The following is a 72089-nucleotide window of genomic DNA, read 5'->3' as shown; positions in this document are numbered from 1 at the left end:
CTCTCATCTCTTTCTCGCTCTCCGCCTCCCTCGTTCTCCGCCTATCTCCCTCTCTTCAAAGCATAGATCCTTCTTTGCCACTCTTGTCACAACCTGTCAACCACTTATGCTACAGAATTGAACTAGGTAAGGAGTTATGTTTCTTGTTGCTCTCTCAAATCTCCCCTTCCCTAACCCTAATATTTTTTGTCATATCTTAGTTTTTTCTTTTTGCTGCTAGAAATTCGAATTCAACGTCATCCCTTCTCATTCGATAAGATTATTTGAGGAATTATCTTCTAATTTGTTTTTTCTCGGTGTTGTTTCATCATTTTTCCACAAATTCCAATCTTATCTATTCTCCATTAGTTCTCCTAGTGTTTAGGGGTTTTTTTTTTGTTTTTTTTTTTGTTTTGCCTTTTCTATGTTCAATTTCATCATTAATTGCTAATATTGTTGGAGGATTTTTTGTAATTCAAGCTAGTCAAAGAAGTATGCTAGCTTGGTTTTGTTTATTTATTCTTTATTGGCACTAGTGACTCAATGAGCAAGAGAAGCAAAAATTTGGGGGTGGATTAATTGGAGAAGGATGAGGAATAAAGCATTGTTGAATGCAGAGACAATGGCAGTGCTTTTGTGAAGAAGCACAGAGTGGTCAGAAAAAGGTGAGATTTGTATAGGAAAAGGGAAGAACTCTTTGGAAAGGAATGGTGAATGATGAGTAGAAATGAGAGCAAGACGGAGGAGAAAATGGAAAGTGGGCCTCTAAGAAAAGTGAGAATAGGGTGTAGTTTAAAGGTAGAAGGTGAAGTGGGGCATTCTGATGACATCAATATAGGGAAAGGTTTGCAAAGAAGCAAGAGAGTAGGTTATTTTCTTGGGGCCATAAAGGATCATACGAAGCAGGAAGAAAGAAAAGTAAATAAGCATTCCAAGAAAGTAAGTAATTTGTAAATTCTTGGTTTATGTCATTTGTTGTCAATGTTGTGACTTACTCGTTTTCGTTAATAAGTTACAACTTAAGTTGGCATCTGAAAGATTACCTAACTGTTTGAACAATCTCTATTTGAAATGTAATGCTTTATTTTACAGGTGCTATTTTTTCAGGAACCTATTCTATGTAAAAACATCCCTAGAATAGTTCCTGTTAATGGCTCGAAGTCATTTCTAATCTTGAATGTAAGTAAAATGATGTGGGAAGTGCTCAATATGTGTCCAATTTACACGTTGGAAGAAAGCCATGTGTATTCGTAGGCATGCCTTTGGCGATCAGTATCGAGCCTGATACAGGTGTCAAAGGGCCATGAAAACTTGAAATGGTTTTTGGTAAGTAAATCTCAACATTCTAAATCATATGATTGTGCTGGTGAAGTAATTTCCCCTTGAATATGGTTTTCTGCTACGCATCTATCTGTTTGTAATGCTAAGTCCGAAAAGGAGTCTCTCCTATTGCACTTGATGTTTACAATTTCAAAGGGCTTAGTGTGGCCCTTTCTATGGGCATCGCATACCTTTTTGTTCGTTTAGGCAAATGTGCTGATAAACTTTACTAAGAAAACCTTGGTTTTTTGGTAGTCTATTCAAGCGTTTGCCAACTTGTAGATGTCGTTGGCTCATTCCAAGAAGTGACCACTATACTTAAGAACCAAAAGCACTATTATGAAGAAATAGTGAAGTACGATGGCAGGTAAATTTACCATTGTTGGAAGAATTATTCAACATTCAACTATCAATTCTATAATTCTATAAGGAAATGATTACAAATGTTGAGTTATTTGATTGCCCCAAGTTTAAGGACATATTTGAGGAGGTTTATGACGAGAGGTGGAAGCAAGAGTTTGAAGACAATTCTACATGGTTTGTACTAGCATGAGAACTTTGACATAGGAATATAGAACCTATAAACGTTTTGATCATGCATATATGTTTCATTAATGTAAGTGAAATACATTCTTTGATATCTGAGTGTTTCTCCTTTTGTGAATTATGAATTGTATTGGTATTGGATTTTATTTTAGTTCGAAATATGTAGTAATAATTCACACGAAACAATTATGGTGAAACTGTTAAAAATAATGTAATTGTGGCGTCCCATTTGACGCCCAATATTTTTTTTATACCTAGTGCCAATTATTTGCAACGCGTTACTTGCCGTCTCAAAACCGTAGCAAATAGTATTTGCGACGTGTTGAAAACGTCGCATATAATCTGATAGGAGCATATTTATGCGACTTAGTTAGCTTGTTCTTGTGCATTTTTGTTGTTATTTCTTAGTTAATGTAGTATTTCAAGTTATTTTCGCGTATTTGTAGGTCCAAAGGGTTAAAACAGCAAGCAAGTGCATTTTGGAGCAGTTTTGGGCACTAAATGGATAGCACATGTATAGGGCCAAGATGGATGGACAGACAAATTTGGAGTTCAAAAGGCTAGGAATCTGATAAGAAGATGAAGAAATTAAATTAAAGACAAAGAAGATAAGGAATCAGCTCAAAAGAGGAAACATTATCCAAAACCTTATCTAACCTTATCTAACCTTATCTTATCTTATCCTATTGTAACCTTATCATGCCTTAATCTTAGCTACAAATGGACCTAAATATATATATTTCTAGAACCTATATCTAGAAGCATTCTCTTCTAGAAGTCCCAAATCAACCACAAAAGCATATTGTTTCTAGAAACCCTACAAAGGTGGCGCTTATTCCTTTCTAAAAAGCCTTGCCTTGCCTTGCAACCCATTCTCCTTTCCCTCCAATATTTGCCACACCCCTCTATCCCTTTTCCCTTGTGGATTTTGATTTATTAGGCCTTATTCCTTGTGGATTTGGGTTATACAAATCCTTTTCTGAAATTAATTAGGCCAAACCCCCTCCTAAGTGGATTTAATGACTTGTGCCAAACCCTAGGGCCCTAATCCTTAAAATCAGTTAAGTTGTAACCCTAATCTAATTAACCCTAGGGTTGGCCGAACCTATATATACGTATTTTCAGCCACAATTTCGGGAGAACCCTAATGCCATTCAGAAAAACCCTTGCCGCAAGCCCTAGACACCATTCTACGTCATTCATTCAATCCATTCACTTCCATCTACAACCTGCCACAACTTTCCACCCTTCTCAGCCATCATTCATCATCCTAAGCAAGAATACACCATTCATCACCCCCAAAACCACCAACCACACCTTGTGCCGCAGCAATGAAGAAGAAGGAGAGTCCTTAGACGTGCATGCCATTCAAATTGGAGTTGCGGGAACATTTTAGGTGTAATCTTTCTTGTGTTTTCAATGTTTAAACTCAATAATCTTGGTTTTGTGAGTATGAGGAACTAATCCCCTCTTAGCTAGGGGGAATTTCGAAACCATGGCTGTATTTGCAATATGATTTGATTACTTCCAGTTGTGATTTTATGAATTGTTGAATTCAATTTACTTATCTGTTTGAATTAAAACTTGTTGTGTATGTGGGTTGAGAGTGCACACTTAATTTGCATGCATAAATCTGATGCTAGGATATAAGGGAGCTTCACCTAATCGTTGTGAACTTATATTCATAAGTAGTAAAGGTTGTTAGTCACAATCATGTTAAGTAAATTCCTGGCATAAGTATCATGCACTTTCATAGTTAGGAACGCCTTGTCAACACTTATGATTTTCATAGAATTTAATGATCTTTGATTGTTTCTCTATTATGCGCTTTCATGTAGAGAACTTTTGAGGAATAATTTGATTACGATGCGCTAATTCCATTCAATTCAATGACTTAAGGAAAATCTGAGGGTTAATTTAAGCGTACCTAATTAATTTAGGGTGTTGAGGTTCATGGTTCATTGAAAAAGCAACTGGAGATTGTTTTGTATGCAAGTATGTCATGTGTGGAGAAAGACCTCCTAGTTAGCCCACCATCCATCTATTTCCACCAAATTCGTGCAAATATGCCTAGGTTCAGTACTTATTTTGTTTACTTTATTTTCGTCCAAAACCAAATCCCCCTTTATTTTGGAATGTCTAACTAGTTAGAATCTGTTTTAGATTTTGTTTTCAAGTGTTTTGAGTCAAGTTAAAACTAAAATTCGTCCAAAATTGTGTTTAGAGTCAAATCTGCCCAGTTTGTGTTTTTAGGCAGTTTTGAGTGTTTTTAGCTTATTTTGAGTTTTGTGAACTTGTTTTGAGTCTTTAAGTTTAGTTAAGTGTTTTAAAGCTTAGGTTTATCTATTTGAGTTAGTTTAAAGTGTTTTAGCAATCCCTTCTAATCCCTGGTTTAAGAACGATCCCTACTTACATATATACTATAATTGTCAAAAGAGGGTTTAATTTGTGTGTTAAGTTAATTTTCGCATCAAATTTTGGCGCCGTTGCTGGGGATTAGCAACTTTGCTAATCCTTTGTTATTTCTTTTTGTTTAATTTCGTGTGTTTTTTGTTTTAATTGCTGACTTTGTTTTGTTTTCTTATTTTTAGGTACTAGTTTATGACTCGAAGTTCTCAACCGGTTCGTGCACATATCTTAGACTTTGACGATGATTTCGAGTGAACTTTGAGAAGGAAGAAGAATCAACAAGAGCCCCAACCACTTCAACCTGCACCAGATCTTGAAGAAGACGAAGTACAAGTGGAAGAGTAGATCACGACTCAGATTTTTGAGGAAGAACAAGCTATGGCAGCAAACAATCGAACAATCAAGGAGCTTTCCGCTTCGGGATTGGACAATGCCATGCCTTTATGCATTCAATATCCAAAGGCAGCCCCAGACAAGACCGACGAGTTCGAATTAAAGTCTAGCTTACTGCACCATATTCCTAAGTTCCATGGGTTGTCCATGGAAGATCCTAATAAACACTTGAAGGAGGTTGAGGTTGTTTGCTCAAGCATGACCCCGGTGAATGTTGATGGAAGCATTTTGAAGATGAAGGTTTTTCCTTTTTCTCTCTTGGAAAAGGCTAAAGATTGGTTGTATGAACTAGCCCCCGGAACTGTCACATCATAGGAGAGTATGAAACGGGCGTTTTTGGAGAAGTTTTTCCCAACTTCTCAAGTCATTCTTTTACGTAAAAGGATTAGTGGCATTTAGCAAAACCAAGGTGAATCATTTCCAACTTATTATGAACGTTTTAAAACTCTTGTTGCTTCATGTCCACAACACCAAATGAAGGAGGAGCTTCTTCTTTAATATTTCTACGAAGGGCTTCTACCAATTGAACGTCAAATGCTAGACACCTCAGCGGGAGGAGCTTTAGTGGACAAAACACCCATGGCTGCCAAGACTCTCATTGCCAACCGAGCTTTAAATGCTCAACAATATGAAGGCGTTGGTCAAAGAGACATACCACAGCAGCAACAAGTTAATGAGGTAAGTGCTACTTTTGAACTTCAAAATCAAATGGCTAATCTTACTTCTTTTCTTTCGTATGTGGTTGAAATACCAAAGGTACAAAGTGTGGCTGTTTGTGGCGTGTGCTCAATGAATGGACATCTCACAGATAAGTGCCCTCAATTGATCGAGAACGGAGGGTGAGAATCTGCCAATGCTGTGGGTTATGGGAGCCAAAACCAACCAATTAGTGATCCTTTCTCTAATATATACAATCCTGGTTGGAAAGATCATCCAAATTTCAAATGGAGGGAGCCCCAACAACCCTAACAACAAAGTGCATTTAGGCAGCAACCTCTGGGATTCTACAAAAAGCCGTATGCACCCACACAACCCTAAGCACAACCTGCCCAATCCAAATCAGTTCGTCCATAGATAATGATCAAAATTTTCAATTACTAACTTCTATGGCGCAGGGAATGCAAAATAAGGACAAAAAGGTTGATGAATTAGAGAAGCAAGTAGGGCAGATTGCGAAGTTCATGGGCCAATTCAGAGAACAAGGCAAGTTGCCTAGTTCAACCGTTATCAACCCAAAATGAGGATTCAAATCTGCTAAAGCAATCATGTTGCAAAGTGGAAAACAAGTTGGAACAGCCTCACGACCATCTAAATCAGTCCCAACTAAGGACGAAAAGTTGCAATTCGAGAAGGAGGAACAAGAGCAAGCCACGACAAGGGTAGCACCAACCATGCCACAGCTACCCAAACATTCCCATTTGTCTTCCAAAGGTAAGGAGGTTCCAAATTCGATTATTTCTAATATTATTCCCCCAAATGTACCCTTTCCTCGTAGATTCATGCAATCGAAGAAGGAGGAGGTTGAAAAGGACATTTTGGAGACATTTAGAAAAGTACAAGTCAATATACCACTTTTGGATGCAATTAAGCAAGTTCCAAGGTATGCCAAGTTTTTAAAAGAACTTTGCACCACTAGGAAGAGAATTTCGAACAAGGAGGTTGTCAAGGTAAGTGAAAATGTCTCGGCCATCTTACAACGTAAAATGCCCCCTAAATGCAAAGATTCGGGTAGTTTTACAATTCCTTGTATTATTGGGAATAATCCTTTTGAACATGCCATGCTAGACTTAGGTGCATCTATTAATGTCTTGCCTTACTCAATTTATGCATCTATGAACCTAGGTGAGTTAAAAAATGATGGTGTGATTATTCAATTGGCCGATAGATCTAATGCCTATCCAAAGGGTGTTTTGGAAGATGTTTTAGTGCAAGTCAATCATTTAATCTTTCCAACGGATTTCTACATGCTTGAAATGGAAGAATCAGACCATTCCCCTTCGTTGCCAATCCTCCTTGGACGCCCATTCATGAAAATTGCCCGCACTAAGATTGATGTGTTTAATGGGACTTTGACAATGGAATTTGATGGGGAGGTTATTAATTTTAATCTTTCTAAATCTACAAGTATCCTAGTGATGATCATTCATGTTTTTCTATTGATGTAATTGATTCCTTGGCGCAGGACCATTTTGAACAATTGAATGAAGATGCACTTGAATTGGTCATTATAAGAGGAATGGAAGTAAAAAACAATGGATCAGCCACATTGGCCACCCACAGCATGCATGGAGAACACCATGTCGTGCCTCCTAATGTACATATGATTGAGATAGTGGCTATCCTTGAGTCATTGCCACTACAATCTGGTAAGTCTTCGGACGCAATTTCAATTTCAATTTTTCGCTAATAAGCCATTTCCTTCAGTTGTGCAGCCACTTTCTCTGGAACCTAAACCATTGCCAAGTCATTTGAAGTATGTTTTCTTGGGAGACCAAAAGACCTTGCCCGTCATTATCTCATCCTCACTCACGGCACAAGAAGAAGGTAAGCTAGTGAGGGTGTTAAAGGAGTACAAAACAGAAATTGGTTGGACCTTAGCCGACATCAAGGGAATAAGCCCTCCCACATGCATGCATCGTATACTTTTGGAGGAGGGGTCTAAAGCATCTCGAGAGGCTCAACGCCGACTCAACCCTCCAATGATGGAAGTTGTGAAGAAGGAGATAATCAAGCTATTGGATTATGGAGTGATCTATCCAATTTCGGATAGTCGTTAGGTTTCTCCGATTCAATGTGTTCCAAAGAAATTTGGAGTAACTGTGGTGACAAATGCCGAAAATGAGCATGCAACTTTAAGGAGATAATCAAGATATTTACTTGGCATTAAGGTTATTATTTTCACTGATCATGCAACTTTAAAGTATTTGTTCACCAAGAAAGAAGCTAAACCAAGGCTAATTCGATGGATGCTACTTCTTCAAGAGTTTGACATCGAAATTAGAGACAAAAAGAGGAGTGAAAACGTGGTGGCTGACCACCTAAGCAGTATGCTACATGAGGAGGAGCCCTTACCTATTTTAGAAACATTCCCTGATAAGCAATTGCTGTCCATTAAGGTAAGTGAGCCTTGGTATGCTGATTTGGTGAATTATTTGGTGGCTAAACAAGTTCCAAACACTTTAAACAAAACCCAACGTGATAAATTGAAAAAAGATGCTAGATTTTATGTTTAGGATGATTCATACTTGTGGAAATATTGCTCAGATTAGATTATACGTAAGTGTGTGCATGACATGGAATTCAATTTTAATTTAACATTCTGTCACACTTATGAATGTGGGGGACACTTTGGGAAACAACGCACAGCCCTTAAGGTTTTAGAATGTGGATTTTATTGGCCAACTTTATTTAAGGATGCTAGAACCTTTTGTATGTCTTGTGATCGTTGCCAAATAATGGGTACTATAAGTGCAAAGGATCAAATGCCGCAAAATGTCATACTTCCTATTGAAATTTTTGATGTTTGGGGCATTGATTTTATGGGTCATTTTCCTTCCTCACATGGTTTCCTTTATATCTTACTTGCTATGGATTATGTGTCGAAATGGATGGAAGCAAAAGCCACCCAAACTAATGATTCTCGAGTGGTTGCAGATTTCATTAGAACTAACCTATTTGCAAGGTTTGGAATGCCACGAGTAATCTTAAGTGATGGAGGTTCTCACTTTTGCAATCGAACCATTGAGGCTTTGCTCAAGAAGTACAACATTACGCATAAGGTTTCAACACCTTATCATCCTCAAACCAATGGGCAAGTCGAGGTTTCAAATAGGGAGATCAAGCAAGTTCTAGAGAAGATCGTTGGACCAACAAGGAAGGATTGGAGCGTACGTTTGGAGGATGCATTGTGGGCGTATCGCACGACATATAAAACACCCCTTGGCATGTCCCCATTTCGGCTAATCTACGGCAAACCATGCCATCTTTCTGTAGAATTGGAGCACAAGGCGCATTGGGCTGTCAAAACATTCAACATGGACCTTGATGCCCCTGAAATTCATAGGAAGCTCTAATTGAATGAACTTGAAGAGATTAGGCATGAGGCTTATGAAAACGCTCGAATTTACAAGGAGAAGACAAAGGCTTTCCATGATAAGATGATTCGAGGCAAATCATTCTCCATTGGGCAGAAAGTGCTACTCTTTAATTCCTACCTTCGCTTGTTTCGTGGTAAGTTGTGTTCTAAGTGGGTTGGCCCGTTTTTTATTACTAATGTATTTCCTTATGGTGTAGTCCAAGTTCAAAGCTTGAAAACAGGACAAGAATTCAAAGTGAATGGCCATCGGTTAAAGCCCTACTATGAGAATTTCAAGGAGCGTGTTGTGGATGATGTACCCCTCCATGTCGTGGGTACTAGTGAAGCTTAACATGGCATATTCGTCCGGCTGGAAGACGTTAAAGCAAGCGCTTCTTGGGAGGCAACCCATGCATTCAACAAGGAGAAGATGGAACTTCCACTCCAAACCCATATTTGCGTTTCTAAACCCTTCTCTTTGCTGCTTTATTTTATCATGCTTAGTTGTTTGTTATTTGTTTACTTCTGTGTGAGTCTTCGTGTGAAACATTGAGGACAATGTTTGATTTAAGTGTTGGGGGGTGGGGGAGGGGTAAACAAGTGTTTTTATGCAAATTCAATTCGTGGGATTCTATCACCTATCACTTCTAATGTTGTTTCTCACTGTTTTAAGTGTTTTTAGTGCATTTTGAACTGTTTTGGTGTGTTTTGAAGTAAAAATCCGAAAAATTGAAAAAATAAGTGTTTTGAAAAAGCCAAAAAGAGTCGTTTGTGTGTGTTTGTTTGTGTCTTAGGGTACCTTCCAACACAATGATGAGGATTTGGTTTTTAATGCATGACTGTTAAAGAGAGTTACAAGCATAGATGGAAGTTTGATATGCTCTTTGGTTTATGCGTGGTTGTAGTTATAATTTATGAATTCACATGTAATCACAAAGGATAAAATCAGTTTTTGTAACATGCTTGAAGGAAGGTACTCAAACTAAAGCTACATCCTTGAAAGACTTGAGCCTAAAACGTTCTTTGGAGAGTATAAATCTATGATTAAGTATGCTCAGAATAAGGATTGCTTAAATCTATGTGAGTGGTGATCTTTGACAGGTTATGTTTCATTGGAAATCCCTGAGGCAAACGTTGGAAGGTTTAGATTGTATGCTTTGCTTCTTTTGTTTGTTTGTTTTGCTCGAGGACTAGCAAAAGCTAAGTGTGGGGGAATTTGATAGGAGCATATTTATGCGACTTAGTTAGCTTGTTCTTGTGCATTTGTGTTGTTATTTCTTAGTTAATGTAGTATTTCAAGTTATTTTCGTGTATTTGTAGGTTCAAAGGGTTAAAGTAGTAAGAAAGTGCATTTTGGTTCATTTTGGAGCAATTTTGGGCACTAAATGGATAGCACATGTATGGGCCAAAATGGATGGACGAATTTGGAGTTTAAAAGGCTAGGAATCTGATAAGAAGATGAAGAAATTAAATTAAAGACAAAGAAGATAAGGAATCAGCTCAAAAGAGGAAACATTATCCAAAACCTTCTCTAACCTTATCTAACCTTATCTAACCTTATCTTATCTTATCCTATCCTAACATTATCATGCCTTAATCTTAGCTGCAAGGGGACCTAAATATATATATATTTCTAGAACCTATTTCTAGAAGCATTCTCTTCTAGAAGTCCCAACTCAGCCACAAAAGCACATTGTTTCTAGAAACCCTACAAAGGTGGCGCTTATTCCCTTCTAGAAAGCTTTGCCCTGCCTTGCAACCCATTCTCTTTTCCCTCCAATATTTGCCGCACCCCTCTATCCCTTTTCCCTTGTGGATTATGATTTATTAGGCCTTATTCCTTGTGGATTTGGGTTATACAAATCCTTTTCTGAAATTAATTGGGCCAAACCCCCTCCTAAGTGGATTTAATGACTTGTGCCGAACCCTAAGGCCCTAATCCTTAAAATCTGCTAAGTTGTAACCCTAAACTAATTAACCCTAGGGTTGGCCGAACCTATATATACGTATTTTCAGCCACAATTTCAGGAGAACCCTCATGCCATTCAGAAAAACCCTTGCCACAAGCCCTAGACACCATTCTACGTCATTCATTCAATCCATTCACATCCATCTACAACCTGCCACAACTTTCCACCCTCCTTAGCCATCATTCATCATCCTAAGCAAGAATACACCATTCATCACCCCCAAAACCACCAACCACACCTTGTGCTGCAGCAAGGAAGAATGAGGTGAGCCTTTAGATGTGCATGCCATTCGAATTGGAGTTGCTGGAACGTTTTAGGTGTAATTTTTCTTGTGTTTTCAATGTTTAAACTCAATAATCTTGGTTTTGTGAGTATGAGGAACTAATCCCCTCTTAGCTAGGGGGAATTTCGAAACCATGGCTATATTTGCAATTGATTTGATTACTTCCAGTTGTGATTTTATGAATTGTGAATTCAATTTACTTATCTGTTTGAATTAAAACTTGTTTGTGTATGTGGGTTGAGAGTGCACACTTCATTTGCATGCATACATCTAATGCTATGATATAAGGGAGCTTCACCTAATCATTGTGAACTTATATTCATAAGTAGTAAAGGTTGTTAGTCACAATCATGTTAAGTAAATTCCTGGCATAAGTATCATGCGCTTTCATAGTTAGGAACACCTTGTCAACACTTATGATTTTCATAGAATTTAATGATCTTTGATTGTTTCTCTATTATGTGCTTTCATGTAGAGAACTTTTGAGGAATAATTCGATTGCGATGCGCTAATTCCATTCAATTCAATGACTTAAGGAAAATCTGAGGGTTAATTTAAGTGTACCTAATTAATTTGGGGTGTTGAGGTTCATGGTTTATTGAAAAAGCAACTGGAGATTGTTTTGTATGCAAGTATGTCATGTGTCGAGAAAGACCTCCTAGCTAGCCCACCATCCATCTATTTCCACCAAATTCGTGCAAATATGCCTAGTTTTAGTACTTATTTTGTTTACTTTATTTTCGTCCAAAACCAAATCCCCCTTTATTTTGGAGTGTCTAACTAGTTAGAATCTATTTTAGATTGTGTTTTCAAGTGTTTTGAGTCAAGTTAAAACTAAAATTCGTCCAAAATTGTGTTTAGAGTCAAATCTGCCCAGTTTGTGTTTTTAGGCAGTTTTGAGTGTTTTTAGCTTATTTTGAGTTTTGTGAACTTGTTTTGAGTCTTTAAGATTAGCTAAGTGTTTTAAAGCTTAGGTTTATCTATTTGAGTCAGTTTAAAGTGTTTTAGCAATCCCTTCTAATCTCTGGTTTAAGAACGATCCCTACTTACATATATACTACAATTGTTAAAAGAGGGTTTAATTTGTGTGTTAAGTTAATTTTCGCATCATAATCGACCAACATTTACGACGCCTATGTATTGTGACCCGTCATTGGCCGTCGCAAGCCCATCGTAAAAAGGGTTGTTGCAACGCTTTTTACTGTTTTTGTGACACGTTTTGACAGTCCCAAAAGGCCATTTTTTTTGGTAGTGACCATTTTTGGTATAAATATTAGGGGTCCCTACACTCCTTCACACGCAAGAAACCCTAAAGCTCAGGCCCCATTTACTGAGATATTGCATATAGAAGGAGGTGAGCTGTCGAAGAGCCCTAACCACAACAAGATGTCTTCTTTAGGTAAGTGCTTATTCTAGCTATGCGATTATATTACTCTACTGTTCATTCTTATACATAATATATTTCACACTGCATTCATTTTGTTTCAAAAGTTACGATATGTAATTAGTAGTGGGCTACTGACCCGACTTTGAAATTTTAACAGGATAACGTGATAATGTGTGTACATTAATAGTAAAGCAAATAATGTGTGTAGACATTAATAGGAAAGCACTTTGGCGCTCATGATAAAGACTCTCCCTTATCAGAAAACACATGTTTAGATGTCATTTTATTTCAAGTACATTTTTTTTTATAATTTGTTACATTGTGTAATTTGATTTTGATTGATCCTAGAAATGAACGGAAGGAGGGGAATTCCTATGTAAAGCTGCTCTATGCGATATTACATGGGACTTACATCTTATACCTACTTGTATATAAATCACACCTTTAATAAAGAATAATACAAAATTGAATTAACTCAAATTACTCAATTATTTTTATCTTGGCACTAGAGCAGAGCTTGTCTCTTCCCAAACACAAACCCTAGCTGAAACACAAACCATAGCTGACCATATTTTCTGGTTTGCGTACCGAACCTCAAACCCAAACTAGTCTACCGAAATCCTAACCTATTGATGGCCGAAAGATGAAGGCTAGAGTCGTTATTTTCGCCAACCAATCCTCGACAAACTCCAGTGGATCCGCCAACATCAATGCCTACCTTTTGGTTCAAGTTAAGTAACTCAAACTTTAAGGACTAGTCGAATATGATCAAAGTACACGCTGCAGTGGCTAGGAAAGCTTGCTTATTTCACTGAATAAAAACCTTGAAGTTGAAAAAACTGATCCCGACTATACCAAGTGAATCACCGAAGATGCAATTGTTAGGGGATGGTTGTTGAAAACCATGGAACCCCATGTGATTGGTTTGTTTATTGATTTCCAATGGCCAATGACATTTTGGAAAGTGCAACCCAAATGTTTTATGATGGGTTTGACGAGTTTCAAATCTATCGAACTCTGCTGCAGGGCTACACGAACGAAGCAAGAAGGTCGTCCGATCAACATGTATTTTGCCAAACTAAAAAGTATCTGGTGAGAACTTGATAAGCGTCGTCCTAGCAAAATGGTATGTACTACAGATCTGAAGAGTCGCAAGGCAAAGATGATTAATGAATGAGGTTATGACTTTCTTGCTACCCTCAATGATGTATTCGATAGCGTCTAGAGTGATTACCTTCAGACAAAGCCACTTCCTAATGTGGAAGAATGAACGAGGTTATGACTTTCTTGCTAGATTCAATGATGTATTTGATAGTGTCCATAGTGATTACCTTCTGACGAAGCCACTTCCTAGTGTGGGAGAATGCTTTAAAAGTGGTTCATCAAGAGGCCGAGAGATAATCAACTATGCTTGAAACTAAGGATCAGTTGGTGACTCTTCCATGGCCATGGTGGCCAAGAAGTCTGCTTTTAAAATTTCCCGCACTACTTGCCTCTCTAATATGGAGTAGGAGAATCTCCATTATGTTTTCTGCAATGGTACTCGGAAAACAGATGAAACATGTCTAAAAAACATGGTTATATAGTGGAGAGTCGTAAACAATGGTACTCGAAATCTCCATTATGTTTTTGGAGAGTCGTAAACAACTGAAGGCTGAAAGGAATTCTTGTACAGGACAAGCCAAAGTAGCTAATATATAGTGGAGAGTCGTAAACAATGGTACTAGAGTTGCAGCGATAGCTGCTGGCCGTAATAAGTAGGAACCAACTGGCAGTAACAGTGATTCCAATATGACTTTCATCAAAACCACAACTAGCCATAAGACCCTTGAACTGGTCTTGTCACTTATTGACCAACTATCTTCTCTCCGTGATATTGTTGATGACACAGGTACTCTTGGTAAGGTTTCAATTACATCTGTGGATAGAGATGCGGTGAGATTGTTGACTTTGGTGCAACTGATCCACATATGACAAATCCCTGTTTCATTATATGACAACACCTCCTAAAGAGAATGTTGTTATGGCCAATGGTGATGTTGTCCCAGTAACAGGGCCCGACTCTATTGCCTTATATCTCACTTTATCTTTATACCGTAGGTTGTTAATTCTTGCTTTTTTGAACCACTTATTGTTAGTTGGTCAAGTTACTGAACAATTGGATTATATTGTATTAATGTTTTCTACATTTTGCCTACTTCAAGATATCTAGACTCGAGCAATCATCCAGTCGAGTACATCAAGTTTGTAATAGTAATAACGAGTGCGTTGAGAAGATTTTGGTTGTGGCATTGTTGAATTGGGCATGCATCTTTTGAATATTTGCACAAGTTGCATCCATCTTTATTTAATGGTATTCAAGACTCAGAGTTAAAATGTAATGTTTGCACTTTAGCTAAAAGTTATTGTGTTTCGTACCCTTTAAGTTTTAACAAAAGAGAATTTCCTTATGGATGTGGTTCATTCAGCTGTTCATGGTCCCTTCCCGATTACTACATGACATGGAATACGTTGGTTTGTTACATTTGTTAGACAATTGACTTGGGTCTATGTGATGAAAAATAAGAGTACATCAAGTTTGATTCGACCTCATGTTGAGGCAAAACCTGATCACCTCACACAAGTGTTGAAGATGTTTTTTTTTTTTTTTTTTTTTTTTTTTTTTTGGTTGAAAGTGTTGAAGATGTTGGAGACAGATTGTTTTAAGGCGCTATCTTTCATACTTTAATTGCGCCTACACTCGTGTGCAAAGCGAATAAGCCGGTAGATGTTTCTTTAGCCTCAAGTAGAATACGTTTTCTCAATAAACTTCAAACTAAAAATGAAGTGGGGCCACACTCTTCATATGGTTACATCAAATTATCTGCATTTGGAAACTACATGCCTTAAGGATGAAAGTGATACAACTTATACAAGTGGGCAAGTATATACTCATCATAAGAGTTTCCAATATAGTTACAACAGTACGGAATATTGGAGCCTTTATTTTTTGTGTGGTTCTAACCTACCACCTTAACGACTCAAAGTAGCTGATAAAAGGTGGAACATTATTGCAATAAAAGATTTCCAGTTTTCCACATGCATGCGTCTGCAGGAGTACTTATTTATGGATTAATTAATTTGTAATTAGTCTAAATCCTGTGACATGCATGTTTTAAAGGAAGGGTTGGATCTGAAAATGCTCCAGTTGAAATTTTGTCAAAAACAAACTTGTTAGCTGCCTCAGTATAATGAACGCCATCCCAATTCACTCTCACTGACGGGTTTTTGCACGAACCAACAAATATTTGGCTTCCATTGACTGTAACTGTTGTTCCACATCCAGCACTACTGCTATAGTTGTACTTCCCACCAAACCCACAACAAGCGACAAGTGGGAACTCAAACCCTGAAAAAAGTTTCAAGAAAGATTCATACAACGGAAAATATATAACATTAATGAAATTTCACTAATCTACGATTAGGTTTTAGGTGTGCTCTCGATTGTTATGAAAAACTGATAATCAACACATCATTTATCATATTATATAATACACTAACGCAAATATAAGTCCAACCAACCAAACCCTAAGGACTTGTGAGTCAAACAATGAATCTTAATTTTCGTGATGTGATTATACACCTCATTTTCCACAAGATAATTTTTTATTGATGTGGCTTGTTCACCTCAGTTGTAATATTAGATGGTATTGAATTGTGGTACATTATATTAAGTGGTAAAAATAGCACTAGTCGTCTAAGTTTATAAAGTTACATCTTAGCAGAGGTGACTTTTTTTACCTCCTACTATGTGAAAATGTTTGATTTAATCTAGTCGTACCATTGTTAAGTCGACCATTTTTATAGGACATTTCAAGTCCTAGCCATCCAACGTAACTGACAGAAAAACTTGAATGAACCTATTCCACTCAACATTTCTCTCAGCGTATCGTAACGTATGGTGAATTCAAGTTTTTCTAACAAGGGAGGCCACTAAAATGCAGGTATGTTTTGTGTATAAATATCATACAGTTTGGGTGGCTTACCATATTTTTTGGGCTCCTTGTAAAGAGAGTATTTGACAGAATATATGTCCACGTAAGTAAATGCAGCCAAAGGAAGATCCTTCCTAAGTTGAACTGTGGCTTCCTTCAATTGGTGGTTAAAATACTGAGCCACTTCATTGTAAGACTTTGCGCAGCCAACCTCATCCTTTTGAGCTGATGGAAAATTAGCTAAAATGTAAGGGAGACAGCCAATTGGCCCAGTGTTGTGGATCCAAAACAATCTGGCTCCCAAGTCATATATTTTCTACATTTTGTGACATCACAACATTATCTCGATGATCATCGATTGGTAAACATATTACGGCAATAATCAAAAACCCACCAATTAGGTCATTATTTTCAAAGGTTACCTGAATATTTGTTGAGAACTTGGTGATTATATCAGGAACAGATGCATTCACTTCCTTAATAGTCTTGTTTGCAAAGAACCCTTCCCCAAGGTCGTTCTGACCAATGTCAAATGTGTATAAAGCTTTGGGGAAGTACTCATCCTTGGGCAGTAAACTTGCAAATATTCCTCCTGGAAATCAAGATGAAGGGCATGGTTACTTAACATAATCACAACTAGCCCCTCTAGTTGCTCTACTTCTAGATGTTTAGGTATTTGATTATGGGTTTCAAAAAGAAACACACAGTTATCTAATTATATTTGTGCTACTGAACACATGAGAGCATTAAAAAGGGAAATGGTTCTCAAACTCATATTTTAATAAACATAAAAATTATTTTAATTCTTATTCTCTATATGTAAACGTGCCCAAAGCTCAAAAAACAAAATTTCGTTCCAAAACCCTAGTCATTATCTGTAATTGTGTTTGTACGACATATACTAACCACCAAAAAAGGGGAATCCTACTTATATGGGTTCCACCCATGTAAATGTTGCTTTTATCAAAGAAGTGGCTATTAACTTGATCAGTAGATATTAATCCAAATTGGAACACGCATTGATACATCAATACATTTAAGTTTTAGTAGTTTACCTCTTTGCCTTATAAGTCGTGATCTGAATTTGAGTCGCATTAACTGCATGTACTGAATATCAAGGAAGAAAGGGCTAAATCCACCCCTTGGTATAACGCTATTGGGCAGCCTGATTGTGGAAGATGCGGTGGCAAAATTTGCACCGTACGAGAAGTTGGTCCCAACTGAATCCAAATATGCGCTTAGAAAAGGGTGGCCAACACTATTTGCTGAACCACAAAAGCTTTGTCAGACAACCACCACAGCACAAAAAATAAAAATTATTGAATAGATAAAACTCCAAAAACGAAAAGAAAAGAATTTTACAACTATATATGAGGAATAATCGGGATGATTACGTCAAGTTTGGATGTCATTCTCATCTTTTTTTTATTTATGCGATGACGGTTAAGTCATGTTAATATTTCATATTCTTATTATTTTTGTCTTATTATCTCCATAAAAAAAATCAATATAAAATGTTGACATGACTTAACCATGACCGCAGAAAATAAAAAAAAATAGAAATAACACTCAAACAGGAAGGCAAACAATCTACTTGAGAATTTTAGGCGTAGTGTCACTTAAGTCAATAAAGTTGGTCCCACGTTGGGGGCTAGCTGCCAGAATTGACAAAACTAGTGGTGAACTACAATTCAATTTGGCTAATATTTTGAGTCTAAATGCAAATTATCAACTTGATGGGAAGAAAAATAGATGTTAGGATTCTAGATAGAAGTAGTCAATACATAGACAGTATTTCGTCAAAGTAAACACAAATGCTTTGAGTGAAATAACCTTAAAAAATAATCACTTATCATTTTAAGAAACGTTCACAGATGATCATTTTTTGGAAAAAAAAAAATTGAAAGACAAAAAGTAAAAAAACTTCATAAGTTTAAAAGGCAACTTTGTAGTGAAGCCCTTAATAAAAATTTTGGTAATGAATATATATGAAATTTTTTTGAGCGACTGATACACCAAGAAATTGTCTTATTGATACAATATTTCTTGTTACATTTATTAATTAATATTATTTCATAAATTCATAACATATAAATTATGTTACACACTTATTTTATAACATGTGAGTTAATAATATTATGTTATAATGTGACCTACATGCTAAAAAATTTCATCCCATCAAGGTTAAATTATGGCAAGTGACAAACAATTGAGAAGCGTATAAACTTCAATGGATTCCTTTTAACATGGGCCACACCAAGAAAACTACGCTTTTGGATTCAACAGAAATGCAACCGGCTCCACGGTTTCAAACAATAATATTCAGGGGATAAATTGATGAATACCTCGACTTTCTTCTCTTCTTCCAAACTTGAGGTATTCATCAATTTATCCCCTGAATTTGTGATCATTGGTTAATTTTCCCCCTCAACTTTAATTTTGGCCAATTTCCTCCCTCAACTCTCATAATTAACGGAAGAATAAATGGACAATTAAAAAGAGAAAAGGAAGAAGAAGAGAAAGTTCGCAGAAAAGGAAGTAGATAAAAAGTGTAGGGAAAATGACTTTTTTGCCCTTTAAAGGCAGTCATGCGGATACCTACTTAACGGAAGAATAGATGGAAAATTAATTTAATAGATGGAAAATTAAAAAAATTAACAGTAGGGTGCAAATTGACTAATGATGAGAGTTGAGGGGGGAAATTGACCAAAATTAAAGTTGAGAGGGGAAATTGACTAATTATGAGAGTTGAGGGGGGAATTGACCAAAATTAAAGTTGAGGGGAGAAATTGGCCAATCCTTACAAGTTCAGAGGGTAAATTGACGAATACCTCTCCAAGCTTTAATCTTAGAGTGTATTAGAGATTCCAAGTCAAAAACCCTACATTAATTAAAAAAAAAGTATACAATCTTTCGTTTCTATGAGAAAAGAAATACTAATTTAATAATTTAGAACAAAGTATTTAGTGATGTGTGCTACTTCATCCAACGGAGGTATCTATTCCAAGTAGTTTCAGATAAACTGTTTTAAGTTTCAAGATCATCAATGAAACAGTTTGGAAACAAGAAGTAATTTCATCCACATAAGAAATAAGTAGAAGCAGAGAAAACTATGAAATAAGTAAGAATTAAGGTAGTTAAAGAACAAATACACATACCGAGGAAATCGATTATAAGACGGCCATCTGAGAATCTTCCCTCCGGCATACCAAAAAATGTCTCGCCATAAGGAGGGGTTGGTGCAATAAGGGATGAGGCCAATCCGCCAGTATCTGAATTAGAGTCCCCAAGGTTAAAGACGGCTGGAAACTGACAGTCCTCCAAAGCAAAGGCAGTAGGGTTCAAAGTGGTGAGATGCAAGTGCGACAAAAGCATGTACGAGCAAAAGAATGAAATGATAACTTTGATAGTAATTATCAGGGACTCCATGGTGGAGAAAATAATACAACAATGATAACTGCAGATGAGATCGATGTATGAAAATTAAGATGTCACTGCTACTGTTTATACAGCGCAAGCTAGGAATTGAAGGTGGAATTTTCAAATTAAAACTAAAAGCTGACCCATGAAAGGACACATGTCCATGTTTAAGTCGTGATACGTGAGCTGTATTGTCCAATTCTACAAGGGCAGCAAGTGAGTTCCACAGAGAGCCATACACTTGGTTGGCTATTGTTATGCACGTGAGATTATTAGAGATTACGATTACCTATGTTTGTTAGCTAATAAGGAATATGTATTATTAGAGTTTCTAGCTTAAACGGTCGTGATTGTATCACAAAGCTTGTATAGGATATGAATTATGGATATTCATGGTGACAAGTCTGGATTGAAAACGATCACACAGTGGGTACGTAGTATCCTTATTAAACCACCGTCTTTGGTGTAAATATTAGGGTTCCCTGCTGACACAACCCGATCTCAATCGGTATTATCTACATACCATGGTTGGCAAGTGCTAACCGAAACCTGAGGGTTACGAAAGCCATTCTAACATGCTTATGCTAAGAACATGTAAAACATGGATGCAAATTTGTTGCAAAATAAAGTAAACATAATTAAAAATTCATAAATTAAGGTTATAATGTGACCTACATACTAAAAAATTCAAAAATTCAAAAATTCATATTTTCATACTGACTGTGTTTACTTGATTTTGTATTCTCAAATGACATATTTTCATACTGACTGTGTTTGTATAGTATATGGATTTCTTTTTATAATATTCAGAGCGTTTTATTCTTTGTATTAGAATTTTTTATACGTAAACAATTTTTTTAAAGTGTTAATTAAAATGGTTAATTGATAGTTACTATTTACCTATGCATATTCTTGCTTAGTATTTACTATCCACATGCATATTCATGTTATACTAAATGTAATGTTCACTGTCATTCACTTATTCACCGGATATTTAACAATATTTTTTTCCCTTGCATTTTTTTCCCATGCTGAATTGTCAAGCAACAAGCATATAAACTTAATACAAATTTTGTTTTTTCATTGTTAATCTACTGATGCTAGGGATGATTTGAATTGAGCTTTTACATTCTTTTGAACATTTTTTATATTTAACTTGCAGGATCAATGTCACTGTACAACTTTCCACAATTGTTTGTTATGTCTTTCTCCCTTTTGTGTAATTTTGGTCAATTGAACTACTCTTTTTAGCTTAAGATTGAACTGAAGTGCTAAGAACTTAGTTAAATGAAAGTTATACTTTGGTTTGATGACATTTTGGTGTTTGGTGTTGAATGCATGATTATTAGGTCCACAATCATTGGATACATGATCTTTCATATGTTTTCACCATAGTATATCATAATCCCGCAGCATCGCGCGGGTCACACTTTCTAGTGAATACATATATAGCAATAATAATATTATTAAATAATGAGCTGTTATGTTAATAGGACATAAATGATAATAATAAAGTAATAAAATAACAAAAGAACAAGATCTTATCTCCTTCTGGGGTTTCTCCGTATAGTGCGCATGGCCGAAAATTTCATAGGGATGCCTCCGGCGAGTTTGCGGCGGTGGCATCTCTCGGGTTGAGTGGGGATGACAGTCCGAGTCCCCCGATTCAACTGGTTGTGGTGGCTTTTCGAGTAGACGAAGGGGACTCCGTCAATAGCGCATGGCAGCTACCTCGACCTGGGTTAGATGACGGCGGTTTCGTCTGGGTTTCGTAGACCGACCCATGGCGGTGCGGCTGGAGGGAAGCCGATAATCGTGAGTTGCGTGATTTTGAAGATCACGGCTGCAAGTTGCAGCCTGGGTGAGCAGCGGCTGCGATTTGATTCTTCTGAGGAATCCACCATTTTTCATGTAATTTTCAAATGCCATTGAGAAGAACAGAAAAAGCTCTCAGATTTCCTTGTGATTCGAGGAGAAAGGTCGGCTCCGGAGTTCTGCGATGGCTGTAACTCTAGTCCCACAACCGAAGAGAGAACCAAATAACCGAGAGAGGAAATGGAAGTTGGAATTTTCTTTCTCGCTCCAAAAGCATCACCTTCTCTCTAGAGTTCTTGATTGATGGAAGAAGAGATTGGGGATTTGGGGTTTTTGGAAAAGCCAAAGAGGGAGGTTTTGGGTTCTCGGGTTTGTAGATTCACGGTGGAGTGTGGTGAGGTTGTGACGGTTTCACGGTGGAGTGTGGTGAGGTTGTGACGGTTTCACGGTGGAGGGAAGAAAAATTGAGAGAGAAATGACATAGCTTTTCGTGTCGATGCCCACCTATAGCGTTAAATATATATTTAACACAAAATCGGGTCAATCTTGAATCAACGTAATTTTGACCAACGTAATTTTGATCGTAAATCACACAAACGTACAAGAACACAAAAATATATCATGGTTCAGCCAAGTTGGGACTACATCCACACTGGTGTCGATTCAATTTAATTATGTAAATTGAGGGTTACAATGTACATAAAGATCATGGATGCTAGGGTTTTCTCTCTTTTTCTATTATTTGCCCTCATTTGCTCTCTCTTCAAGTGAGGGTGAGGAATCCCTTTTATATAAATAAGGGTTTCCTTCCCCTTCTACATACATCATGGGCTAGGTCATGAAGCTCAAATACTAAGGCCCAATGTATGGTACAACACGTACCCCACCCCCTCGTACCCTAATGCCTAAATAGCCTTATTTATAATAACACAAAATAAAACCTTACCTAGAAAATGTTTTATAAAAATTAGGAAACATAATATAATAAAATAACTAGAAAATATATTCTTATTCAAACTTTGAGAAATCAGAGCAGACACAAAGAATCCCACCTTTTTTGGACCCTTAGGGCTCCAAATCAAGCCCAAAACTATTAGAATTAAATTTTAGGACGTCATGAACAACTTTGCAGAAGGGTTCGTTATCAAAAGATACCATCTTGAAAGCCAAAACGCTCAATTAACCCTAAAACGTTATTTTGACAACACTGCACGCTGCTCCTTTATTTTATCACTAGAAAATAGCTGCTTGGTGGAAAAATATGATATTTTGACACGATCAAGCTAAGCAACTCACAAACGTCCTCCAATTAGAATCACTCTGAAATTGGTCCATTTGATCATTTTTTCGTGGAGGAAGTCGGAAGTCCTATATTGACAATACAATTCAAAGTATTAAAATTCTTCTAAAATAAACTAAGATTAGGGTACAATATATAGTAAAATATAGGCTCATCACAACCCAAATGTTTAATATTGGGTTTAACAAGTCTCAAATCTATTAACTCCACTGCAGGGCTACCCAAACAAAGCAAGATCACAAACTGAAATGTATTTGGCAAGAACTCGATAAGTGTTGTCCTAGCAAAAGAGTCGGTATCGCTGATCTAAAGAGTCGCAAGGTAGAGCTAATGAATGGGCAAGGTTATGACTTTCTTGCTAGACTTGACGATTTATTTGATAACGTCCACAGTGATTACCTTCGGTCAAAGCCATTTCCTAGTGTGGAAGAATGCTTTAATGGTGGTTCATCAGGAGGCCCAAAGGTAATTAACTATGCTTGAAACTGTTGATCCTAAAAACTACTTAGCCTACTTGGTGCGTAAGCCGAATAGTGAGTAAGCTAATTACGTCCTTTGGTTAAATGAAGGGTGTGCCAACTTGTCGGCCAAGCTCAGCTAGGAAGTAATTAAAATGTATGTTGATGTGGTGTTGAGCACGCTGTTGACTTCGATTGCGGCCGAGGAAGGAACATGTCTCAGCCTTTGTGTTCTGGTGCCTGAAGACAAGATTGCTAGTTCTGCGAAGTTCAATATCAAATTTGGCTTTCAATGTGTTGAATGTTAGTAATACAGTAACACCTCACTTTGCCGAGAAGGATGATGAGATGACATCTTCCAACAAGGACTCGAAAATCCTTACTGATCGAGACTTAGATAGGTAACCAGTCGGCCTCAAAGTAGTGTTGTTTATCCAAACTGAAGATGTTGCCGGTTATCACCACAATGCTATTTATCCAAACTGAAGGTGTGTTGGTGGGAAAAAAGAAAATAAAAATCTCAAGGTCTTTGAGAGGTTTTGCGTAGAATGAGAGTTTACACATAACAGTTTTGTGTGTTGATTTGGAGGGGTTTGTATGTCATCCGTCGCTTGGTATTTAAAAAGACCTGTATGCACAAATCGTGAAAACCAATCCCAATTGCACTAACTCTGAGTCTTTATTCGTTGCTGCTGACCACACACTTATCCTATGCATAATCACAATAATAAATGAAGCTCTCAAACTTTATCTCATGTGCACTAAGTCCACGCCTTATCACATCAATCAAAGCTTGATCCCATCTTTTCTATCCTAACCTTTCAATACAATATTTTTCAAAGATTCAATCCTAATTATGTCATCGCCATGGTGGCCAAGAACTCCGCTTTTAGAATTTCCCGCTCTACTTGCCTACCTGATATTGAGAAGGATAATCTTTATTATGATTTTAGCGATGGTACTCGGAATACAAATGAAACATGTTTCAAAAAACATGGTTATTTGGATTGGTTTTTGGAGAGTCATAAACAACTGAAGGTTGCAAAGAGTTCTCGTCACACAGGACAAGCTAAAGTAGCTGATAGAGGTACAAGAGTCGCAACAATAGTTGTTGGCCACAATAAGGAGGAACCAACTGGAGGTAGCAGTAGTTCGAATATGACTTCAGTCAATACCACTACTGGGCATAAGACCCCTGAACTGGTCTTGTCACTTATTGACCAGCTATTTTCTTTCTCTAATATTGTGGATGACACATGTAATCTTGGGTAAAGTTTCAATTGCATCTGTTGATAGAGATGTAGGTAGGATTATTGACTTCAGTGCAATTGATCGCATGACATATGACAAAACCCTATTTCAGTATATGACGATACCTCCGAAAAAAGAGTGTTGTTACGGCTAATGGTGATGTTGTCCCAATAACAGGGGCCGACTCTATTGCCTTAACTCTCACTTTATCTTTACACCGCACGTCGTTAATTCTTACTTTATTGAACCACTTATTGTCAGTTGGTCAAGTTATTGAACAATTCGATTATATTGTATTAATGTTTCTTACATTTTACCTACTTAAGGATATCTAGATTCGGGCGATTATTCGACGTGGAACTAAGAGAAAGGGGGTTATATTATGTTGACGATGTGGCATCCGGTCAAGTACATCAAGTTTGCCGTAGTAATAGTGAGCGGGTTAAGAAGATTTGGTTATGGCATCGTTGACTTGAGCATGCATCTTTTGAATATTTACACAAGTTGCTTCCATCTTTATTTAATGGTGTTCAAGACTGAGTTAAAATGTAATGTTTGCACATTAGCTAAAAGTCTGTGTTTTGTATCCTTTTAAGTTTTAGTAAAAGAGAATTTCCTTTTGATTTGGTTCATTCGGATGTTTGAGGTTCCTTTCTGATTACTACATAACATGGAATGCGTTGGATTGTTATATTTGTTAAGACAATTGAATTGGGTCTATGTGATGAAAAATAAGAGTGATGTTTGCACAACTTTCAAAAACTTCTACTGTATCACACTCAACTCTCTCCATCAAGATCCTTTGTTCTGTGTTTGGTCAGATCTCTGGCCTAGGATTCTGGATTGTGGTCGGTGGTTGGCTCTTCGACGGCGGTGGAGGAAGCTAGTGTTGTAGGGTTTTCTGTCTTGTGTTTTTCTGTTTTGGGCCTTTCTTTTGGGTTGGGCTTTTGTTTAGTGTTAGGGGTTCTTCTTTTGTTTTGTGTTTTCAATGTATTTGGATCATTTGTTTGTAATTGTGCTCTTTTGATAATGAAAATTACCTTTGTCCAAAAAAAAAATAAAAAACAAAAAAATCCTTTGTTCTGGCAATGGTGGTCAAAATGTTAACTCGAAGCTTTCACAGTTTCTTCAAAGAAAATGAAAATTTTAATGAGACTACGTGTCCAAAAACAACAACATAATGGTGTGGTCAAGCGAAATAACCGACACATTTTGGAGACATTTCGAGCTCTCCTGATCGATTTATCGGCCCCTCAATCATACTGGGCTAATGCGGTTATGTATGCCGTATTCATGAGAATGCCGTCTCGGATCCATGACTACTGTACTCCCCTAGCAACTATGGCGGAACATGTTTCTTTATCATTCGCCTTACACCTATCGCCACGTGTTTTTTGCTGTGTTGCATCAACAAAAGTGATACCTCCATCCAATGAGTCATCGAACGTCCATGAAATAACCCCTTTTCTCCACTCAATTGTTCTCGTTCATGACATCGTGGATATCCTTGAGGTAAGTACTACAAAAACTATTACTCATGTAATCCTAATATTTTTTAACAACCTTATTGTTTTCCTCTGAGACGGAATCGCAGAAAGCCACAAGTACGGCTCTTAACAGAACGGAAGACCCTATGTATGTTATTACGCAGTACGTATCTACATACCGACACTTTCCACAACACCAGGCTATGGTGAACCAAATGGCTAGTATACAGATTCCGACAAAAGCTAAAGATGCTCTGTGAAGATTCAAAATGGGTCGCGATATGCAAATAGAGATGGATGCATTACATAAAAATGGGACTTTTGGAATAGTCTTTGCCGAAAGGGAAGAGACCAGTGGGTTGCAAATATTCACTATTATACACAAAGCTGACGGGATCATCAATCTATATAAGGCCAGGTTGGTTGCCAATGGGTATACAGAAACATCTGACTTGGACTATCAAGAGACATTCGCGTTGGTTGTAAAGATGAACACCGTACGAGTTTTGTTGTAGCAAATCTTGATTGGCCATTGAAGCAATTTAATGTTAAGAATGGTTTTCTCCATGAAGACCTAGAAGAGGAGGTGCATCGATCTGGATATTTCGACGGGGTATGGTATACATAATTCTTTTGGGAAAGTATGTCAGCTCAAAGAGGCACTTTATGGATTGGAACAGTCACCTCAGACATGAACGTTTACTGAAGCCATGAAAAAAACGTTTTCTCAAGCCATGAAAAAATATGGTTATCACCAAGGGAACACTGAACACACCTTGTTTATCAAACTTAAGGGTGGTAGAGTGACCTTACTGATTGTATATGTGGATGATATGATTGTTACAGGTGATGATGTTCAAGAATTTGAGAAATTACAAACGTATTTGTCCTCCGAATATGAGACGAAAGACTTGGAGGTTTGAAGTATATTCCTAGGGATTGAGGTGGCTCAATCCAAGGTATTTACTTGTCTCAATGGAAATATGAGCTAGATTTGTTGTCTAAAACTAGTATGTTAGCTTGCAAGCTAGCTGAGATTTCTATTGTGCATAAATTACAAACGTATTTGAGTATTTATCCTGATAAGGGAAGATATTAGGGGTTGGCTGGAAAATTGATCTATTTGTCGTTACTCGTCCGGACATAGTTTATGTTGTCAGTGTTGTTACTTAATTCATGCACTCTCCAAATAAGGATCACGTGGCGGCTATAATGAGAATTTTAAGCTATTTTAAAGTCAGCTCCTAGCTAGAAAGGGTTTTTTCAGGAAGCATGGATATATGGCTTTAACATTAGGCTATTTCACGTATTGGACTAGAAGATCATTCTGGTGTGCTCCTCAGTCCTCTCGGCCCTATCAAAGAGCAATGGTTTTTTTTTTTCGAAGAAAAAAAGACCATTGTTATTTATTTATCTAATGTCCTTAATTCTTAATTTTACTTGAAATGATCGAAGGACCCGGTACAAGGTTTGTATTGACCAGAGAAAAGTTACAACATTCAACCTCCAACATTGTTGTAATCAGTTAATCTAAAATAATTCTGTGACATGCTTGTTTGAAGGGAAGGGGTGGATCTGAAAATTCTCCAGTTGAAATTTTATCAAAAACAAACTTGGCAGCTGCCTCAGTATAATGAATGCCATCCCAAATTACACTAGCTGATGGCCGTTTGCATGAACCAACAAATATTTGGCTTCCATTGACTTTAATTGTTGCTCCACATTCAGCACTATTGCTATAGTTGTACTTGCCCCCATAGCCACAACAAGCAACAAGAGGGAGCTCAAACCCTAAAAAAGAATTCAACTAATTAGTACAAGTGAAAATAAATATCAATCCTGGAATTTCTCTACTTAAGCTGATTTCCATTTGAATAGTGCTCAAGGGATCACAATTTTAAGCCCTATTTATATTTTTACGTTTTAAGTGCCAATTGTTTGGATGTAGAATCCTAGATTATTGTCATAATTTTTTAATCGACACATCACATGTCATATAAGATACATTTTGGAATCTGTGTGCATAAACCTTACGTGATTGATAATCACCACACACAAGAATACTATTTCCTATCATCCCCTTGAATTTGCATAAATGTGTAGATGATTGTTGGTCGTTAATACATTGTGTGATATTGACAGGTTGAGTGACTAACCATATTTTATGTGTTCCTTGTAAAGAGAGTATTTGACAGAATAGATATCAACATAAGTGAATGCAGCCAAGGGCAGACCCTTCCTGAGTTGAATTGTGGCCTCCTTCAGTTTGTGGTTAAAATGTTGAGAAACTTCATTGAAAGACTTTGCGCAGCCAACCTCGTCCTTTTGAGCCAATGGGTAATTAGATAAAATGAAAGGGAGACAGCCAGTCGGCCCAGTGTTGTGGATCCAAAATGATCTTGCTCCCAAATCATATATTTTCTACATTTTGTGAGATCACAAAATTAGCATCATCAGTGAACAAAGAATTAAGCAGCAATAAGAAAAGATTGAAAATTTTATTTTGTCAAATCCTTATGTTGTTGAACGCATGGCCACACCAAATTGTATGAGATCGAAGTTAATAAGGTAAATTATATTTTACCCCCTCACGTTTGGGATCCATTTCAATTTCTTACAACATTTTAAAACATTTCAATTTCATACATTTACTTATCATTTTATTTCAATTTCATACAACCGTTAAAAAATCTGTTAAGTTAACCGTTAAGTGATGATGTGGCAAATATGAGGTCTTCATTTATGTTGATGTAACTGCCATATTTGTGCTAAGTGGCTAAACACTTAATAAAAATTTTAAAATATTAAAATAATTAATTAAAGAAAAATATAAATATAAAATAAAATAAAATAAAACCCAAAAGTCCCTTTCGTCTTCCCCACCCCTTCTCCCCACCTTCTCCCATCCCCCGTCACCCACCCCCTTCTCCCATCCCCCATCACCCATCACCCGAGCCTCCCCCACAACCTTCAATCTCCATCTTGCTCCAGATTCGTCAATCTCCATCCCAAAAGCCAAAAACTGAAAAAGTTCCAAAATTTCCCACACTCAACAGAACACAAAGAAATCCAAACATTTCCTACCCATTTTCTTTTCAATTTCCCTCTAACCAAACACACCCTGTTATCTTTCGAAAGAATATGCAAAGCCTACCCATTCAATTTCAAATCCTCAACAACCCAGCAAAACTAAAAAACCAAAAAATTAAGGGTCTGTTTGGTACTCTACTTGAATCCAACTTTTTAAACTCAAAAACAATTTTCAAGTTTTAGGTATTAAAAACTTGTTTGGTATGACTATTTTAAAAAACTGAATTCAAGACTAACTAAAAAATATAGGCTATTCTGTAAAAATATAAAAAGTGAGTTTTTAGAGTTTTTAAACTTAAACTCACTCATTTCTTTTCTCTTCCTTCCCCCCCCCTCTCTCTCTCTCTCTCTTTTCTTCTTTCTCTTCCCTTTTTTTTTTTACTTTTCTCGTCTCTCATCCAATCCACTCTCTTCATTTTTTCGGGTCTTTCTCTCTCCTCTTCCTTTCTATCCGATCCTCTCACTTCTTTCTCTTTCCTTCAATCATCTCTTACTTTCTTTTCTCCTCTCTCCTCTTTCTTCCTCTCCTGCGACCTCCTCTTTTTAGATCTCCTTGTCTAGTTTAAGTCGTAAGATTTAAAATTTTTAAATTGCAAATCAATCAAATTTTTAAGTCTTAAAAAAATTGTTTTTAAGAAATATTCTTAAGAAATGTTTTGAGAAATGATAAAAAATATCCAAAATTTTCCCCTCACCCGCCATCGCGAACCACCTTTGTCATTCCTGAACTCTGACATTAAAAGATCAAAATAAAAATTTGTGGACTCGCATCGCAATAGCAGGGTCCTGACCCACCATCCCAACTCCACAGTTTCGAACTCCAGCGAGAGTGGCAACTCCTCACCCAACTACTTCTGAACAATGTCGCCCTGAATGGGGACAAATTGAACCCGATTTCCATCTTAGAACCTAGCTCGCCTCGATCCGCGTCTCCAGCGACGCCTTCTTCGTCGACTCCGACCCAGGCGATTCGGGTGGGGTGGGGTGGGGAGGTTGCGGGTGGGATGAGATCGGGTGGGTTTTTGGATGGGAGGGGAGGTGAAGAGAGTGGAGGAGATGGAGGTGGGTCGGGGGAATGGGGTTTTAGATTTTTTAAAAACAAAAAAAAAATATTTATTTAAATAAGATAAATTATTATAATATTTTAAATACATAAAAATTATTATTTTTCCTACGTGGCACATATTTGATAGTCACATCAGCTCTTAACGGACCAATGAATGGAAAATGTAACAGATGTATTATATTGAAATAAAATAGTATTTGAGGTATGAAAGTGAAATTTTTTAAAGATGTTGTATGAAGTTGCAATAGACTTCAAACTTGAGGTGGTAAAGTGTAATTTACCCCATTTAATAAGACAAGACAAGAAGATTACCTTAATATTTGTTGAAAACATACTGACTATATCAGGAACAGAGGCATTGACTTCATGTATAGTCTTGTTATCAGAGAACCCTTCCCCAAGATCATTCTGACCAATGTCAAATGTGTATAAAGCTTTAGAGAAGTACTCCTCCATGGGCATTAAACTTGCAAATATTCCCCCTACAAATTCATCAATTAAGCTCAATTATTCCCAATTTATTATTTCATTACACTTAAGAATTCATTCCTTGTTGTAAATTACAGACTGAGGTATAGTTACAAAAATGACTAATTCAAAACGCGAAAAGAAAAGTTTACATACGCATGTCAAACTATGATTTGTTTGCACAAAAAATAAATTTTTACATGTAACAAATAAAAACATTTTTCACAATTATTGCGAAGCACTAAAGTTTTATGAGTATAGTCCGGCTCTATTACAGATGAATGTTACCTATTAAAGAAAAAATGTGTCAATATCACTAAGGTTTTGTACTAATGTACTAACATAGTATTGATGCATTATCAAACAATAACAAAGGATACGTTTGTTGAACGTTCGTTGAACGTTATTGCGTAGAATTGGTATTTATACATCACCTTTATGCCTTAAGAGTTGCGATCTGGATTTGAGTTGCAGGAAGTGCATGTACTGTATATTGAGGTAGAAGGGACTAAATCCACCAGCTGGTATGAAGCGATTTGGCAGTCTGATAGTGGAACCTGCAGTGGCAAAGTTTGCCCCATAGGAGAAGTTGGTCCCAAGAGAATCCAGATATGCGCTTAGAAAAGGGTGACCTACACTTTTTACTTAATCACAAAGTTTTATCAGACAACAATTACAACACCAAGTGAGATAATTAAATGACTACGTTTGATTTTCCTTTTGAATTTATGAAATGGTTAATCATAAATTTACCCTCTGAATTTACGGATAGTTTACCTTGAAACTGGTTTTTGTAACTTTGTTTATAAACTTTTAAAAATAAATTCAACTCAACTTTATCCCAATTTTGTTGAGGGAGCAACCCCATTTTTCACCTTGAATTGGTCAAAATATGAGGAATTTCTTACTTTTCGTGGAGGATTAGATCTAATTACTAGATGTCTATAGCTGACAGATATTGCACACCATCTTTTAACTATTGCAATTCTTTTTTTTGGTAGCGGGTCACATGTATTGGACCAATTGGGGCATCGGTCATGGTATACAAGATATTTTAGAGGCTTATAAAGGACTATATGAGATCTTTACAACGTCATGACATGCTCAATTATCTATTTATCTAGCTATGTTCGAAGGGCAACATTCACACTAGTTACAAAAGTTGACAAAACTAGCGCTCTTCACAATTCACTTTGGCTAGTTTGGTTTATTTGTCGTAATGGACCGTTGTGCTAAACATCTGGAATAGACAATGAATCGTGAAAAAACTCAACGGCCAAAGTGAAAAAAAAAAAAAAAATTCAAAACTTTTAGGAAGCAAATTTGTACTTAAACCTTGATTTTGGGCATGGATATATAGCCTAAAGTTCATGGATTCCTGTCTTCTCTAGTGTCCCATGTTAACAATACGACGACATGTGCAAGTTTCTCTCTACATAATATTGTATTATTTATGGGACGTTGTTCTGGAGTTCACTACCAGAAAATGTCATTTGCCTAACGAACAAACTTTAATCGGGCAAATAAACTATACCTAACAGAATAAAATTGATGGGCAAAGCTACCTACGTCAGGTTAGCGCCAAGGGAAAAAATTGGCGCATAGTATAGCATCCTTTGCACGACAAACCATTCAAGTTTTGCCGCACAAATGTGTAGTTTATGATTTAGGGTTTAGGGTTTAGGACAATAATACATATTTATTCAGACAACAAGTCAAGTAAAATTCATCTCATTAATGATAATAAGAAACTCTATAATAAAAATAAATAAATAAATTTTCTTATATAGAATAATAATACAATAATGCATATTTAATATACAATGTATACATTATGGCTATTGTATTTTATAGTAAGTTTATTTAGTAGTTTAACTTTAAAATCATCAAAATAATTTTTTTCTTAACGTGTCAAAATGAGTTATCCATGTGTTACCTGCTTTTAAACTCGTTATTAACGAGTTCTTAATGATTAACCCGATAACGATCCGATTAGTTATCATGTTAACCCGAAATCCGTTATTTTGGGTCGTTTTCATGTCATGTTAACGTGTCGTGTAAGAAATTTTTAAGTCTAACCACACACTGAATTGACCTGATCATCAAATTCGATGACCTTTTAACCCTTTTAACCATTTGAAATTAAACCAAAAAAGTATGGAAAAAAATAAATTTTTTATGTTTTCCTGACGAAATATGTATAGGTCGTTAGGCAAACATACACAATTTCGTCACGCTACATTGCCAAATTCATGAGGCAAACGTAAAAAATCAAAATCAAATTTCCTCACAAATTAAAGTGTTTTTTCGTCAAAAATTGAAATGCGCAGACATGTTTAAGTGACTTTCCCCGATTAATTTGGTTAGTGTTCCGAACGAGCTTTAAAGGTTTAGGAACATGTGTCATAACTTTTAGACTTCCCCCAACGAACCTTTCCGTCAGGCAGGGGTGTGTTGTATTATAATACTGAGAGCCTTGTTCTTCTTCATCCTCGCGGCGCTTCCTGAACTCTATGCTCTCTCTACTCCCTTTCTCTGCTATCTGATATCTGTCTGCTCTCTCCTATCTCTCTCACAAAGGCATGATCACTCACTCTTTTTCGAATTTGATTTGGTTAATTGTAGGAATTTTATAAATTGTGATTGTGTGATGGGTGGAGGATGAGGTGTGGGGAAAGTGGGTTGCGGGGTGGTGGGTAGGTTTGGGGAAAGGGTGGGTTGCGGGGTTTTGGGGGGTGGGGGGGATTGTTTTGTGAATTTTGTAGGATTTAAATTATTTAATTTGTAGGAATACTGTGAAATGTCTGGCAGATGTAGCACACAGGCGGCCACGATGGAGTTGACGGCTGGCCCCATTACATCTACTTCCATATGCTGAGTGCCCCATCTGCTAGGCATGTCCACGGATCGGGACGACACGATGTTGGCCCAGGCCTGCCCCTGCTCGCCCCTTCATGGGAGTGGCTCTCCCCCAGGTTGGATGAGATGATGAGACAAATCTCGGTAAGTATGAAATTTTATTAATTTATTATTTTTATTACTTTTACTTATTTAATGTATATTTTTAACTAATACACTTGTTTTTTGGTGTGGATTTCATGTCAACTTCTCCATGGACATGGAACATCTGGCTATGTCCGGGTACTTAAAGCGGGTGTGGATTGGATAGTAAAGGAGTGGAAGTACAAGTTGCACAAGTACTACTAGACTTGTGCATCTTCTGTTGAGGCTTTTACTGATCCACCCTCAGAGTTTGGGCAGTGGGTCGGGTTTGGGACCGCGAAGGGATTTTCTACTTCTAGCTTACAAGCGGGACATCTTCCAAACTCCAATAGTTGGAGATGGAGTTAGTGGCCCTGGAATAGCGAGAAGAAAAAGCTCGAGAAGAAATGCGCTTGCGAAATGAAGCACAAGGCCAAAGAGAGGAGGAGTTGAAGCGCTACATTGTTGGGATGGCCTAGGCAATGGTAGCCTTTAGCATTCGCCTCCTCAATCCTCCAATCAACCTTCAGCCGCCATCCGTCCAGCCACCCTAGGAGTGGTTAGTTTAGGATATTTTACATACATTTGTACGAATATTTTAGTTTTAATATAATTAAACATATTTTTTTTTATTTTAATATAATTAAAAATAAATTTTTTTTTAATTTATGAATATAAAAATAAAAATTTTGCCCGACGAATTATTTCGTCGAGCATGTATTTTGTATTTTTTATGTATTTTTCTTTAAATTAGCTGCCCGACGAATTTCTGTCAGGAAATATATATATATATATATTTATCTCCATGTGCCGGAGGAAAAGATGTCTCGGGCTAAGTAGTCAACGTACTTTACTCGATGTTTGTCAAGTAAACATAACGTACCTGACCAAGTATTATATTTCGTCGGGTAAGCATTTGAGCAACAAGTTTTACACGACAGACGTTGCACAACGATATTTCGTCGGGCAAAATAAAAAGCAATGGAACCCTAGTAGGCCCGACGAAATTATTACGTTGGAAAGGGAATTTTTTTTATAGTGATTGTACCAGTGCATTGCTCCCCAATCCGTGAGAAGTAACTGTTGGAAAACATATACAAAGTTCATTGGATCCTTTTAACATGGAACACACCAAGAAAACTATGATGTTGGATTCAACAGAAAAGAAATCGGCTCCAAGGGTTTAAACCATAAAGTTCTACCTTGAATTTTACGGGATTCAACAACAGAAAAGAAATTGGCTCCACGGGTTCAAACCATAATGTTCTACTTTGAATTTTATAAACATGTATAAAGATAGCATTCCTCCTGGAAATCTTAATTTACAGTTAGTAAGAGATTTCAAGTTCGAAACAATTAAAAAAACATAATTTTGGCTTTCTTAAAATCAGAAAAAGATAATGATTTACAATCCAGAACAAAGTATATGATGTGTGCTGCCTATGTGAACATGTTCAATAGGAAGAGCGTTGGAATAACACAAAAAGCAGTTTCTCTTAGTGTGAGAAGATTAAGAGATGACCGAATACATACCCAGGAAGTCGATTATGAGGCGGCCATCGGAGAACCTTCCAGCCGGCCTACGAAAAAAGGTCTCGCCGTAAGGAGGGGGTGGTTCCAAAAGGGACGAGGCCAATCCACCAGTATCTGAATTAGAGTCTCCAAAGTTAAAGATGGCGGGAAACTCACAGTCTTCCAAAGCCAAGGCAGTAAAAGTGGTGAAATGTGACTCTGACAAAAGCATGCAAGAGCAAAACAGAGTGATTATAACTTTCATAGCAATTCTTGGTGACTCCATAATGGAGAAAATAATCATACCAAAAGGTTTTTATAGATGATATGTAAGAAAATCCAAGAAGGAACTACTCTTTGTTTTATATAGCGCAAAGAACATCTGATATGGAATTTTTCTTCGGCTTTAATAAATAAAGAACGCGTGACATTTTTTAATTAGATCATATCAGAAAGTCAGTACCCAAAGTATTGCACTAGTAGAAGAACATCATTTAGCTCCTTACAACTAAAGAGATATTCTTCCTTACCTATAAATAATATAGTCACACATATAAATAAGTAACGTGTTAAATTGTTATTTGTTTGCAAAGAAAAACGAATCCTTACATAAAGGGAGCCACATTCTCCTTTATAGAAATGCCATTTCCAAGGTAAATACAATTGCAATATTCTCGATGAAGAATCTGTAAGCCGACCAATCGGTGGACATTTTCAACATTTTTGTCCGTGACTTTTATAGTCCAAACCTGGAAAAAAAAAGAAGAAGCATTGATTGGGTATCAAAATTCAGATAGTAAGTGTCTTGATTCTTGACACTCAATGTTCTGAATCTCCCCTCATCAAAAAACCAAAAAAATCTTCAGATGCCATTTTGTTCTATATTGTATAATTTATTATATTTTGTAAATTGTTTTCAGTCGATACAAGAAAGGGCTGTGAGGAGGAGAATTTTTCAGTAAGGCTGCCTTAGGCGGGAGCTCGCTCAAGTCTAACCATAGCGCGAGAGAGCTGCCGGATAGGGCACCCTTATAAAACCTTTCACTGGATAAATGATGGCGAGAGTCGTGAATAGTATGTTACGGAAGGATCATTGTTTACATGTCCAATGAGGAATTCTTCTTTTACTTCAAATGATAACTCTTAACAAATTAAGTAAATCCGTTGACAAGGTTAACGGTAAAGATAATTGTTCAGAAATTATATACTCCCAGAAATTGAAGAGACTAGCAATGGTATGTTCTAACAAACTTTCCTCAATCATTCAAAGCACTTCAAAAATTCCACACCACAATTCCTTCAATGCTGACTGAACTTTTATATATATACAGGCAAACTTTCTAACAAAAGGGTAAAACACAAAACCGATACAATCCGTAGAGAGTATAACCTCATACAAGTATGCTTGCACAGCAAATGTCATTCTAAAAACGAAGTGCCACATTCTTCAGAATTCGAAGGCTGCAAAGCACGAATTCTAACATCAAATTTTCTGCATTTGGTAACTTCATGGCCTGACGATGAATCTGATCCATCTAACACAAGTGGGTAAGAAGATGGAGTGTACTCATCATAAGCGTTTCCTATATGGTTACCACACTTGCGACAAAGAAGTTTAGTTCTCCGGCTGAACAAACCCCATGAACGCTTAGAGAAATGGGGTTTACACTTAAGTTCATCAACCTGAGTAAATCTGCTCTCATCGATGTTAAAGAACGATATGATCCCCCGCTTTATAGATTTTCCATACTTATTAGAGCCAATTGTAGAAGTGTTCCGGTTGTTGGAACTTAGGTTCAGCTCATAGCCACAAGAGCCACAGCTGCACAAAAAAACAATTTCCATATTATATGCTCTGTAAATTGGTTCATGAAGATTTAAAGACAACTAAATAGAAATGACCAAAGACTTTGGAGAGAAAGGAAATTTGAAATATTTTTGTCCCTTAACATTTAAAACAAAATTTTGTCATGCTCTTAGCACTTCTGACTTTTTTGAGAAAAGTACGATATTCATTGAAACAAGAGGGAATACGTACAAACAAAAATGATGAGGATAGAGTGCATACATGGGACTCAATTAAAACCTTGCCGTGAATTTCAACCGGGACAAAGAGAATAAGAGTGTCCCGCACAAAGAATTATCCTCAATTGTTACTCTATTTATTTAATCATGAATAACAATGTCTTAGAATGTAGAACTCTGCTTAGGTTGGAGTAAGCTGAGGCAATTGCTCTACCACTAATCCACAATAACAAAACTTAAAGTAGCAAAAACGAGAGGTAGATCGTAAATGTTGGCCAGTAATCTTAACACTACTTTTTTCTTTTTACTTCCTGCACTCCTTCAAAAATATTGTTGCTCGCCATCACTCTTACGTGGTGACGATACCACCGCATAGATTGTCATAAGTTGATTTTAAATTTTGAGATTAAATCACACTCATGTAACTAGAATCAATGCGGTGGCCATGGGTGGCAAGTGAGCAAAACTGCACTCGACTATTCCCAACAAGAAACAAATTAAGCAATTGCAATCTCAAAGAACTGAAATTTAAATATCAAAAAGTGCAAGAATGTGTCATTTATATTGTGGATAAAAGAATGTCTATGATAATTTCCCTTTTCTTGCAATTGACACCATTTTTGCAATTTTGTTGAGGACCCTTTTCACAGATCTCAAAATCTTTCCTTACTTGTTTAGTCTAAAGAATTTCTGGTCCCAACCAATTTCAACAATTCCACGCCAACAAACACAAAATAAATCCTGCCAATTCTTTCGATTTTTCACTCCTCCTCTATTAATTAACTAAATATAATCAACTATTAAAAGCACCAAGAGATCAAAGATCCAATTTCCATTGCGATCGTATCAAATACAAAGACAAATTCAAACCAATAAAAAATAAAAAGAATAGTTTCAGAGAGAGAGAGAGAGAGAGAGATGTCACCTGTAACTGACATCGGCACGAGAAGAGGAATAGAAGGTTGGATGGTAAGCTCCGTTGGTGTAACTGCCTCTGTAAATATTCGATTTCTCCATCCAAGACGATGAAACCAACGGCTGACACGGTGGCGGTGGGGGAGAATTTTCTGAAAATTCGACCGTTTTGAAACTACTACGGTTGTGGGCAGAGAGAGATGTGATAAGTGGGTTGGTGACGAACGTGTCACGCCTGATTCGGGGGAGTTTTACCGCCAACAGTGGCAGTTGAAGCTGGGATTGGATCCGAAACGATGCCGCGTAGATATCAAAAAGGTGTCGTGTCCAGAAAGAAGAACAAAGAAAGATGAAAGCTGAGAGGGACGAATTCCAGACTAAATCGACTACGCGCTCTCTCTCTCTCTCTCTGTGAATAGTTTCTTTGTGCTGACGTGTACCCTAACGGCACCAAGGAGGCACTTGTATTTATATGATTAATTATTTCTCAATTTAAATTAAAAATAATAGTAACAGTGGAATTTTTCCAGGTTATCGAATATTTTTTGTACGTAATTATGTTGCACGTGTCCTTATTTTGTTTATTTTTGGCTGGGTTTGATTGCCTATCAATTATCATCCCTTTTTCTAAAGGTTGGCATGACTGTGATGGCGAAGTGCCAGATAATGAGCATTTGCAAGAATAAAATAGTGTTTTTTTAACAAATGATAATATTTACTCTAGAGGGATGGAGAAGTGAGTTATGCTTTATAATGGATTAATAATAATGTCCTTCAAATTTGTTTTTTATGAAAATCGAATAGAAGACCTCTCATGTGTTAGTGAATAGGAATTCTCACTTATAAGTGAAGACAATTAATCTTACATTAGGTTTTGAAATGAATGAACAATATGCAAGCCAAATTTGCAAAAAAGACATAAAGTAGGAGGATAGAAGGAATTATGGAATGAAAAAGTGCGGATGCCTTTTCCAATTAAAGGATTAGAAGCTAGCAGTTAAGGGTAATGGGATACTGATGGTAGTTATTGGAGTGCATAATCACATAGTAGCAAAACATTGGAGGTCATTCATTTACTAGTAGATTATCATTTGAAAAGACTTCGTTGTGGGAGAAAGAGAATTTCAATTTTTAGGAATAATAGTGGTGGGGAAATTGAAGGAAAATTCTTGAAAAACTAAGTTCATTAAGCAACATAATACATGCATTTAACGATTAAATGGGGGAAGTATGTTTCTATGTTTTAGTGGACTCACACGTACATACTTGTCTTGATATCAATCATAGCAATGAGTTGAGACCAATCACTCTCTAATAAAGAAGACATAACATGTACTGATCTTAAAAGATCATCAATGCCAATTGGCAATCATATGATCAGAAACGTTTAGGATATGTGTACAAAAGAGAATGGTCTTATGAACCTAAGTTCTTTAGATCACATTCTCCTAATTACATATTCGTTGGACTTATTGTTTAAGCGTATAACATTTATATGAGCCGGCTTTAAACAATAATATGTGCTCTTATATTAAACTAGTTTAGTTTAACATGTGAAATGTCTGTAATGTATGATCATAAAATTAGGTTTAGGGCACATTTCCAACAATGGGAAATAACATTTCAAATTTTATTTTTATTTTTATGTTGTGTGTGTTTATAATGTGGGTGAGAAAATATGACACTATGGTGGGTCTAGCAGCTTTCTTGAGTCATTGTAGGAAAAGAAAAAGTGGTAGTAGTTATTACATAGTAAGAAAATCGTAGTTATATGTCTTGAGAGGAGTAATTTCAAGAGTGAAGAGTCTTTCTTTTTATAGAACTTCGGAAAATATAAGGGTTAATGAGTGTGTCCCATTGGGCCTTGCGGCCCAAAACTAACCCAAGGTCTAAAACGAACTTATTCGTTTGATTAATCATCATATTAATTAATCCTTGCCATAAATAATTAAACCATTTAATTATACTTACACGGTGTTTACGTTCCTTTTAGTAAGGCAGTGAGTGATTAGAACTCTTCAAATCGATTGTGAATTGAAACTTACTTTCAATTCTCCCTTTAGTGATTACACACCTTTAGTGACACCTAGCAATATATCATGGCTATGTAAGCTAATCAGAAGAGGTGGAGAACATATTCAGTGTAGGATTACAAGGCAATTCGGTCTTTCTCTAATACAATACTCTTGACCGCATTGTTTAGTTTGATAGTTTATTCATGTCTACTATCCCATGTGATTATCTTACTTATATGATTACCATGAATGTGATTTGGAACGACTTCCTAAATCTCATTCATACTCTGGCCATAAATTCTTAATCATATCATAGAGTATTCTCCCTCAAACTGTTGAAGGTTAGAGATCCTTTGTTGTGCATTCACTTGCCTCCATGGCTAAGTGGCTTAACCCCAACTATGTCGTGGACACCCTCTGATGAAGTAACTTTGACATAGTCAAAGATCAAAGACCTAACCACAAGACAACTATAATGCCTCAGGTCAAATGCCTACTTTGCATTATCCCAACCATGAGTATAAGAACTCCTTGTTGATCATATTCAGTGGACTCATTCTCCATTGAGCACCTACATGCTTGTCTTGATGTCAGTCACACCAATGACTCGAGACCAGTCACTCTCCCTAAGAAAAGACATAGCACGTACTGATCTTAACGGACTGTCAATACCCAATTAGCAGTCATATGATCAGGAACGTTTAGGATATGTATACAAAAGAGAATTGTCTTATGAATCTAATTTCTTTAGATCACATTCTCCCAATTACATATTTTTTGGACTTATTGTTTAAGCATAAAACATTTATATGAGACGCCTTTAAACAATAATCTTAGCCCTTTATATTAAATTAGATTAGTTTAACATGTGAAATGTCCGTAAAGTATCATCATATGATTGGCTTTTGGGCACATTTCCAACTGGTACATCCTCCATAACGTGCTCCTCAAAACTTCCATGGATTTGATCTTCAAATGGAAAGTGATACTTCAAATGATCCGGTAACAGTTTAAACTTAAGAGTGGGTGCCTGAATAACTAAAGGTAACAACTTGTTACTAGAAAAGAGAATTGAAATTAAGGGAGGTGGCTTACTAGTGTGTTACGACAAGAACTCAAGGACAACCAAGATTTCAAAACTTCAAGAATGTTGCTCTTGGCTATATTTGGTTTGAGGGCAGTGGCTTGTCCCGTGTCATCAAATCCAATTCCTTTGGCAATGGTTGTCTCAAGTAGAGGTGAGTTCGGTTTCAATCGGTTCGGTTTTTTGTCAAAACCGAAATATTGGTTCAATTCTAGTTTCGGTTTATATTTTTTGGTTCGATTTTTTTTTTTTTTCGGTTTGATTTTTTACGATCCGGTTTCAGTTCGGTTTCAATTTTTTTTAACCCTGTAGTCACACAGTAAAACCCTCTAATAGGGGCATATGCAACACAAAAAACGACAAGGAAATGCTTATGCAAATTCCGATTTGCTGACAGTGAAACATACATGGCAAACAATAAGCTAATCAGATTATGCAAGAAATCTTAATCAATTGAGACAATAAATAATTAGGAACCAAGAAGGAAAAGACGGAAAAGAAAAAGAATTAGGAGATGAATTTTTTGATAGGAGAATGTTGTACATGTATTCATGGAAGAAGGAAAAGACGAAAAAAAAAGGAGATGATGAAGGAGCCAAAATTAACTTGAAATATCAATCATTCTTATATATGCAGACAATGGGGTTCCAAAAATTACCTCAGGGAGATGAACAATATGCAAAACACCAATAAAATGATAAATAAAAAAAAAAGATCCATTTTAATTCAGCAAACCCTCAATATAAATCACATCCATTTCGATTAAAAAATTGCCTCAGAAAGAATGGAAAATCCGGATTAGAATCTTCCGATTTGGAGGGGGTTCCAATTCGAAAATGGCGAGGGCAAATCACTGTTTGGAAGAAGAAATTCATGAGGAGAATCGGAGAAAAGGGAGAGAGAGTCTGATTTGGAGGAAGAGAGGAAGAAAGCAGAGCATGAAGGTGCAAGAATTCGACGGTGGGAAAGAAAGAGGTTGAGAAGTTAGAACAAAGAGGAGATGAAATGAGAGTAAATGGGACGGCTAGGGTTTTGTGTTTAGAAATCTTATAAAGAATTAAAGATCCAGAATCAGGATAAATATTTAACTAATACGATTATAGCAACACAAAGCTTGTTGTCAAGTTGGTTGAAGTAAACACTCTCAACCTGGAGGTAAGGGGCTCAAAACATCCGGCCTCTAAATTTTGAGTATTTGTATATGATTTATATAATTAATATATATTAAATAATTAAATATAAACTGGTTTGGTTCGGTCTGATTCAGTTTCTGGACCACCAAAATTGAAATCGAACCGACCAATTTCGGTTCAGTTCGGTTTGGTTTTTTTTTTTTTTCAACTTCGATTCTGTGTTTGGCTCAGTTTTTTTTGGTTTTCAGTTTTTTAAACCCACCCCTAGTCTCAATTACATCCTCATTGATAAATTCTACATATTCCCTAACCTTCTTTCTCTGGAATCCTTTTTCTTGTTGTACAAAGGTCCTTAAAAAATTTGGCATACTTCGGGACTTGCTTTATCACATTAAGAAGTTGAAAAGTAACTTGCACTTTTCGGAAGGTTTCTAAGTGTCTCTTTCACGATCTTCTTTCTTAGACTGAGCAAAGCTTTAAGGGAAAGTACATGTGGATTAATAAGGTTCAAAAGAATTGAATTGTGAACAATATTACTTGTGTTGATTGGCAATGGAGTGGAGGAGGCTGCGAAATTGAGCTTGGTGGTGGGAGGGGGTTGCCGCAACGATTGCTCCTTCCTTGCCATGGATGGAACATTCTCATCATCTTCAGACAACAACTGTTTGTCCTATTTTTTTTGCTTGTTTGGATGTCTTTGGCTCACTTCCAACCTCCTTACCATTTCTCAAAGTGAACCTTTAGCGGGGGTTGCCGCAATGATTGCTCCTTCCTTGCCATGGTTGGAACATTCTCATCATCTTCAGACAACAACTGTTCGTCATTTTTCTTTTTTTTTTTGCTTGTTTGGACGTCTTTGTCTCACTTCCAACCTCCTTAACATTTCTCATAGTGAACCTTTAGCGGTCTCAAACCTCCTGTCGGATTGACAATAAGTGAGCTAAGAAGTTTGTCTTGTCCTCAAATTTATCCCATGAATTCCGCTATTTTCGCATTTGATTTTTCAACTTCGCCATCTATCTAATTTAATTCTTCATGTTGACCATCTTTTTAGCTTGGTTTTGTAGACCCTACATCCAAGCCGTTAGTGTTTGAAGAATTTTGTCATGATCAACATATATACTTGGATTTGGATCAAATTGTTGTGGGGGAATTTGTGGTGGCTGCATAGTTCTTGATAAAACCCTTGAGGTGGTTGCCAAAATCCTCCTTGTTGAATTTGTTGAGGTTCCCTCCACTTGAAATTTGGATGATCTATCCAACTCGGATTGTGAGTGTTGAAAAACGGATCGTTCGCTATGACAACTTAAAAACACAAAGGGCTTGAAAGCCCAATAAGCCCTTAAGGCCGGCCATATAGAGAGGGGTAGTGAACTTGCCTTAATTGCAAGTTTGCCACTCCATTGTGAGGTGGTATAAAGGCCACTTTATAACCATTTCATCCTTAGGGTTTCTTTTGGAGAAAAGATGAGAACACAAGCTCCCTTTTCTCTCTAAAAGGCCGGCCACCCCTAGAGGAACATAGCTAGCAATCTTACTTCCTTTAGGTCACTCATCTCTTCATCAATGCTCTCCTTGGTGTGAAGACTTAGAGGTTCTCTATTTTGGGAACTTGGAGAATCCATTCATCCATCCTCCTCCAAGAAATCCATGGAGCTAAGAAGTAAGGAATGAAGGCCCTCTATCTTGGGTGATTAGCCTTTGCTTATGCAAAGAGGAATCAACAAAGGTATAAGATTTCTCAATTCACTTTGATTTTTGAGTTGAGTCTTAGTTCACCATAACTACTAGGCTCTGAATTTCATGGGTAAAGTTTTGTTTGTGAGTGCATACAAGCATGATTCCGCCTTTTAATTGTTAATAGAATGCATAGATGTTGCTCAAATGAACTAGTTTTCACAAATATATCCTTCAGTACCCCTCCATGTTGCAGCTACTAGAAAGGATTAACTGGAGGTATCATCCGACTGGAAGATGTTAAAAAACGCTTCTTACCTGACTGGAAGACGTTAAAAAATGCTTCTTGGGAGGCAATCCATATGTTAAAACATGGAGACAACATAATTTTCAGCTTCTGCAACCAGATTTGTTTTCTTTTACCCTTTTCTTTATTGTTTTTATTTTGTCATAATTGTCTCGTTTTGTGAGTCTTATTTGAATTTTATTTTTGAAACATTATTGTTGCTAGTATGTCTCTTATTGCTTTCTTGTTTGAGTTTGATTTTTGAAACATTGAGGACAATGTTTAGTTTAAGTGTGTGTGTGCGTGTGTGTTTTGGGGGGTGGGGCTAGAGGGCAGGGGGTAGACTTAACAATTTCTTACATGACCCGTTAACACGACACGAAAATAATAGGTTTCGGGTCAACAAGTTAACTAATCGGATCATTATCGGGTCACGCGATAATAAACTGTTAATAACGGGTCCTTAACAGGTTTACACAAAAGTGACACACGGGTAACCTATTTCAACACGATAAGAAAAAAGTTATTTTGATGATTTTAATTTTTTAAACTACTAAAAAAAACTTACTATAAAATACAATAGATATAATGAATATGTATATATTGTTTATTAATTATTATTCTATTATTATTCTATATAAATTTTAAAATTTAAGTTTTATTTATTTATTTATTTTTATAGGCAAAGATTGAGATTAAAAATTATAAAACACATTAAAAAATAAAAATATCAAATAATTTAAAAATACCAAACACATTAAAAAATTATAATAATTAATTTACATGTACAAAAAATATGCAAACACTCGTAGTCGCATCCTCTATGCTTTAACGATGGGTATATGATCATTTGAATTTTTAAAACCATACAAACTCTCATGAATAGTATTTTTAGGGGAGTTCAAAATAAACAAAATTCATAATCATTAATGTATAAGTCTGAAAGATGTGAAAGCATAATAAACGTTCATAATTGCATCCTCAACGCTTAGACGATGGTTACATGGTCGTTTAGATTTTTAAAACCCTCCAAATCTCATGAACAGTGTTTTTTATTTGAGTGCAAAATTAATAAAATTAATAATAATTATTGTAGAAGTGTGAAAAATGTAATCACTCATAATGAAAAGCTTTACAACTTTCATGAAAGGGTCAACTCCAAAATTTAGTATGTATATATTAATTTAGTATTATGTTTTACATTTTTTTGGGTCAAATTATGTTTTTCATTTTCATTTTTATTGATTTAAAATATATTTTTCTTAACGGGTAACAGGTCGGGTCATATTAACTGATAATATTAATGGGTTGCTTTCGGATCGGGTCATATTACCTGACACACCCCGACCAAGATCAGGGCGTGCTGGCCGTCACACGAAGGTGACGTAGCCATGTGCACGCGCGGAAGCTAATAAGATAGTAATATAAAAGTACGAATAATTAAAAACTAGCCTACAAAGTACTAAAACAAGTGCTAGCGTATGTGAGACACAAATTCAGAGCAAGACTACAGCAGTCCAAAAAGGAAAGATGCGACATAAGTACACCCGGAGGTGACCCTACAATGGTGAGTGTCTGTCAGAAATGCCGGGACGCCCTCTGGGAAAACCACCGAAACTGCTAAGCAACTAGAACCTGGAGGGGTGCAAAACAAAAGCGTGAGTGGGCAAAAACAAAGCTCTTTGAAAACCATTTAGCAAAATACATTCTAACCCCTCGCCGTAAAACCTGTATACTTCCCAGAAGATAAACATATATACGTATGTATAAATATGCCAAACATGCTCAAGGGTATATCAATCATGCTCAAGAATATGCCATGTCACAGCCTCATAATGATATGCAAGTGCTCAGGTATAAATCACATCAATAGCATAACATCTGGCAGCCGGAGTCACCTAACGTGACCTGTATGGCTGCATATAGAGCTCAAATCTCAAACTCAATAACTGAACCTGCCCACGAGTCGGAACCACCTAAAGTGGTCTGTACGACAGGCCTGGGTGTAAAATATATATACGCTCTAGTGCTACGATCACGTGAAGGCTGTACGAATAATCGCGGGTCACCTACGAGTCGGAACCACCTAATGTGGTCTGTACGACAAGACTGTGCACCTAACTTGGATCCAAGCTGAGCGTGTGGTGCGGGAAGTGAACATCACGTGAAGGACTGTACCCTACTCAGGGCGGGAGCACTAACACCGGGGGTGCAGGTTATGAGCTCTCTAAGTATCTCTAACCACTACTGAAATATAAACGTGAATAACACTTACCTGGCACTTACCTGTGCGTCCACAGCACCAATTATGCATATGTATATGTATGCCACTACTAATGCATGTGATTATGCATAAACGAAAATAAATGGTGCATGGCATAACATAATTAACCCTTTTTAAATCAATTTATGGGAATATAAATGTATATAGGTATATACGGAAAACCAAAAGCCCACTCACTGGTAAGTGGAAGGGTCGTAGCCCCCCTGCCTCGAGTGTGCACGCTCGTCCTCGGGATACGAATCACCTATATGCGAAATAACTACGAAAACGTTAATTTAAAAGCACATAACCAACTTCTCGTAATAACTTCTCATACATTGCTCAAAATGGACAAATGAATATACCAACGTGCTCTACACAACCTCAGGATCACAACTGATGTGAAAATTATGTTGACACACAAATTAAACCCTATTTGTGACAATTGTAGTAATGAAGTAAGTAGGGATCGTTCTAACCGGGGATTAACTAGGGGTGCTAATCTAATTTGAATTGACTCAAACAGAAACTAGAACTTAATTGGGACGAATTTGAAAGTGTTATGACTCCAATTGCTTAAAAACACAAAATAAAACAAATACGAATGACTACGACTCAACAAAATATGGGGGAATTGTGGTTGGACGAATTTAAACTAAATGGGCAGATTGTAAAGAAAACAGATTTTAAGACAAAATTGTGATGAATCAATGGATGATGGGATAGCTAAGGGGTTCTTCTCCACACATGAAATATATGCAACGTAAATCAATTTCCAATTATCAATCCACTAAGTTATGAACCTCGATACTCCAAGTTAATTAGGTCCGCTTAAATTAACCTTCAGATTTCCCTAGAATCATTGAATTGGATGAATATGCATCGCAAACAAATTATTCCTAACAAATTCTCTATATGAACAGCATGATAAAGATATAAGTTAGAATCATTACGTTCTTTGGAAATCATAAGCATCGACAAGGCATTTGTAACTATGGAAAGCATGATACGCTTGCCAGGAATCTACTTAACATGATCGTGACTAGCAACCTTCACTACTTGTGAATATAAATTCATAACGATTAGGTGAAACAAACTTATATCCTAGCATCAAATTCAAGCATGCAAATTAAGCGTGCACTCTCAATCAACATACAAGAATAAGTTCTAAATCAAACGGTTAAGCAAATTGTATTCAAAACTTATGCAACGATAACTGGAAGTAATCAACTTATTTCACATATATAATCATGGTTTCGAATCACCCCCTAGCTAACTAGGGGGTTTAGCCTCTCATGTTCACAAAAAGAGAAATACAATTGAATTTAAACATAAAGCACAAAGGATTGATTACACCTAGAACGCACAACGAATCCACTTGAATTTCTGCGCGTCGAAGCCCCTCTTTCCTCTTCTCCTTGCTGCGGCAGAGAGTGTTTAGGTTACGGTTTGGAGAGTGAATATGTGTGAAGGGGCTGAATGAATCGAATGGTTTCTGGGTGATAGTGGTTGCGGCACAAAAAGAGAGAATGGAATGGTGCTGCGGCTGTTTGGTTTTTGGGTGATGGGATGCTGGAATGGATGTATTGGCAGCGGCAAGGATGAATGAATGGGATAACGGGATGGTGGCTGCACGGTTTTTAGGAGAGAATTAGGGTAAAATAATATACGGGGGGCCACGGCTTAGAAGAATAATTAGGATGAAAAATGGCTGATTAAAATATCAATGAATGGCTTATGGGATTTTTGGGTGAATATTAGGGTGAATGATTATGGAATGCCACGGCTTAGGGGGAATTATGGGAGAATGGCTGAATGGGTGCTACGGCTTATGGTGGAAAAATGGGAGAATGTGAGGAGTGACGGCTAGGGAGAAAATTAAAGGGAACGGCTGAGATTAGAACTAGAAGGCTTAGGGTTTATGGATGATGGATGGGAGATGCGGCTAGGGGTTTAAAACATATATGATTTAAGTGCAACCCTAGGACAAAATTGCCCTCCCTTGCACGGCAAGGGAAGGGAAGAAAATAAAAGGGCACGGCAAGGATGGATAAGGAGCCTAGGGCCTTCGTTTTGTATCCTAAAGTACTTACAAGGTCTACAAAGTGGCTAGAAAATACGGACGTTTAGATTAGGAAAGGTTACCAAAACGGGAAACTTAGGGTTAACTTTCCTACTTCAAGTAAGAAACCTTGTTTGAGTAGGATTCCTCGTTTTGGTAAGAATTCATCGTTGGAGTAAGAATTCATCGTTTCTTCAAGTCTTCACTCGTTCATTCCTTTTTCGCTCCAAAAGACTCCAATTTGCATCTTCTTGCACACTTTGGCCTTATAATCTGAAAATACACAAAAGTGGCCTTAAACACTAAAATAACTAAGTAAACACAACATAAATGCACGAGAACAAGCTAATTAAGTAGCATGAATATGCTCCTATCAAATTCCCCCACACTTAATTTTTGCTAGTCCTCGAGCAAAACAAAACAACTAAACTAAACAAAACGAAACAAAACAAACAAAACATAACCTAAACCTTCCAACGTTTGCCTCAGGGATTTCCAATGAAACATGACATGTCAAGGATCATTACTCACATAGTTTTTAGTCTTCCTTTCCCTCAAGCACATACTTAATCATAGTCACCATTCACTAATTCGCATTTAATCAATTAAAACACATTTTGAATGTAGTAACATGCCTTAGAGAATTCCCTCAATTCCTCACTAGTTATGCACTCAATTTTCACTCAGATTTTCTGACTACACTCCCTACACTAGTAATATGTGAGAAGATTGATGTAAACATGAAAGACTAGTACTCACATATGTTATAACAAAGAACACAATTTCTGGAGTAATTAAACATGTTTAGATATGATCTCATGAATGGAATGCTACTACTTAGATGCGAGAACCAGTGACACCATATGCTCATACCAAATTCAAACTCCACAATTGAAATGCACAACACTCAAGATAGAAGTCAAGGGTTGTAACGGGGCTTGGGGTATTTGGCTAACAAGGAAAGATAGGGATAAACAAAAGTTCTTTAAGCAATAGCAAGCAAAGTATTGAAATTGAGACTTAGAATTCACTTAGAATGCAGAAATCAACTTTTAGACAAATAGGGAAGATTCAAACAACTCTTAGGGCCTAATTCATTGTTTTGGGCCCTTACTTCAACAAACCATACTTTGGAACTCTTTTTCACCTCTTTTCTTTTTCTTTTTTTTTTCTTTTTCTTTTTTCTTGCCGTGCCTATGGCACATAACTCACATCAATAATCCTTCCCCCACACTTATTTTCTGCAACACATTAATCAAAAGGAATTCATTCATGCTTACTATGCTTCAAGAACAAGGGTACGGATGATCCTAATCTAGGCTAGGTGAGGATGATATGGGTTAACAAAGAACATGGCTAACACGGCTGAATGGGGTTAAACTTAAACACAAAATGAATGAAGGCACATGGTTGTTTGGCTTTGATGGTGGTCACTACACAACTTCATCTTGAATATGTGTTATGCAAATCAATAACATGCTTTGAATGAAATGGGCATGAGTTCTAGTATTTGGAACTAAGTGATGAAACGCCTTCTAAGTAGTAACCAAGCAATGAATAATGAGATCATGCAACGACTTTAGAAAACAATGATGCATAGATTATTACTCTCCAAATAAACGTTTAGGCTCAAGTCTCACCGGGATGTAGCGTTTGTTTAAGTTCCTTCCTTCAAGCATGTTACAAAAACTAATTTTTTTTTCTTTGTGATTACATGTGAATTCGTAAACTATAACTACAAACAAGCATAAACCAAAGAGTATATCAAACGTCCATCCATGTTTGTAACTTTCTTTAACCATCATGCAATTAAAAACCAAATCCTCATCATTGCGTTGGAAGGTACCCTACGACACAAACAAACACACAAAAACAACTCTTTTTGGGTTTTTCAAAACAATTTTTCGGATTTTTATGGTATTTTCGGATTTTTAAATCAACACACTCTAAAACACTCTAAAATAGCTTAAAAACACTTAAAAACAGTGGGAAACAAGTTTAGACATGTTAGGTGGTAATACCCTACGAATTTCATGCAAAAATATCTCAAAACAGAATGTTACCCCCCCACACTTAAACGAAACATTGTCCTCAATGTTTTAGACACAATTGAACACATTACACATAACATAAAGTAAGCAACGAAGGAAATGGTTTAGGGACGCAAATCTGAGTGTGGAGCGATTCCTAAGTTCTTCCTTTGTTAATTGCATGGGTTGCCTCCCAAGTAGCGCTTTCTTTTACGTCTTGCAGCCGGACAATGCCACATTGATCATCCTTTATGGGAACCCACGGCATAGTGGGTTGTCTCCTCCACATCATGTCCTACAAAGCTCTCGTAATAAGGCTTCAATCGATGCCCATTCACCTTGAACTCTTGACCTGTTTTGAAACTACGAACTTGGACTGCACCATGAGGAAAAACATTAGTAATAACAAAGGGTCCAATCCAACGTGAACGTAACTTACCCGGAAATAGACGAAGGCGAGAATTAAACAACAACACTTTTTGTCCCACAGAGAAGGACTTGGTGCGAATCATCTTGTCATGAAAGGCCTTTGTCTTTTCCTTGTAAAGTCGAGCATTCTCGTAAGCTTCATTCCGTATTTCCTCAAGTTCATTCAATTGAAGCTTACGATGAATTCCCGCCTCATCTACATCCGTATTGAACTTCCTCACGGCCCAATGAGCCTTGTGCTCCAATTCCACAGGTAAGTGACATGGTTTCCCATACACAAGCCGAAATGGGGACATTCCTATGGGTGTTTTGTAGGCGGTCCTATAAGCCCACAATGCATCCTCTAACCTCAAGCTCCAATCTTTTCTTGTTGGGCCAACCGTCTTCTCAAGAATCTGTTTTATCTCGTGATTCGACACCTCGGCTTGCCCGCTTGTTTGAGGATGATAGGGTGTCGAAACCCCATGTGTAACTTTGTACTTCTTGAGCAGTGCCTCGATTGTGCGATTACAAAAATGTGAACCTCCATCACTTATAAGGACTCGAGGCATTCCAAACCTAGCAAAAATGTTAGACTTCACAAAATCTGCAACCACTTTGGAATCGTTAGTACGGGTGGCTTTTGCTTCCACCCATTTGGAAACATAATCCACCGCCAACAAGATATAGATAAAACCATGGGAGGAAGGAAAGGGACCCATAAAATCAATTCCCCACACATCAAATATTTCAACAGAAAGTATAGGGTTTTGTGGCATTTGATCCTTAACACTTATATTACCCATTCGTTGACAACGATCACATGTAAGGCAAAATGTCCTAGCATCCCTAAAAATGGTTGGCCAATAAAACCCGCATTCTAAAACTTTAAGTGCAGTGCGTTGGGTTCCAAAATGTCCCCCACATGCATATGAATGACAAAATGTTAAAATAGATTGAAACTCAGATTCATTCACACAACGTCATACAATTTGATCAGGACAAAATTTCCAAAGGTATGGGTCATCCCAAACATAAAACCTAGCATCCTTTATCAGCTTATCACGTTGATTCCTATTAAGTGTGCTAGGAGTATGTTTAGACACCAAAAAGTTCACCAAATCTGCATACCAAGGCTCACTTACCTGGATAGACATTAATTGCTCATCGGGAAAGGTTTCAGAAATTGGCGATGCTTCCTCGTGTACCAGTCGACTTAGGTGGTCAGCCACCACATTCTCCACGCCCTTCTTATCCCGAATCTCAATGTCAAACTCTTGTAAAAGCAACAGCCATCGAATTAGTCTAGGCTTGGCTTCTTTCTTCGTGAGCAAATACTTGAGAGCTGCATGATCAGTAAAAATAATAACTTTAGTACCAAGTAAGTATGACCGAAACTTATCTAATGCAAATACCACAGCAAGTAATTCTTTTTCAGTGGTTGAGTAATTCAATTGAGCATCATTTAGTGTCCTAGATGCATAATAAATAACATGAGGTTGTTTGTTCTTTCGCTGCCCCAAAACAGCACCAATCGCATAGTCCGAAGCATCGCACATCAACTCGAATGGAAGGCTCCAATCTGGAGGTGTGATAATGGGAGCCGAAGTGAGAGCCTCCTTGAGGTGGTTGAATGCTTTCTCACACGCCTCGTTGAACTCGAAAACCACCTCCTTTTGAAGCAATCGGCATAGTGGCTGCGCAATCTTGGAGAAATCCTTTATGAAGCGCCTATAAAAACCTGCATGACCAAGAAACGAACGAACCTCTCTAACCGAAGTTGGAGAGGGTAAGTGACGAACAAGGTCTACCTTAGATTTATCCACTTCAATGCCTTTTTCAGAAATAATATGTCCTAGAACAATACCTTGCTTAACCATGAAATGACATTTTTCCCAATTAAGCACAAGATTCGTTTCAACACAACGTTTCAAAATTAAGGTCAGATTATTCAAGCAATGATCGAATGAATTACCAAACACGCTAAAATCATCCATGAATATCTCAATAATCTTCTCCACATAATCAGAGAATATACTCACCATGCATCGTTGAAATGTCGCAGGGGCATTGCACAACCCAAATGGCATACATCGATATGCAAAGGTGCCAAAGGGGCACGTGAAAGTTGTCTTTTCCTGATCCTCCGGAGCTATCACAATTTGGTTATATCCGGAATATCCATCAAGAAAGCAATAAAATTTATAACCGGCTAACCTTTCTAGCATTTGGTCCAGGAATGGCAATGGGAAGTGATCCTTCCTTGTCATGGCATTTAACTTCCTGTAATCAATACACACACGCCAACCTGTCACAACACGAGTGGGTACAAGCTCTTGTTCTTCATTCTTCACCACCGTGACTCCGGACTTCTTTGGAACAACCTGCACGGGTGACACCCAACGACTATCAGAAATAGGATATATAACACCACAATCAAGCAATTTTATAATCTCCTTTTTTACTACTTCCAACATGGGTGGATTAAGGCGACGTTGAGCTTCACGAGATGGCTTGGCTCCCTCCTCCAAAAGGATGCGATGCATGCATGTGGTGGGACTAATGCCTTTGATATCCGCTAAGGTCCATCCAATGGCAGGTTTGTGCTCCTTTAACACCCTTATCAACTTGTCTTCTTCTTGGGCCGTGAGTGAACTAGAAATGATGACAGGTAGTGTCTGATCATCTCCCAAGAAAACATACTTCAAGTGACTAGGTAATGGCTTTAACTCAAGTGTAGGTGGCTGCACAATTGATGGAAGTAACTTGTTAGTCAAAGCCGAATCTAAAAGTGAGAGTGGAGACTTACCAGAGTGCGAGGGCAATGACTCAAGGGCCGCGACCATTTCAAGCACTTCACTACAAGGGGGCACGGCAATATTGTCAGATTCCATGCCGTGGCTTGCAAGGATTCCCCCACCCTCATTTCTTGCTCCTATGCCGTGTACTAAGGCTACTTCAAGTGCATCTTCGTTCCTTCGATTCAAATGTACCTGTGCCAAAGAATCAACAATGTCAATAGCAAAACAAGAATGGTCCTCAATTGGATATTTAATGGTTTCAGAAAGATTAAAACGAATAATGTCCCCATCAAATTCCATGGTTAATGTTCCCGTATACACATCTATCTTTGTTCTCGCTGTTTTCATGAATAGACGGCCTAGCAAGATTGGCAATGATGGAGCATGGCTCGAATCCTCCATTTCTAAGACATAAAAATCTGCAGGAAAGATAAGATGATTGACCTACACTAAAACATCCTCAAGGACTCCCTTGGGATAAGCGTTAGAACGATCAGCCAATTGAATTATAACGCCATCTTGTTTTAACTCACCCAGGTTCATAGATGCATAAATGGAATATGGCATAACATTAATAGAAGCACCTAAATCTAACATGCATTGCTCAAATCTAGTGTTTCCAATTGTGCATGGGATAGTAAAGCTCCCTGGGTCCTTACACTTTGGAGGTAACTTTCGTTGCAAAACCGCGGATACATTCTCACTTACTTTCACAACTTCTTTGTTTGAAATTCTTTTCCTAGTTGTGCATAACTCTTTTAAAAACTTTGCATACCTGGGCACTTGCTTAATAGCATCAAGTAAAGGAATATTTACTTGGACTTTTCGAAAGGTATCCAAAATGTCCTTTTCGCTTTCTTCCTTCTTCGATTGTGCAAATCTGCGAGGGAAAGGAACATCGGGCAGATTAGTGTTCGAAATCACAACATTCGGGACAACCTTACCTGAGGTGGATGGATGGGGGGTCGTAGATGCCTGCGGCATGGGTGGTGCCACCCTTGCCGTAGGGTCATTTTTCTCCTCTTCTTCGATTCGTATCTTCTCATCTTCCTTGTTTCCCACTTCTTTTCCACTTCTTAGTGTGATAGCTTTCGCAGATTCGAAACCACCCTTGGGATTGACTACCGTAGTGCTTGGTAACTTACCGTTTTCATGAATTTGTCCCAAAAATTCGGCCATTTGGCCCATTTGCTTCTTCAGCTCATTAACCTCCTTTGCTTGGTTCTGCATTCCCTGCGCCATTGTGGTTAGTAACTGATATGTTTTATCGTCATTCATAGACGTACCTGAGTTGGTTTGGGATGATTGTGCTTGAGGAGGTGGTTGTGGTGCCATTGGCCTTGGAAAGAAACCCGGGGGTTGTCGGAATCCACTTTGTTGGCCATATTGTGGTGCATCTCTCCATCTGAAATTGGGGTGGTCACGCCATCCCTGATTGTATGTGTTGGAGAAAGGATCACTCATTGGTTGATTCTGATTCCCATAGCCCACGGCATTGGCAGATTCCCACCCTCCGTTCTCAATTAATTGAGGGCATTGATCAGATTGGTGTCCTTGAATGGAGCATACACCACAAATTGTACTTCCTTGCGTTTTAGGGCCTTCAACAAACTGCGATAACATAGACGTAAGGTTAGCCATTTGGGATTGTAACTCAGAAATAGAACTTACCTCATTTACATGCTGTGGCCGTGGGGTGTCTCTCTGCCCAACACCTTCATATTGTTGTGCATTGAGTGCTCGATTGGCAATGAGAGTTTTGGCATCCCTAGGTGTCTTGTCCACTAGAGCCCCTCCCGCGGATGCATCCAACATTTGCCGTTCAAGTGGTAAAAGGTCTTCGTAAAAATATTGAAGAAGTAGCTCCTCCTTCATCTGGTGCTGTGGACATGAAGCAACAAGAGTTTTAAAACGTTCATAATAAGTTGGAAAAGATTCACCTTGGCTTTGCTGAATTCCACTAATCTTCTTGCGAAGAAGAATGACTCGTGATGTCGGAAAGAACTTTTCTAAGAAGGCTCGCTTCATACTCTCCCATGATGTGACAGTTCCGGGAGCCAACTCATACAACCAATCCTTGGCCTTCTCCACCAAAGAAAAAGGAAAAGCCTTCATCTTCAATATGTTGCTGTCCACGTTCACCGGTGTCATACTTGAGCACACCACCTCGAATTCCTTTAGATGCTTGTTCGGATCCTCCATGGCCAACCCATGGTATTTCGGAATATGGTGGAGCAAACTGGACTTCAACTCAAATTCATCGGTCTTCTCAGGGGCTGCCCTAGGGTATTGGATGCAAAGAGGGGCTGCATTCGCCAAACCCGAGGCAGAAAGCTCCTTGATGGTTCGATTGTCCACTGCCATGGTTGGTACTTCCTCTTCAACCCAATCCGTGGCCTCCTCTTCAACCTCAACTTCAACTTCTTGCTCTTCTAATTCAGGTTCGGGACTAGGAGGATTAGACGCTTGCGATTTCTTTTTCCTTCTCAAAGTCCTCTGGAAATCACCGCCAAAGTCGGAGATATGCTCACGAACAGGTTGTGAGCCACGGGTCATAAACTAGTACCTGCACATAAGAGCAAACAAGGTTAGCAATCAATCTAATAGACTCGGCACAAGTAAGGAAATAAGGTGCCACACACGGCACAAAAAAAACAAAACACACACACACGGTGCAAAAATTAAAACAAAACAGAAACTAAACAATTTAAACAAGACTCAAGACAAGGGATTAGCAACTTTGCTAATCCCCGGCAACGGCGCCAAAATTTGATGTGAAAATTATGTTGACACACAAATTAAACCCTATTTGTGACAATTGTAGTAATGAAGTAAGTAGGGATCGTTCTAACCGGGGATTAACTAGGGGTGCTAATCTAATTTGAATTGACTCAAACAAAAACTAGAACTTAATTGGGACGAATTTGAAAGTGTTATGACTCCAATTGCTTAAAAACACAAAATAAAACAAATACGAATGACTACGACTCAACAAAATATGGGGGAATTGTGGTTGGACGAATTTAAACTAAATGGGCAGATTGTAAAGAAAACAGATTTTAAGACAAAATTGTGATGAATCAATGGATGATGGGATAGCTAAGGGGTTCTTCTCCACACATGAAATATATGCAACGTAAATCAATTTCCAATTATCAATCCACTAAGTTATGAACCTCGATACTCCAAGTTAATTAGGTCCGCTTAAATTAACCTTCAGATTTCCCTAGAATCATTGAATTGGATGAATATGCATCGCAAACAAATTATTCCTAACAAATTCTCTATATGAACAGCATGATAAAGATATAAGTTAGAATCATTACGTTCTTTGGAAATCATAAGCATCGACAAGGCATTTGTAACTATGGAAAGCATGATACGCTTGCCAGGAATCTACTTAACATGATCGTGACTAGCAACCTTCACTACTTGTGAATATAAATTCATAACGATTAGGTGAAACAAACTTATATCCTAGCATCAAATTCAAGCATGCAAATTAAGCGTGCACTCTCAATCAACATACAAGAATAAGTTCTAAATCAAACGGTTAAGCAAATTGTATTCAAAACTTATGCAACGATAACTGGAAGTAATCAACTTATTTCACATATATAATCATGGTTTCGAATCACCCCCTAGCTAACTAGGGGGTTTAGCCTCTCATGTTCACAAAAAGAGAAATACAATTGAATTTAAACATAAAGCACAAAGGATTGATTACACCTAGAACGCACAACGAATCCACTTGAATTTCTGCGCGTCGAAGCCCCTCTTTCCTCTTCTCCTTGCTGCGGCAGAGAGTGTTTAGGTTACGGTTTGGAGAGTGAATATGTGTGAAGGGGCTGAATGAATCGAATGGTTTCTGGGTGATAGTGGTTGCGGCACAAAAAGAGAGAATGGAATGGTGCTGCGGCTGTTTGGTTTTTGGGTGATGGGATGCTGGAATGGATGTATTGGCAGCGGCAAGGATGAATGAATGGGATAACGGGATGGTGGCTGCACGGTTTTTAGGAGAGAATTAGGGTAAAATAATATACGGGGGGCCACGGCTTAGAAGAATAATTAGGATGAAAAATGGCTGATTAAAATATCAATGAATGGCTTATGGGATTTTTGGGTGAATATTAGGGTGAATGATTATGGAATGCCACGGCTTAGGGGGAATTATGGGAGAATGGCTGAATGGGTGCTACGGCTTATGGTGGAAAAATGGGAGAATGTGAGGAGTGACGGCTAGGGAGAAAATTAAAGGGAACGGCTGAGATTAGAACTAGAAGGCTTAGGGTTTATGGATGATGGATGGGAGATGCGGCTAGGGGTTTAAAACATATATGATTTAAGTGCAACCCTAGGACAAAATTGCCCTCCCTTGCACGGCAAGGGAAGGGAAGAAAATAAAAGGGCACGGCAAGGATGGATAAGGAGCCTAGGGCCTTCGTTTTGTATCCTAAAGTACTTACAAGGTCTACAAAGTGGCTAGAAAATACGGACGTTTAGATTAGGAAAGGTTACCAAAACGGGAAACTTAGGGTTAACTTTCCTACTTCAAGTAAGAAACCTTGTTTGAGTAGGATTCCTCGTTTTGGTAAGAATTCATCGTTTCTTCAAGTCTTCACTCGTTCATTCCTTTTTCGCTCCAAAAGACTCCAATTTGCATCTTCTTGCACACTTTGGCCTTATAATCTGAAAATACACAAAAGTGGCCTTAAACACTAAAATAACTAAGTAAACACAACATAAATGCACGAGAACAAGCTAATTAAGTAGCATGAATATGCTCCTATCAACAACCATATTTTTAGAAAAATTTTCCTCCGCCGCACGCGCCCCCACGCGCCGGCCACGCGCAGGCACGTGCGGTGCACACAGACGGCGTCAACTGACGCCGTGAGGATTATTCCGTTAGTTCTAACGGATTCCGTCAACGACGTCAGGAATATTCCGTCAGATTTGACGGAATATTCCGTCACCTTCTCCGTTCAATCTCCGGTGCCGTCGCCGGCGCCGAAAAACTGGAAAACGTGTAAACCGTGTTTTCTTACTCGTTTCTCAACCGTTTTTCACGTTTCTTGCACCAAAATAAACCTTAGGACTAGTAGAACACATCCATACAAGTTTTAAGGGCTAAAACTCACGCGATCTTACCTATGCAAACTATCCAAAACCGGCCAACTTCGAACAGGACGATCCCGACGTCCAAATTCTTCCAACGAAGCACTCCGAGGCTCCTTGGGACCTCACTAAGACATCTACGAGCTTCAAAATTCCAAAAACGTGCTAGATTAAGTTGGCATGAATAGTACTCAAATCGAACTACCTCGAATCGACGTGAAAACAAAGGATTTCTCACCTGAAAATGGTATGGTTGCACTCGCATGAGCTTCACGAGTTCGAAGGTGTCCTTAGTTTCCTCGATCTGTGATGGTTTGAGGGGTTTTGGGTTTGTCCGTACAAGTTTGAAGGAAGAAGAAGAAAGAAGAGAGCTCGGGAGAGAGAGAGAGACAGGGAAAATGACAGAGAGAGAGGGAGAGTGAGACAGTGTGTGTGTGTGTGTGTGTGTGGCCCTACGCTTGCCAACACCACACAAAACAACCAATAACAAAACGAAAACGAACTAGGGGCAAAAATGTCAATTCACACGTACGTTCTAATAATCTCGGGACGGGATGTCACAACCTACCCACCTTAATAGAATTTCGTCCCGAAATTCAAAACAACCAAGTATAACCCCTAGTGACCAAGGAACAATCTAGGATACAAATCCCTCATCCGATCTTGTGTCTCCCACGTAGCTTCCTCGATTGAATGATTCCTCCACAAAACTTTCACTAAGTTCACCGTCTTATTCCTCAGGACCTTCTCATTCCAATCGATGATCGTCACCGGTTCCTCGTCATACGTCAAATCTGGATTAATCTCCAACGGTTGAGGAGGTATCATGTGAGATGGATCAGCAACATAATGTCGGAGCATAGACACGTGAAAAACGTTATGCACCCTAGCCAACTCCGGAGGCAACTCCAACCTGTAAGCTACCTCACCAACTCGTTATGTGACCATGTATGGTCCGATGTACCTGGGACTCAACTTCCCCTTCTTTCCAAACCGCACAACACCTCTCCACGGTGAAAGCTTCAGGAATACCCAATCTCCAACCTCATACACTCTGTCTGTCCTGGGCTGCTTTCAGGTTAGACTTAATTACCTGAACATTCTAAGTAGTCTCCTCAACAATCTCCGGACCCACTAAAACTCTTTCTCCAACCTCTGACCAACATAACGGAGTGCGACAAGATCTACCATACAAGGCCTCGAATGGCGCCATGCCAATGCTCGAATGAAAACTGTTGTTGTAAGCAAATTCCATCAAATCTAACCGCTGGTGCCAAGCATCGCTAAACTGCAACACCGAAGCTCGCAACATATCTTCCAAGGTCTGAATGGTTCTCTCTGACTGTCCGTCCGTCTGTGGATGATATGTCGTACTGTAAAGTAGTCTCGTGCCCAAAGCTTCCTGAAAAGCCACCCAAAACTTCGATGTAAATCGTGGATCACGATCCGAGACAATACTCACTGGGACACCATGATACTTCACAACCTTCGAGATAAACAACTCCGCTAACCGGCTCAAAGAATACTTCTCTTTCACTGGAATAAAATGTGCCGACTTAGTGAGTCGATCAACGATCACCCAAATGCCGTCAAAGCCATTATGTGTATGCGGGAGCTTGTACACAAAATCCATAGTGATATTTTCCCATTTCCACTCTGGAACGGGAAGCGGCTGCAACAATCCAAACGGCTTCTTCCTTTCCGCTTTAACCTGCTGACAAACAGCACACCTGCTCACATACTCGGCTATCTCCCTCTTCATACCCGGCCAATAATAAAATGGTCGAATGGTATGATACATTTTAGTAGCTCCTAGATGCATGGCATAAGCCGAGATATGTGCTTCATCGAGAATTTCTTTCTTCAACTCCACATTATTAGGCACGAACATTCTACCCTCTAGCATCAACATGCCATCAGAATCACGAACTCTGAGATCTCTCCTCCTTCATTGATCTCGAGCTTGAATTAGTTCTTGAGTCTCCCGTTCAGCTACCTGAGCTTCAAGCACCCGATCAACTAGAATTGGTCTAACTTGGAAATTAGCAAGTAACGCCACTTCTCGATCTTCTGCTTCTAACCTTACTCCCGTAGCACGCAAGTCCACCAAAAGAGGAATACGACTAGCGTACAACGCATTGATACGGCCCTGTGACTTCCTGCTAAGTGCATCAGCCACTACGTTTGCACGACCAGGGTGATAGTCAATCGTGCAGTCGTAATCGCTGAGCAACTCCAACCACCTCCGTTGACGAAGATTAAGTTCCTTCTGAGTAAAGAGATACTGAAGACTTTTGTGATCTGTAAAGATCCTACACTTCTCTCCGTAAAGATAGTGTCTCCACAACTTCAACGCAAAGATGATAGCAACCAACTCCAAATCATGTGTAGGGTAATTTAACTCATGGGGTTTCAACTGCCGCGAAGCATAAGCAATCACCCTACCATACTGCATCAATACACATCCCAGACCATTCAAGGAAGCATCGCTATAAACCTCGAAATCACCACTATCGTCCGGGAGTGCCAACACAGGTGCATGAGTGAGACAATGCCTCAACTGCTGGAAACTCTGCTCACACTTATCATCCCACTCAAATTTAACATCTTTCCTCGTTAACCTCGTCAGTGGCAAGGCAATCACCAAAAAATCCTTAACGAATCTCCGATAATACCCCGCCAAACCAAGGAAACTTCTCACCTCGGTGATGGTTCTCGGTTGCTCCCAACTCTCCACAGCTGCAACCTTTTGAGGGTCAACCAGAATATCCTGAGCAGAAATGATGTGCCCCAAAAATGCGACTTGATCTAACCAGAACTGGCACTTGCTAAACTTAGCATACAATTGGTGTTCCCTCAATCTCTTCAACACCAAAGTAAGATGTCGAACATGCTCCGCTTTGGACTTAGAATACACCAGAATATCGTCAATGAAGATAATAACAAATCTATCCAAGTAAGGCTGGAACACCCGGTTCATTAAATCCATGAAAGCAGCTGGTGCATTCGTCAACCCAAACGGCATAACCAGAAACTCGTAATGACCGTAACGAGTCCTGAACGCCGTCTTAGGAACATCCTCCCTACTAATCTTCAGCTGATAGTACCCAGACCTCAAGTCTATCTTAGAGAAGACGCAAGCACCTCTCAGCTGATCAAACAAATCATCAATACGAGGCAACGGATAACGGTTTTTAATCGTCACCCGATTCAATTGCCTGTAATCAATACACAGCCTCAAAGTTCCGTCTTTCTTTCTCACAAACAAAACTGGAGCGCCCCAAGGCAAAGTACTAGGCTGAATAAACCCCTTATCCACTAATTCCTGTAACTGCACTTTCAAATCCCTTAACTCAGCGGGAGCCATACGATAAGGAGTCAAAGAAATAGGATTAGTACCTGGAAGCAACTCAATAGTGAACTCCACGTCTCGATCTGGGGGTAAACCAGGTAAATCCTCGGGAAAAACATCAGGGAAGTGTCTAACCACTCTCACATCCTCAACTCTGCTAGGAACGGCCTCATTTAACACCACATGAGCTAGATACCCCTGACAACCTTTAGACAACAACTTTTTCGCTCGCAAAGCCGAAATAACGCCATGTCTCACCCCACTCTGCTCACCCACAAAAGTAACCACAGGTAGTCCAGGACGGTGAAACGTAACTACTTTCCCGTAACAATCAATGTTGGCACGATAGAAATGCAACCAATCCGTGCCCAAAATCACATCAAAGTCGACAATATCTAACGGGATAAGATCAGCTGACAAAACAACACCCTCAACTATCACTGGACATCCTGGGTACACACAATCTACGACACATCTCTCTCCTCTAGGCATAGCGAACTCTAAATCGTACCCTAGAGGTGTGGGGCGAGGTTGCGTCACTTGAGCAAATGTATGAGAAATCACGGAGTGTGTAGCTCCACAATCAATTAAGACTCTAGCAAAATAACCAAGAATGTTTAACGTACCCATAATCAGATCCGGGTTGTTCTGAGCATCCTGCAGGGAAATATTATGAAGACGCCCCTGGCCCTGCTGTCGTCCACCACGACCTCTGCTCGCCTGAACACTGCGGCCTTGAGCACCACGCCCCTGACTGGGCTGACCCAACTGTCTCGAAGACCCTGCACTACTAGTGGCAATCTCACCATGCTGATACTGTCCTCCCTGGTACCACTGAGAGCCACCTACTGGAGCTAGAGGATACGGCATGTAGTTGCCAGGATACGGGGGATAACCACCTTGTGAATACGGGTCCTGGGGATACTGATACTGTCCCGGGGCATAAGGAACAGCATCACCCTGGTAGTGGTAGGCACCACCTCTACCTGCCTGGCCATAACTACTCGGACCCTGAATCTGCAGAATCGGTGCAGGTGGTGGCATAAAGGTCTGCTGCGGCTTCTGCTGCTGACCCTGGGGACAATTCGTAACTCTATGTCCCATCTGCCCACACGTGAAACAACCACTGCTGCCACGCCTGCACTCGCCGAAATGCCGGTTATTACACCTACGGCAAACTGAGGCTCGGCCTCGGCCACCATCACTCTGTCTCTGGCCTCGAGCGCCTCCAGCAAACCTACCTCCTCGTCCAGAGGCACTGAAACCACCACTAGAAGAACTCGAACTAGCACCACCCCTCTTGAAGTTCTGAGTCTGCCGGGGCCCGAGCGACGCTTGACCTTTACCCTTGTCATCTTTCTTCTGATTGCCATCTTTCTCTTCATCACTGTCGCTCGACATATTCTCAGAGTCCTCAATCCTCAACAGTATCTCGTAGAAGTCCTGGTAGGTCTCACAGTGTGTAGTAGTCGCCATAGAACGCCACCTCTTCCTGGTGCCCAAACGAAAACGACGGAGCATCTCCCTCGGATTACTAGCGACGTCAGAATGGTAGCGGGACAAATCAGTAAACTTGCGATAGTACTCATTAGCCGTCATCTTCCGCTGTTTCAACTCGGTAAACTCCTGCTTCTTACGATCAATGTACTCAGGGGGCACAAATCTCCTCTTGAACAAATCCTTAAAAACATTCCAATCAGTCCTCTGCGCTGGAGTCAACCAACGAAGCTCCTGTTCCCACCAGGCTACAGACTCCGTCTCCAAAAACCATGAGGTCATCTCGACCCACCTCTCCATAGGAAGGTTCCCCTGATTATGCAACACACGGAAAGTCTTCTCAATGTGCTCTAACCATCGCTCTGCGCCCTCGTGACCCTCGTTACCCTTGAACTTATCCAATTTCAGATTGTACATAGTCTCCAGATGAGTCCTCTGGGGAGGGCGGATAGCTGTCTGAATAGCGGTGACAATAGCTTCCCTCATTTGAGTAAAATCGGGGAAACTAGGCTCATCAGATCGACGTGGTTCCCGACGAGGCGGCATAATTCTGAAAGAAGGCACCAAAACCATTAGAATACTCACAAAGACACAGGACTGCCAAACCTAGGCTCTGATACCAAACTGACACACCCCGACCAAGATCAGGGCGTGCTGGCCGTCACACGAAGGTGACGTAGCCATGTGCACGCACGGAAGCTAATAAGATAGTAATATAAAAGTACGAATAATTAAAAACTAGCCTACAAAGTACTAAAACAAGTGCTAGCGTATGTGAGACACAAATTCAGAGCAAGACTACAGCAATCCAAAAAGGAAAGATGCAACATAAGTACACCCGGAGGTGACCCTACAATGGTGAGTGTCTGTCAGAAATGCCAGGACGCCCTCTGGGAAAACCACCGAAACTGCTAAGCAACTAGAACCTGGAGGGGCGCAAAACAAAAGCGTGAGTGGGCAAAAACAAAGCTCTTTGAAAACCATTTAGCAAAATACATTCTAACCCCTCGCCGTAAAACCTGTATACTTCCCAGAAGATAAACATATATACGTATGTATAAATATGCCAAACATGCTCAAGGGTATATCAATCATGCTCAAGAATGTGCCATGTCAAAGCCTCATAATGATATGCAAGTGCTCAGGTATAAATCACATCAATAGCATAACATCTGGCAGCCGGAGTCACCTAACATGACTTGTACAGCTGCATATAGAGCTCAAATCTCAAACTCAATAATTGAACCTGCCCACGAGTCGGAACCACCTAAAGTGGTCTGTACGACAGGCCTGGGTGTAAAATATATATACGCTCTAGTGCTACGATCACGTGAAGGCTGTGCGAATAATCGCGGGTCACCTACAAGTCGGAACCACCTAATGTGGTCTGTACGACAAGACTGTGCACCTAACTTGGATCCAAGCTGAGCGTGTGGTGCGGGAGGTGAACATCACGTGAAGGACTGTACCCTACTCAGGGCGGGAGCACTAACACCGGGGGTGCAGGTTATGAGCTCTCTAAGTATCTCTAACCACTACTGAAACATAAACGTGAATAACACTTACCTGGTACTTACCTGTGCGTCCACAGCACCAATTATGCATATGTATATGTATGCCACTACTAATGCATGTGATTATGCATAAACGAAAATAAATGGTGCATGGCATAACATAATTAACCCTTTTTAAATCAATTTCTGGGAATATAAATGTATATAGGTATATACGGAAAACCAAAAGCCCACTCACTGGTAAGTAGAAGGGTCGTAGCCCCCCTGCCTTGAGTGTGCACGCTCGTCCTCGGGATACGAATCACCTATATGCGAAATAACTACGAAAACGTTAATTTAAAAGCACATAACCAACTTCTCGTAATAACTTCTCATACATTGCTCAAAATGGACAAATGAATATACCAACGTGCTCTACACAACCTCAGGATCACAACCATATTTTTAGAAAAATTTTCCTTTGCCGCACGCGCCCCCACGCGCAGGCACGTGCGGTGCACACGGACGGCGTCAACTGACGTCGTGAGGAATATTCCGTTAGTTCTAACGGATTCCGTCAGTTCTAACGGATTCCGTCAACGGTGTCAGGAATATTCCGTCAGATTTGACGGAATATTCCGTCACCTTCTCCGTTCAATCTCCGATGCCGTCGCCGGCGCCGGAAAACTGGAAAACCTGTAAACCGTGTTTTCTCACTCGTTTCTCAACCGTTTTTCACGTTTCTTGCACCAAAATAAAGCTTAGGACTAGTAGAACACATCCATACAAGTTTTAAGGGCTAAAACTCACGCGATCTTACCTGTGCAAACTATCCAAAACCGGCCAACTTCGAACAGGACGATCCCGACGTCCAAATTCTTCCAACGAAGCACTCCGAGGCTCCTTGGGACCTCACTAAGACATCTACGAGCTTCAAAATTCCAAAAACGTGCTAGATTAAGTTTGCATGAATAGTACTCAAATCGGACTACCTCGAATCGACGTGAAAACAAAGGATTTCTCACCTGAAAATGGTATGGTTGCACTCGCATGAGCTTCACGAGTTCGAAGGTGTCCTTAGTTTCCTCGATCTGTGATGGTTTGAGGGGTTTTGGGTTTGTCCGTACAAGTTTGAAGGAAGAAGAAGAAAGAAGGGAGCTCGGGAGAGAGAGAAAGACAGGGAAAATGACAGAGAGAGAGAGGGAGAGTGAGACAGTGTGTGTGTGTGTGTGTGGCCCTACGCTTGCCAACACCACACAAAACAACCAATAACAAAACAAAAATGAACTAGGGGCAAAAATGTCAATTCACACGTACGTTCTAATAATCTCGGGACGAGATGTCACATTACCCGTTTACTTTACACGACACGACCCGTTAAGCTATCGGGTACGACATAAACACGAGAAAGACGACCCGAATGCCAGGTCTAGCAATGGGGGATTAAACGTATTGCTTTACATGATTTTTCTTTGATTTTCACTACCTATCGCTACTAATATTGTTGTTCACCGCTTTAAATTGTGTTCCTTTGCTTTTAATTAGGAAAACTAAGCATTTTCTCTTATTAATAGTAAAGATAGTTGATAAAAAAAAATTACAATATATAGTTGACAAAAAATTATTTTATAGTTAGTTGACTAAAAATCTAGTAGTATAGATTGATATAGATAAGTAAAATTGAATAGATTGATATAGATAAGTAAAATTGAATCAGAAAATTTTCTTTTTTCATATACTAAGATACAAGATGTTTGTGATTTGCCTAAATTAGTTTGTAAAGTATTCTTATTCATAATCATTGAACAAACACATTTTTTTTTAACAAACGATACTATCTACATTAAGGGGGTAGAGGAGTAGGCTAAGCCTCACAATGGGTTAGTAATAATGTGGTTCAAATTCGTCTTTAGCGAGAATCGAATCTAAGACCTCTCACTTACCAAAAAAACACATTTTAAAGGGTTAGTTGTTATCAATAAGTTGTGATACCTATTAAGAAAATCCTCTTTTTCAATAAAAAAGGATGAAAAGAAGATTTAGTCATTTATTCACCATTCAATAAGAATATTAAAAAAAAAAAAATCATAGGCATTAAGGTAATTTCATAGAAAAGTTTTTAGTATTTTTTCTCCTCGCTCGCCCACATATCACCAAAGCATCCTACCGCACATCTCTCTCTCTCTCTCTCTCTTTCTCTCTCTCTCTTTCTCTCTCTCTCTAAATTTTCACACATGATGTGCGCGCATTTTCTAGTAATCACAAAGAAAACATTGTTTTTAAAGGGTTAGTTGCAAATGTAGAACGATTTTCACAATTTGATGTGGTAGAGACATGATACAAACGTAATTTGTATAGTTAAATTTCCTTAAGGATTATTTGATTACTTCTTGTCCCAATGTTAAATGCCAAAATAATCTCACCAATATGAGTTTTAGATGAATTCCACTTCCAAACTTAGGATTTTTAGACACCGTCGCGTCGCATTGGTAGATCCAATTAATAAAATCTTATAGGATATTAAAATTTACAAACCTAGCATGGCAAGTAAGTTAACTCTATGGAAGACAATGTCGCATTTGGTAGGATCTGATACGGTAAACCCGGTTGGGGATAACAATTTACAAACCTAGCTTGTTAAGCAAGTTAACTCAGTAGAGTTGAAAGCTATCTCATTGCATCAAATTCTCACTCTCTTACTTTCATTTTCTGATTTTTTTGTGTGCGTTGTAACCAATAACCATAGGAATTTAAAAGCTAGTGCAAAAAGACAGTATATTTAAGGTCAACATGACCAAAGGAAAATAAAAAGATCGATGATATAAGAATTAGAGAAAGGAAGAAGTATTTTCTCATACATGATTAAAATAAGTTTGATGTAGTGAGCATTGTCTCTCTCTCTCTCTCTCTAGTCTTCTTCATCCACATCTGTGATGAATTTACCAGTTCCGGGATTCACTGCAGCAATGAAGAAGAAGACAACATTGAGCAACACAAGGGGTTCGATTTCGTTAATGGGGACTCCAGTCTCAATGTTTAACTGGGCTAATGCTCCCTTCCCTGTGATGATTTCTCCTATTAGAGAGAATGCAAATCCCAACTGTGCCAATCTTCCCACAAATAGCTCGTTCGCCTTTGTGAATCCAAATAGAGGACCTATGCATTTGTAAAACAACAGAAACTCCTTAGATCATGTAGGTCATGCCACGTAATGTAAATTACTTCGTTTTGTAGAATAATGTATTCTCGTTATACATGTTATGGTGTAAAACTATCAATTTATGGAACTTTTGTATGTCCAAACTAACAATGTAACAATTTAACATGTACCATGTATTTTAAACATTATTTATCTTGAATTGTAAATTAGTTACCTCCTTCATTGAGACCCAAGGCTGATTTTAATCCTTTGCCTGGACGGATCACTGCCCCTTCAATTCCAGTGGGCGGGTCATCGACGAATCTACCACGGTCACCTAGAGCTCCAATGGCCCCAAGGAGGGTGAAAAGGATGAAGAAAAGAAGAAGTGGTTCAGCTTCATAGATGGGAACTCCGGTTTCCAAGTTCAATTGTGAAAGAATTCCTTTTCCTGTAATTGCTTCTCCCAACAATGATGCCTGCAATGTTTGAAAGACAAATTTCTCATGAACCGTCACATTACGTGATTTGCAAAATATGGTTTACAATGATGATCTCTCTAGTATTTCCAAATATAAAATATGGCAAGACTAGTGACTATTTTAGCGGCATGTGTGAGGGTTTACTGTGTGTATATCTGAAAATGCTTCATCATGCTAATTTTATTACCATCCCAAAATACTTCGTTCATTCTAATTATAAGCAAAGTGAAATGAGAGAATTATACAGAAATTTGTTGCAAAATTATTTTGAGATATTGGTGAAAACTAAATAGTTTTAAACAAATCTTGAAAGATAATGGTAATGAAAACAAATTGTAAACCAATAAGATAGCAAAACTCGGAAGATGTTATTAATTTAAACTATGTTTAAAGGTTTGCATGTTTACTTATTACGTTTTTCAGGCACGAAGAACATATATGGTGGGTAGAAGAAAGTAAGAAGGATTTTCTCCACTTTAGGTTTTGTTACATTAATATTATGTTAAGATTTGATAACATAACTATGGATACCATTTGTACCACTAGTTCAGAGCAACCTGTTTAAATAAAGGAAAATTCAGGATGTACGATTTTCTTTATTTCCTAACATTTTATATTTGGTTTTTCAAAGCTTCTTTTGGATGCATACACAGAGTCAGGTTCATGCTCTTCCTTCGTGTGTCCTTATTTTAGGCTTTTTGTTTATATCGTGATTTTTTTTTATTCACGAAAACTTCTCTTTTATTGTCAGAGTTTTTTTTTTTGGTTAAAAAATAAATATCTAAACCATCTTTTAACAAAATTTTCTTTGTCAAATAAAAGAGTATGAAAAGACAATTTAATTTTTTATCACAAAATAAAATCATGGCAATAATGTAATTTTGTACAAACTAAATTCTGCCTTTTTTTCAAACCTCAACCACATGCCATTATAACATCTCTAATCATGGGCAAAAAAATGTTTCTTACTTTTTAAAAAAACTAAACACAAACTAGTTTGTCTACTAATTTAAGCAGTACAAAATGAAGTGTATTAAAAGGCACACAAAGTGAGATTTAAAGAACTAACAATAAAAAGAAAATCATATATAAATGGAAAGTAAAGAATAAATATAGAACAAAAGAGCAAGAAGATTATGACTCACAGCAAAGCCAATCATGGCAACCCGACCAACAAAGAGCTCATTCTGCTTTGTGAAACCAATGCCCCCAGAAGTTCCAAAGATACCGTCTTCAACCTTCGGCTTCGGCGACGGGGCCTGTTCAATTTGGTTAAAAACAACAATCAAACAAATGCATACAAAATTATGTTTTAACTACAAGAAAAAATGTACGTAGTTGAAAGAAATGAAAACCTTCTTGGCAGGAGCTTTTGTTTTCGATTTGAAGAGAGCGACAACGGTCGAAGACGATGAGGCAAAAGAAGATGATGGGAGAGGTCTGAAAACAAGTTGAGAGAAAGACTTAGGCCTAAGTCTTTGAACTTGTACTTTGAGTAAAGGGTCTGAGGACTTCAAGTCGACGACATGGCCTGAAGACACACTACTGGACATGAGAAGCATGGTTTGAGCCATGGTTTTTGCTAGGGTTTAAATTTGGAATTGCTGGAAGAAGATTATCTTTGTTGCTTGGGGTCGAGAACGAGAGGTGTGTGTGGGAGTTAGAGCTAGTTTAAATCGTGAGAGATGTGGATATGGTATGTGAGCAATTGATGGGCAACTAGAATGCCCACGTCTTTTGATTAATTTGTGATGTTGGAGATAATGTTCGAGCCTACCTCACTGTAATAACATCAACAAAGTGGGAAGCATAATAGTCCACAAAATGTGGGTCTGACACGGGTACACTTATAACAAGAAAGGGATCATCTCCAGATCTCTTCCACTAAATCCTACAAATCAACAAATCCGAGCATTTGAAATTTAATCCAACGGCTAAAGTTATTATAACTTTTAAAGGGGGGCCCCTATTTTTAACCTTTGGATCAAATTTCAAGGGCCCAAATTTGTTGATTGGTAGGATTTGGTGGAAGAGATCTGGAGAGGATCCCTTTCCCTTGTAACAGGTTGGGATGAAAAGTTGCCAAGAGGATCCTCGCCGGATCCTCTTTGTGAGGATCATAGGAATCCTCCAATCACATCCGTTTATCGTACATCGTACGGTCAGAAATCATTGTAAATATTTTTATTTAAAATTGAATATAAACAGTACTTAATAAAAACTGACCGCACGATATATGATGAACAAATATTATTGGAGGATTCTTGGGATTCTCACAAAAAGGATCCGGCCAGGATCCTCACTGGAAAAGTTGCAAATCATACATAGAAACATAGCATAACAACATAATATAATGCATATGTTGCAGAGCGTAGCCATTAATGTGATTTTGTAACTCGTGTGTTACGAGAAAAGTAAGTGAATCACTAGTTTATGCATGCACATTAAGTACTGCTACACTTATCATCTATTTGTACCATTTTTTTAATTGAGGTAGGGCCTGGTAACACAAGTAGGTCTCATCTCTGTTAGATAGATGATACAAATAGGTAGTAAAAGTATCATTTTTTATACACATATTATCTTTCTTGTCACGTGCAGTGGCGGATTCAGAAAATATTATTAGGGGGTCAGTAAATTTTTTTAACAAAAATAGCGTGCAAATCGTCATTTCATCGAGTCTCAGTAGGCCTAAAGTCATTTGCAAAAGCACATTACACACCTGTTAAGGCCTCATTCAAATGAGTAACTAACATGTTCCAAGACTGCTCTTATATGAATGCTTAACAAACGAACACACTTCTCATGAACACACTAACAAATTGATTGATATCGTTGCATCTCATTAATATGTTTGTCCTAGAATGGTGATGCTTTGTTCATTCTCTGAGATTACCATTTCATTTACTTCGTTCTTTTTTTTTTTTATATATTCCTACAAATGTAATCACAACCAACAACAAGCCAGCGGTAGATAATATTAGGAATGGACTATCAAGTGGCAACACCTCTCTAACGCATTTTATATAGCAGTTGGAGGGCATATATGTAAGGCAACTCTAACCTTCAAAGGAACAGCACCCAAGTCATCCATGGAAATTCACCGAAATTTGAAGGGTCAACT

At 38.2% G+C, this 72089-nt stretch overlaps 5 protein-coding genes and 1 long non-coding RNA gene across 6 annotated transcripts in view; 1 reads left to right on the top strand and 5 right to left on the bottom strand.

The window, feature by feature from the left end:
• LOC137717283 (uncharacterized) overlaps positions 1-2218 on the top strand; it is a 2233-nt gene extending 15 nt beyond the window's left edge. Inside the window, exons 1-3 of the long non-coding RNA XR_011065768.1 lie at positions 1-918; positions 1072-1305; positions 1555-2218. The exon at positions 1-918 is cut by the window's left edge and continues 15 nt beyond it. This is a non-coding gene — a long non-coding RNA (uncharacterized lncRNA). The remainder of the gene's footprint in view (positions 919-1071; positions 1306-1554) is intronic.
• Positions 2219-15132: 12914 nt separating this feature from the next.
• LOC137745096 (esterase-like) lies at positions 15133-22040 on the bottom strand. Its single transcript, XM_068484975.1, has 5 exons — positions 19495-22040; positions 17392-17601; positions 16759-16928; positions 16388-16652; positions 15133-15750 (listed from the first exon to the last, which is right to left on the bottom strand). The coding sequence occupies exons 1-5, from the start codon at positions 19763-19765 to the stop codon at positions 15494-15496; spliced, it is 1173 nt and encodes a 390-aa protein (XP_068341076.1). The 5' UTR covers positions 19766-22040; the 3' UTR covers positions 15133-15493.
• Positions 22041-27592: 5552 nt separating this feature from the next.
• On the bottom strand, positions 27593-35471 carry LOC137726108 (esterase-like). The gene is made up of 5 exons (XM_068464982.1): positions 35207-35471; positions 31126-31335; positions 30536-30705; positions 28224-28488; positions 27593-27858 (listed from the first exon to the last, which is right to left on the bottom strand). Exons 1-5 carry the CDS (start codon positions 35469-35471, stop codon positions 27593-27595), a joined length of 1176 nt encoding a protein of 391 aa, XP_068321083.1.
• A 933-nt stretch (positions 35472-36404) lies between these two features.
• On the bottom strand, positions 36405-38545 carry LOC137714420 (uncharacterized protein At4g08330, chloroplastic-like). Its single transcript, XM_068453645.1, has 2 exons — positions 38136-38545; positions 36405-37007 (listed from the first exon to the last, which is right to left on the bottom strand). Exons 1-2 carry the CDS (start codon positions 38225-38227, stop codon positions 36605-36607), a joined length of 495 nt encoding a protein of 164 aa, XP_068309746.1. The 5' UTR covers positions 38228-38545; the 3' UTR covers positions 36405-36604.
• Positions 38546-50917: 12372 nt separating this feature from the next.
• On the bottom strand, positions 50918-51400 carry LOC137726097 (uncharacterized). Its single transcript, XM_068464971.1, has 2 exons — positions 51115-51400; positions 50918-51051 (listed from the first exon to the last, which is right to left on the bottom strand). Exons 1-2 carry the CDS (start codon positions 51398-51400, stop codon positions 50918-50920), a joined length of 420 nt encoding a protein of 139 aa, XP_068321072.1.
• Positions 51401-68093: 16693 nt separating this feature from the next.
• On the bottom strand, positions 68094-70669 carry LOC137745039 (photosystem II 22 kDa protein, chloroplastic-like). Its single transcript, XM_068484899.1, has 4 exons — positions 70321-70669; positions 70111-70224; positions 68719-68962; positions 68094-68500 (listed from the first exon to the last, which is right to left on the bottom strand). Exons 1-4 carry the CDS (start codon positions 70537-70539, stop codon positions 68253-68255), a joined length of 825 nt encoding a protein of 274 aa, XP_068341000.1. The 5' UTR covers positions 70540-70669; the 3' UTR covers positions 68094-68252.
• Between the last annotated feature and the right edge of the window lie 1420 nt (positions 70670-72089).

The sequence above is a fragment of the Pyrus communis genome, chromosome 1 (genome assembly GCF_963583255.1).
Source record: "Pyrus communis chromosome 1, drPyrComm1.1, whole genome shotgun sequence".
NCBI classification, from domain to species: domain Eukaryota; kingdom Viridiplantae; phylum Streptophyta; class Magnoliopsida; order Rosales; family Rosaceae; genus Pyrus; species Pyrus communis.
The sequence above is the reverse complement of the archived record's forward strand: the minus strand, read 5'-3'. Positions and strand labels throughout refer to the sequence as shown.

Coding starts and splice junctions, on each gene's coding strand:
- LOC137745096 (XM_068484975.1), bottom strand. CDS start 19,765: ATGGAGTCCCTGATAATTACTATCAAAGTTATCATTTCATTCTTTTGC. Junction 17,602..19,494: donor TCTTATAATCGATTTCCTCG/GTATGTGTATTT, acceptor TTTGTGGTTCAG/CAAATAGTGTTGGCCACCCT. Junction 15,751..16,387: donor CAAGGAGCCCAAAAAATATG/GTAAGCCACCCA, acceptor AACTTTTTTCAG/GGTTTGAGTTCCCACTTGTC.
- LOC137726108 (XM_068464982.1), bottom strand. CDS start 35,471: ATGGAGTCACCAAGAATTGCTATGAAAGTTATAATCACTCTGTTTTGC. Junction 30,706..31,125: donor GCAACTCTTAAGGCATAAAG/GTGATGTATAAA, acceptor ATGAATTTGTAG/GGGGAATATTTGCAAGTTTA. Junction 28,489..30,535: donor TGTTTTCAACAAATATTAAG/GTAATCTTCTTG, acceptor CACAAAATGTAG/AAAATATATGATTTGGGAGC.
- LOC137714420 (XM_068453645.1), bottom strand. CDS start 38,227: ATGGAGAAATCGAATATTTACAGAGGCAGTTACACCAACGGAGCTTAC. Junction 37,008..38,135: donor CGTGCCGATGTCAGTTACAG/GTGACATCTCTC, acceptor TTTTTTGTGCAG/CTGTGGCTCTTGTGGCTATG.
- LOC137726097 (XM_068464971.1), bottom strand. CDS start 51,400: ATGTCCCCATTTCGGCTTGTGTATGGGAAACCATGTCACTTACCTGTG. Junction 51,052..51,114: donor TCGCCTTCGTCTATTTCCGG/GTAAGTTACGTT, acceptor CTCATGGTGCAG/TCCAAGTTCGTAGTTTCAAA.
- LOC137745039 (XM_068484899.1), bottom strand. CDS start 70,539: ATGGCTCAAACCATGCTTCTCATGTCCAGTAGTGTGTCTTCAGGCCAT. Junction 68,963..70,110: donor TTGCCATGATTGGCTTTGCT/GTGAGTCATAAT, acceptor CAAACATTGCAG/GCATCATTGTTGGGAGAAGC. Junction 68,501..68,718: donor CTTGGGTCTCAATGAAGGAG/GTAACTAATTTA, acceptor ACAAATGCATAG/GTCCTCTATTTGGATTCACA.